The 72,089-nt window shown below is 50.3% G+C and overlaps 2 protein-coding genes across 2 annotated transcripts in view; both read left to right on the top strand.

Annotated features, from left to right (window-relative positions):
- LOC122369403 (zinc finger C4H2 domain-containing protein-like) overlaps positions 1–1,146 on the top strand; it is an 11,893-nt gene extending 10,747 nt beyond the window's left edge. Inside the window, exon 6 of the mRNA XM_043344125.1 lies at positions 1–1,146. This exon is cut by the window's left edge and continues 1,914 nt beyond it. The gene's annotated coding sequence lies outside the window, so the exon portion shown is untranslated.
- Positions 1,147–45,897: 44,751 nt separating this feature from the next.
- Positions 45,898–71,804, top strand: LOC122369399 (verprolin-like). The gene is made up of 10 exons (XM_043344121.1): positions 45,898–45,955; positions 62,285–62,357; positions 65,205–65,335; positions 66,127–66,361; positions 66,562–66,978; positions 67,281–67,548; positions 67,841–68,205; positions 68,845–69,632; positions 69,976–70,092; positions 70,336–71,804. The coding sequence occupies exons 3-10, from the start codon at positions 65,205–65,207 to the stop codon at positions 70,649–70,651; spliced, it is 2,637 nt and encodes an 878-aa protein (XP_043200056.1). The 5' UTR covers positions 45,898–45,955; positions 62,285–62,357; the 3' UTR covers positions 70,652–71,804.
- Positions 71,805–72,089: the final 285 nt, after the last annotated feature.

Raw genomic sequence — 72,089 nt, 5'->3', positions numbered from 1 at the left:
TGTAAAGCTCTTAGGGATCGATCTCCAATTTCTGCCATATCGTTTGCCATATTGTCCTGTAGTAGTTGACCGTGCTGCTCGGGGAAGATCAGTATTATTTGCGCACTTCTCGTCGGTTTCGTGTTCCCCAGTATTACACACGTGTAGTATTCTCTCTCCTGCTATGACTCTACTAGCAGTGTATATATGAGGATCGAGGAGGGTCTGTAATGTATCCCTTATTTTACGGGAACATACCTCGCCAGTTTGTCGTACTACATCAGCTGTCTTGCAATCGCCCGGACCGGCCCCCACTGTACTCTGGCGGGTAGGACGGGCGACCGACCTCATTTCAATCTGACCTCGATTCTGCGTGCACCCCGTGTGCTCCTACTCTTGCGTGGATGTGTGTGCGTGTGTTTGTGTGTTCTAATGATGTTTGCATGTTAAGTCAATGGACAGAGCCCCACCCCAGTTCAGCCTATCGTGTGATTCCACATTGCGTGCTATCGAGAGATGTTCCTCGCAGGTGACCCGGTTAGTTGAATCGCTGTTCAACCGTTCCATTCCATCCGTGGCATTGTGAAGTCAGAGACCAGGCCGATTCTGTTGTACTCTGTACCTTTTGTGACCTTCCGTATCGGACCGGACACGGAACGACATTATTCATTTCTGCCATCTACGCCGTGTAGTCAAGCGATTATTTGTGGAACCTTTTATTGTTCTCTTTTCAACAGGATTAGCTGTATGTAATGAAGCAAGTGCATATGTGGCGTATTGACCGTCGTGTGTTTTCTCTATGGTGTTTTTAGCCTCCAATGTTGTGAAGTTTCGATGTACGCTCAAGTTTTGTAGATGCTTCCAGTTGCGCCGATGATTCCATTTTTATAGACGTCTTCTAGAGAAGTGTAGATCGTTTGTACAAAATTATGTCATTGATGTTGTGTATCAAGCAACTGACTGTTTTCTTGTCGGAAGGATATAACCTGTTGCCATGAGCCATTTCCGGTGACACCGCGCACCAGTTTGTTTAGGGTTGTGTTAGGGCCAGTTTGATTTGTAGTTCCTACGGAGAAACGCCCTATGGCGTCATTCCTATGCCATGAGCTTTAGCATCATTGACGTTTGTATTACGTGCCAAGTAGTGAATAAAATATTTCTTTGGAATCCTGCTCTACTTGGACGCGACTTTTTATATTTACCATGAAAGATGAATTCATAACAAGGTATTGATTGAAACAAATAATCGCGCCTAGGTTTTGTGACCTTGTAATGTGCAGCATTGTCGTGATACACGGTTTCTCTTCCTCCCCTAAATTACCTTTCTGCCCCAGGAGGTTTATTCTTTCTACACTTTGGGGGGGGAGGGGTTGGCCCATGGGCGCAAAAGGACCTTTCGGCGAGCCCTAAAACTCCCATAAACAAAGATTTTAATCACTAGTTATTCTGCCCTATCTTTCAAGATTTGTATAGGCCGTTGTTTTGCGTTACATTCTTTTTCCTTTTCTTTTTCCTTTTTTCCCTCGTTTATTCCTCCTCTCTCTCTCTCTCTCTCTCTCTCTCTCTCTCTCTCTCTCTCTCTCTCTCTCTCTCTCTCTCTCTCTCTCTCTCTCTCTCTCTCTCTCTCTCTCTCCCTCCCTCCCTCCCTCTCCCTCTCTTCTCTTCTCTTCCATGCCTCAGCTATCAAGCGTAACCTCTCTCGTCCGTCCCAGTTTTGGCCAACAGCTACCCGGATCGCCCGTGCCGAGGTCAGGGTCACGCGTGCCACTCCCCCCCCCCCCCTACCCTGCCCAGCCCACACTGGTTACAACAGCGTATTGGTACGGAGCGGCGCGGGCGTTGTGCGCTGTTTTGGTTGGATGGATAGGGCGATGAATGGGGGGCCAATAGGGCGATGCCGTTGCTCCAGTGCCAGAACGTGATGTGTTCTGCACTAACGGTCCTGTCGCCGACTGACCTTCGGAGCACAGGGTATCCCGGTGGGACCGCGGCGCCGGCCGGTAGGATCCCGTTCGTACCTCGGAGGCATGTGCTATACCGAATAGGACGTGCTGCATTGACAGCTGGGATTACAAATGTAATGCAGTCGCTACTTGAATGCGATATTGGAAGCTTTGACAACATAGGGCCCTGGTAAAATAAGGGCTTAGACTGGAAATGGAAGGTCTGTCTTCGCCCCCTCCCCTCGGCCGCCGCGTATGTAGAAAACCAAAAAGTCTGGCGAGGGACACAGGTCTCTCGCTGCTGGTAGATATGTCCATTCAGGGTTGCATCCGAGGCGCTGGTCAGTTCGAGCCCTGCGGCCCGGTTCTGACTATTCGCTGCTCGGGCAGAGGCTGCAGGGAAGTAGGTAAATACGGTACCGTCACACCGACGCCCTATCGATCAGTCTTAATGCTTGGGCATGGTGGTCGCTGCATCACTTAACCCTCGCCGGACCTATTGGTTTTCTACATACGCGCCGGCCGAGAGGGGGGGGGGGCGGGTACGACCCCCCCCTCGCCGTTTCGCCCCTGGAGGAGCTAGCGCGTCGCGGAAAAAACGAGCGTGTGCGCCGTTACGAGACGCAGAGATTGGTACCCGATTTTAAGGTCCTTGGTCAACCGGTGACCTCTGAGGTCAGGTCAAGTGCCCCAAGGTACGGTTCAGTTTTTGGTGAATAACTTCGCAAAAAACGGCCGCAGAGCCGCGATTTTGGCAGCATCGTGTTTGCCTCGATCAGGCGCGTCGAATGATATACTTTTTGTTCGGGTCAGGTCAACTTAGGGTGTTGACCTCAGGTCAAGGTCAGGTCAGCACCCACAGGTCACGAAGCTGGTCGAAAGAGGTCATGTCGCATATCATTCGATTCGGCAGGTCTTCCTGTGTTCATTGGTGGCTTTCCCGACTCGCTAGCTCAATTTGATCGGGAGTTATTGACGAAAAACTAATATGACCTTGATGACGTCATAAATGACGTGACGAAAGGTCAACATTGCAAAAGTGACGCATCTAACCTTGCAAGGAGTGCATCAAATCACGATTCTGTGTGCTTGAGATAGTTGGAGATCGTTCCCGGCGCCAGAATAGCAGTTTTCATTTTTTCCCATTGACTTACCTATAATGGTGAGGTCACAAAAATGACCTGACCTGATATGACCTTTAGGAAAAATCCGAGATAAACAAGTTGTGAGACTCATAATGGATACTAGATCCTGCAAGTTTCATTTCCCTGTGACATCTCCTCTGGCAGTGAGGGCGTTGCGAAGTTGCGACATCTGAAGACCGTGCAGAGGTTCACTTATGACGTCATAGGTCAGTGACCTGACGTGACCCAAAAATGCGGTTGGTGTCAAAAGATCCGGCTTGAATCAAAGGTCAGGTATGCCAAGTTTCAGCTCTCTATCGCCAGCGTGTTCGGAGCTATCGCGAAAAAAACCCTATGGGGGGCGGCACCCCTAGTGAAAAAATCTTACAGGGTAGCCCTGTATGGTTGACCCTACAGGATTTTTGACGAAATTGTTACCAGGGTTCCTACAGGGTGTCGTACAGGGTACCGTGCACGGTGTCGTACAGGGTACCGTACACGGTGTCGTACACGGTGTCGCACAGGGTGCCGTACACGGTGCCGTGCACGGTGTCGTACAGGGTACCGTGCACGGTGTCGTACAGGGTACCGTGCACGGTGTCGTACAGGATACCGTGCATGGTTTCGTACAGGGTACCGTGCACGGTGTTGTACAGGATACCGTGCACGGTGTCGTACAGGGTACCGTGCACGGTGTCGTACAGGGTATCGTAAAGGATCTCGTACAGGGCACCACACTCGCCATTCTATAAGTATTCCGGATCTTGTTATTGTGCTGAGCCGCTGTTGAAAACAGCGGCTCAGCACACCTCCGACTCGGGCATCTCCGACTTGGGCATCTTGAGCCGGTTGACCAGGAATGCTAAAAAGACCCACGAGTTCCCGCGTTACCGACAAAGTCAATATTCGGAATAAATGTATTTGTGGGATAAATACACAGCCACTTCCGGGTCACATCCCGTCACATTACGACACACGTCGTCGCGTCGCGGCTGCCGCTCCGTCCATCGATCTACGAATCTCGAGTGGTGGTGTCGCCCGACGATCCTCGCATCCTGCGTTCCTGTAACAAGGTGGATATTCACATGTTACAATGATAATATATTGATTGAAGGGACCCCTGCCGTCGAAAGTAACTAATCGGCATAAAAGTGATACATACAACGCGATACAAAGTGATCGGCATACAACATTGTTTTGATGTTGTATCACAATATTGCATATCAATCTCCTATCAACCAAATACAACGCAAATTCAACGTGAAATAAATGCTGGATCGATGTCGAAAAACGGTTGATCCTCAATGTTGACAATCAACCTGGATTCAATCAATTTTTAATATTGAATTAATGTTGTGTGCTACTATGTAGTAGCGTCGACGCTACTAATGCGCTCTGGTATCTGATAGTAGACATTTAAATGTCTATTTTTTCAGCTATTTTTTTTTTCGATCAGCTATTTTTGAGTGAACGTTTCGGCGCCGTTTTTTTTGTCTGTAATGCTGCAAATATTGAGAACAATTTTTTTATTGTTACACAGCAATACAGCATGGCAGAAACTTACCTTCAGGTCGGAAGAGGAGAAGGCAGACGACACCGCACGGCACACACTCGACACTTCCGTCGGCTCTCCGCACATCGCGAGCGGGCAGTGAATGGGACGGACGGAATGCGGCGGAGGGGGACGCGCGCTCCCCTCTCCGCCCCAGGCGAGGATCGGGACGCCCGCCGCCGACCGTACGGTCTCAAAACGGACAGTGGTCGCTAAATTCCAGTCGGTACAGTCTCTGAAACATCACCATAGCGCACAAATGCACACTTTAGTCCCCGAATAATACAGTACAGCAACGCGTCAAATTAAGATGATAATGTTATGAAAGGATTAGGGAGTTATGAAGTGAATCGATTCTTTTATAGGGATCAATTCACAATTCGTAATTCCCTATATATATCGGGACAATGTTGACAACAACATTCGAATGTTTATGTCCCCGCCAGTTCTAATAATGAGCAGTACCGTCCTGAGGAGATGAATAAATCCCGGTAGGTTGCAGATTGAGAAAAATGTCCATTGTCCAACATATCAACGCACCGGGGCGAGGCATTTCTCCCTAGGTAGGTACTCCTCAGTCCTCATACTTTACTTGACAGGTGCATCGTTTACAACTGTTCTCCACGTAGTCCGTGTGGAGCAAATGATCGCATTTGCTTGAGAGTTAAGCGAGCTCTTTAATTATGATTTATGCGAAAAACGATTAGCGGGAGTAGCCTTCCATGGGATCAGCACATTCTTGTAAGATTCTTCAATCTTAGCAGAATCAGCATTCTCGCGAGAATCTGCCTATGCCAGATTCTTATAAGCTCTGTATGATGTTGGCCAATCTTGTACAAGCTCTGCTAGGCCTTGCAAGACTGTCTTCAAAATCTTATAAGATCATGCAAGATAGTGAAGATTCTGGTAAAATCTTATAAGACTTTTTCACATGGGTGCGTACATGGCTCCCTGTATGACTGCATACAGGGCTCCCTGTATGACTGCGTACAGGGCTCCCTGTATGACTGCGCACAGGGCTCCCTGTATGACTGCGCACAGGGCTCCCTGTATCATTGCATACAGGGCTCCCTGAAGGATTCCCTACAGGGCCCTGTAGGATTCCCTATAGGGCTCCCTATCAGATACCGTATAGGGCTCCTTGTAGGATTCAGTACAGGGTCCCCTGTTGGATGTCGTGCAGGGCACCCTGTAGGATTCCATGTACAGCCATAGTTGCCTGCATGAAATCCTGTACGGCTACTCCAGCAACCCTGCACGACCCTGTAGGGACGTACAGGATTTTGGTACAAATCCTGTAGGATTTTTTCACTAGGGACCCGCCCCCCCCCCCCCCTCGGCCGGCGAGGGTTAATAAAGGCCGTCCTTTGATGGAATGGAGAGTTGTCAGTTTTATGACTGATTGTTACAACTTTCGATCGGTCACTAGCGAAATGTGGTTAGTGGACACTGCACTGGACACCAGCCATACGGTATAGGTATACTCGTATTAGGTACCTACCTAGACAGTAGGTACCTACTAGTGATGTCAATTACGGAAAATCGGAATACCGATACCAAACCAAATGCCAGCCAAAACCACGGGAAAATACCGAAACCAAACCAACTTGGGAAAATGACGGAAATACCAACTTCTTACCGATTTCTTAGCCTCTAATATATTAGTGAGGGTTTATGATACCAACAAAATACCAAACACATTACGATTGAAATACCAAATACCAAGTTGGTATCGGTTTGGTATCGGTATACCAAAAAGTTGGTATCCGATTGACATCTCTAGTAGGTAGGTACTGTTGACTATACTTTTAGGTTTGGTAGGTACTATAAAAAAGGATTTACCATCGAGGCAATTACCATCAGCCGAGAAGCTAACCTATCTTAGCTAGCCAATTTTGCAGTTATAGCTACCACAGATTTGCGGAGAGCTGCACCCCCCAGTACATAACACGACACGACAGCGCTAAGAGAAGATCGTCCCCCCCCCCCGCCGTGTAGACACCATACTTCCCCACGGACACACCGCGTTTGGCGTCCGCCACCATCGCCTGTTCCCTGCTCTGATGACATTGCAGATTGCTGTATACCCGCCGCAGTAAACCTGGAGGCGAACAAAAACGATCGTCTGCTCTGGTCCAGCGGCCATATCGTGCCGGATGGCCGCTTTGAAACGCCGTGCCGAGCCGGGCGCTGCATCGAATATGAATAATGCATTTATTGTTTATTCTCGTTCTGGGAGTGATGGTATCAGCTTTGCGTTTTATGTTCGGATGTAGCACCACACGTGTGTCCTGCGTTTTTGTGTGTTAGATGTGTAGGTGGACCAATTTGCGGATCAACCCACGTAGACAGATGTTCGTTGGAGATGGTGGGGGAAGGGCGACCCCCTAAGCTCTCGTGCATATTAGGAGAAACCAAATACCTTTAGCACTAGTCTTACTGTCTTAACCCTCGCATGTGTGCGGCGTGTGCCAGCTTCTATCTAACGTGTGTGTGTGTGGGGGGGGGGGGTCGGCTGGACCCCCCTTTGCCTTTTGGCCTCTGATCGAGCTAGACCTTCGCGGAAAAACGAGCGTGTTGCCCGTCACGAGACGAAGCCGATGATACCCAATTTTAAGGTCATAGGTCATTGGTTGACCTTCCAGGTCAAGTAAATGACCCAAAAGTCGGGAAAATCGGGACCTGTTAGAAAGTCGTAAAGTGTGGCTGCTACGGGGGTTTTCGGGGTGCTGATCATGAATATCGTGTTAGTTTTGATCACAGATGATGTCTTTAAGCATTTAGACCCGGTCGGGTCAGTTCAGGTCAGGTCAACCAGTAGGCGTCGTGACGGGTATTCGTAGTAGGTGTCAACCGCCTCTGACAGCTTCGTAACATGTTACGAAGGCACCAAAACTACTTCGTAAATGTTCAAATTGTTCCTAAATTCGAATTCAGCTCCAAAAACTAGCCTAAAACATGTAAAACTCGGAAAAGTGAACCGAGGTCACCAAAGGTCAATGACCTGAACTGACCTTCAGGTGACTTTGACATCCACCCTGATGCATGTGAGCAACATTGAATCACATGTGTAAACGTTTGAAACCACGAAAAACTTGCAAAGGCGCGGCTAATGCGAGCTGACAAAAAATCAAAATATCTATCAAAAAGTTTTTTGGATATGATAGTCAAAAAACGCATTTTTTCGAATTTCGAAAAAGCAGAATAAACATGATAGTCACTAGCATCTTCTATCCACATATCACATTTGAGATTGATCCCTCTTTTTTAGCCAAGTTATAGCAAAAGAAAACTTCAAAATTGATAACGTCAAATTTTTCAAACTCAATTGATAGCAGTTTTAGACAACGTAGCGCAAAGCAAAGACCACTATTAGACTCCCGGTGCCGAGCTGCATCGAATCGGTACCCATTTTATGCAAAAATATCCATTTTAGAAATTGTGCCAATTTGACCTGGTCTTGACCTGACCTCCACCAGAAAGTAACCTAAACTGGCCCCTAAGGTTGCATAACCAAAATTATCAGATTATCAGGTAAAATGGACCATATAACATGTATCACACGACACATTCATATTGTGACCATCAGTGACCTGACCTCTGTGACCTGACCTGGTATCAGTGACCTCAACTAGCAAAATATGTGTTTGACGAACAATTATTCTCCATCGATAATTTTCAATAGCCTTTTACTTGATTCTACAACCTATTTCTTGGAATGTCTGTAAACGGTAAAAATGCGACTTTTTACATCTCATATCTAAACGATCTGATCTGGCAGGTTGTGACGTCGGCTCCCTTTTAACCCGGCACCGCCTGGGCCATTTCCGTACCCACGGCAGCCTGGGGGGGGGGGGGGCCGGATCCGACCCCCTGTTATCTCGAGAACCAATGGTCGTATCGAGCCCCGCGAGACGGCGTTCGAAAGGTCTCTACGAGACCTTCCCAAAGCACTCTTAAGATTTTAAGATTGAGGTCAACTTTCGGGTCAAGGTCAGGTCAAAGGTCAAATTCTGGGGTTTTGCATGATTGGGCTTACGGACAGCGGAATCGATAGCTGCTGCTCAAAACTCACCAAAAATGACCTCGAAGACCTAGTGAAGGTACCATGTGCGTATAGGGGTCATACTAAGTACGGGTCAAGGTCAGGTCAGGTCACGAAAGGTCACGGTTTTCACTTTCTGCTACATGGGCGTTCGACACATGTTTTATGGCTTATTTTTCACGCCGAATCCGATGGTAGGTAATGGTTATATGTGACCCCAAGTCACTGTGCTGGTGATAAGTGTGCATTGAAAGCATAAAAAACCATACATAACTAAACGAGGGCTAAGAAAAAGTCAATTTTTCAACTTTTTATTTTTGACATAAAAATGCACTTTTCTAGACGAACTTTGTCCCAGGAATCTAGTGGTGCCATTTGTTTTCGCATGCGATGTTCAGAAGTGCCTCTAATTCACGAAAATGCTTATGACGTCACCATGCCCTATGCATGTTGGAGCTATTTTTCACAATTTGGAGGTCAAAAATCAAGATAGAAAGTTGAAATTTGGGACATCTAATGTTCTAATAGAGCTCTATAACATGTATTCCGTTTTTTTTTTAAATTCTCAAAATTTTGGATTTTTTAGCTGTTTTCCAAACAATATAGTTTTTGGAATTTTTAGGGGTAAAAAACGCACTTTATGGAAACACCGAGATAGCCATTTTAAAGAACCCGTTGAGCTGCGTCTATTCATGTCCTTAATTTGCAATTTGCTTTAAAGCTTGATTTTTGACGATTTTTTAAACGTTTACCAATTTTTGACTCAAAACGCCATGTAGTTACGTCACTAAAATCGATATATCTAAAAAAAGGAAACATTTCTTAAAAATTGCACAGAGGACGTCAAATTGATGGGGGAGAAGGTATTCCAAGTTTCAAGTTGATAGCGTAAGCGGTTTATGAGTTATTCAAGAAAAACAGAGGGGGGTGGTCGGATCCGACCCCCCATGCGGTCTAGTGGTGTCAATCGGAACTTGAATCTTCGGAATTCCGATTTTGTCCAATGTCCAATTCGGAATTCGGTTGGACAATGACAGCAGGCTTTGGACAACTTTGGACAATCGCTTGCTACACCTCAACATTTTCATAAAGTAATCGTGTTTAACATTGATTGGCTATTAGAAAGCTCAGCTTTCGATATGAATACCACTTTTGAGCTGGTAACGATACATTAAAACCAAATTAAATAACGGTGTTGAGTGTAAACTATTGCGTAGATGTCGGACATCTTTGGACAAATGGCTGGCTTGGACATTTTTGGACGGACAGTCGACGTAAGTATTGGACATTGGACGGACATTGGACATATGTTTTCTGAAATTGACATCACTAATGCGGTCGCGGGTTAACCCTCGCCCCGTTGGGGGGGGGGGGGCAATTTGTCCTCCCCTGTGGTTTTTCCTGAATGAAGTTTTTCGGCGCGCAGCGCCGCCAGATTTTCAGTACCTTCTCGGGCATCAATTTGACACCTTCACACAAAATTTCAAGTCTTAGGTCACCTTAGGTCAGGAGTTATTGAGGTCAAACTGAGGTCATGTTCGAGCAAAAATGAGCAAAAAACATGCAATCTTGAAACGCTCACCAAAACTACAGTTACCAAGCAATTTTAAAGTTCTTTATATGGTCTAGTAGACAAAAAGTAGCGCTACAAAACTGCCATCTCTGATTTTCAAAAGTTTGGGATTTTGACCCAAAAAAATTCAAAAAATTGATTTTTTAGAAAAAAAACTCAGAAAAATAAAAAAATCCGAATTTCGGCAAAACCGGTATATATAATAGGCCCTGCGCTCTTCTATATACATACCAAATTTCAGATCGATATCTTGTATTTTGGCCAAGTTATAGCGAAAAAAAACTGTTCAAAAATGATGGCGTCAAATTTTTGAACTCAATTTTTTAGCGATTCTAGACCACGTAGGGCAAAACAAAGACCACCATTGAACTCCCCGTGACGAGCTGCATCGAATCGATACCCCTTTTATGCAAACATATAAACTTTGAAATTTGACCTAATTTGACCTGACCTTGACCTGACCTTGACCTGGCCTTGACCACAACGTGACCTAAGCTGGCCCCAAAGGCTGCCTGACCCACATAATCTTATTTGTCATGTAAAATGGACCATAAAACATGTATCACACGACACTTTCATATTGTGACCCCCCAGTAACCTGACCTGTGTGACCTGACCTGGTATCAGTGACCTTAACTAGCAAAATATGTGTTTGAAGAACATTTCCCTTATCGATGATTTGCAATGAAATGCATTTTACTCGATTTTACAACGCATTTCTTGAAATGCCTGTAGACGGTGAAAATTCGACCTTTGACCTGACCTGTGACGTCATCGGTTTGACCTAGGTCAATAAAATTGGGTTACAAGGTAGATCCCTGATAGGGCTATCCAACACCGTTTGCCGCTTGTCGCTAGGTTGCGTGGTTCTCGAGATCTTAGGGGGGGGGGGCAAATTGCCCCCCCCCCCCCCAACAGGGCGCGTTGCTCGGCAGAGCCCAACGGGGCGCGGGTTAATGGCGACGATGCTGTTCTGGATAAGAATGCGTCGGCTCGCTGGCAGCTGCGGGGGCCGTCGGCTCGCTGGCAGCTGCAGGGGCCGCCGGCTCACATGCAGTCGGGCCGGTAGCAGGCCGGCAGCTGACAGAGCGGGTACCGCAGCTGGTCGGGCACGTTATCGTGCCAGCCTTCCCCGAACCCGGAGGGCGCTGCCGCCAGCACCGCGTAGTACTGAAGGGGAAGCGAATCCGGCTCATCAGGCGCCCAGAACGGTGACGATGCCGTCGCCACCCCGCAGCCGTCGGCGCCGATGAACACGCCGTCGTCATCGACGTCTGTGAGGCCCAGCCAGGCGAGTTGGTCGCCGATCATTTGGAGGGCGCAGCTCTGCTCCGCGTCGGAGCGCGGCACGGCCAGGTGGGCGCGCAGCCCGGTGCACCTACTCTCAGCTTTGGTGTAGTTGACTGTCGGGTCGACAAAAGAGTCGTAGAGCCACAGACAGCGGCCGCCACATCGCTTGAAGGGAGAAGGACAGGCGCAGGCGTCCGAACTACTCCCTGAAAAAAGAAAACAGCTGCAGCAATTAAAGGAGCAATACATCCAATAACCGCCATATGAAACTGACTCGCATCTTTTTCATACCTTATCCATCGCACTTATAGGACTATAGGTGTAGTGGGAAGGGGCGATCAGACCCCCTCGGTGCTTCTCAAATAACTCGCGCAAAAGCGGCCAATCGCGACGAAACCTCCAGTACCCTCGAGTTTATTGATTTTACATCTACCCCCCAAAAAATTCATGACCCCGACCCAAATGGCCTTTGACCTGTGACCTGTTTCTCGAGACCATTTTAGGCCAGAATTGCAGTGCGGCGTATGCTAAATATTCGTGTGTCAGCGTATAACATGTAGCGCACATTATCCGTGCGTTTCCACTTTTCATGTGCCTTGAAAGTGTTCCAGCATATGAAATTAAAGGAAATAGTTCACTTTTAACATGGGGTTTTGAGCTGGAATAGCAGTTTCGTAGCTTGAGCTGAGACTAGCACAAATCAGGAGCTTTTACGGCTCAACGATCACCCTAGACGAAGAAATTCCATTTCTCGTTCCGAAAAGAGTGCCTTGTAGAGGAATGCGTGCCTTGCACAGGAATGCAGCCACGTCATCGTCAGCCAATCAGCGTGCTGCTTACAGCAAATGCAGTATTCGTAGGTTTGAGCAACGCAATATGATTGGTCAATGCGTAATAAGCTTCCGCGTCAAACATTATTTTACATAGAATATAGTTCGCCCTATATTAAAATAAAGAAAATAATTATTTTTACAAAAAGGTTTTATTTTATTTCATGATTATTTTGAGCATAAAAAATCATAAATCAATAGCAAAATACTGATTTCAGGAAAGTGGACTGTTTCCTTTAAGTTTGTTCCGTGCATTATAGTGGGCGTAGAGGTCACGTGAAGTTCAGGTCAAGGTCATAATCTTCGGTAACCTTGTTGTATTTTTCCAGTTTTATACGTTTCTTGGGAAGTTTTTGGTGCCGATTTCGAATTTAAAAACCATTTGAACATTTGAGAAGTAGTTTTGATTCCTATACGTACCTAACATGTTACAAAGCCGTCGGTGGTGGATGACACCTTCTATAATTACCCGGCAGGACACCTACTGGTTAACGTGGCCTAACGTGACCTGACCCGACCTACTCTAGATAAATGAATTCATGACCTGGAAGGTCAACCAATGACGTGCGGCTTTAACCCTAATTAGTGGCAGGCTCCTGGCTACCCCTATTAGTGGCAGGGGGGGGGGGCTGTTTACGACCCCCCCCTGATATCTCGAGATCTAACGGGCCGATTTTCAAAATTCAAACGGCATTCGATTTCGCTCATTGTGGTCTACATTTCTAAAAAATAAACATTAAAAATGTCAATAGGGGGGGGGGGAGAGGGGGGTAAAAACGGGCAAATTGCAGATATATTTTAGACTGTTTATCACGGCCAGGTTTCTGAACCAATCTTAACGCAACTTTTGCCGATCGATAGAGAATGAACCAGGAATTCACATGGATCCTAAAAATATGCATTTTCAAAAATCATAGGCGGATACAGATCATTGAGATTGGGGGTACACAAAAAGTATAGTAAATAAGGTTTTTGTTGGTACTGTTTCTAAAAAGGGTGGCTATGGTCTTGTTACCTATGTTACAATTTTCTTATGAGAGAACGACTACAATTGTATTGGTCATGCAAAGGCGGTGTCAGGGCACCTATGTTGGGAGGTAAAACATAATCCCCCCTTTTTGGACACCTGGATCCGCCTATTATAGCAAAAACGTGTCAAAAGAGGATGCACAATAACTTTGTAGGTATATGTTATCACATGATACCTTTCATTCACTGTTCGTAAAACTGGTGCATACAGTTATAACACATCAGCATCGTGATCTTCGCCCAAATGACTCGCTTCACGAATAGGACCCCCCAATTCCCAGTGCTCTGGAGCCGCCCCTGGTAAAGTTATGAACTTGAAATTTTCAGGAATATGCCCAATTTAGTTTTAGGAAAAGTCTGAAAATTTCAGCATCGTAGCTTCAGCAGTTTCGGAGATATTCCCGAAAAACCTGAGGGGTGGATGAAAACAACCCCCCCCCCTGCCACTAATAGGGTTAAGATCGTGTATCATCGGCTTTCTCTCGTCACGGACAACACGCTCGTTTTTTCCCCGAAGCTCAAGCTCGATCAGGGACCAAACGGCTGAGTGAACGCCTGCGTTGCACGCTGTAAAAAGGCAACCACGGGCGAGGTTTAAACCTCGCCGGACCTATTGGTTTTCTACATACGCACCGGCCGAGGGGGGAGGGGGCGGGTACGACCCCCCCCTTTCGCCGTTTCGTGCCTGGTGGAGCTAGCGCGTCGCGGAAAAAACGAGCGTGTGCGCCGTCACCCGGACCTCAAATTTTCAGATTATATGTAAAATGGTTGCCCCATAGGCTGTGCCAGATTTGGCGACGCTGCGCGCCGCCGTTTTTACGCTATCTTTGAAAAAACCTTAGGGGGTTGCATCACCCCCCTGCCAGGGCGAGTGATAGGATATAAGTCCTATCTCAACAGATTTGTTCATTCAGGTATAGCGAGCTATCTCACAAGGGGGCATTTTGTAACGGAGCCTCGCCGACAGTTCTCTCGCGGAAGGGGCAACTAGTCTACGACCAAACTGCCCGTTGCTCCCGGTCCCGCCAGAGAATTGGTGAATTTACACCTGCAAGAAGCCGTAAGATATTTTCCTAACCTGAATGACGTTGGGAGAAGTGAGCGCTCGATGCTCCAATAACATCATGGATAGTGGGCACGTGCTCGTTCATTTTTTTTACACACTTCTAATAAAAAAGACAACCTGCTAAATATTACTGCGCATACAAGGCATGGAAATGTATTCTCACCGGGACATCCGGATCGGGCCATGTAGCGTTCGGTGATCAGTTGAGAGCTGTTGGCGGCCGGACCGCGGCAGTCGCTGGAGAACAGCCGGCACGTGCCGTCACCTGGTCTGTAGATGAAGCCGCTGCATTCTTGAGGACTCTGCGCCTCACAGCGGCGACCGCAGTCGACTGCTGAGACTGCTGAGACGGTCTGCACAGCCGGACCGTGGAGGGACACCGGGTCCAGCCAGCGGTACCGGGCCGCGGCCGCTGAAGTCACCAGAAGCAGCAGCAGTACCGCTCCCGACCGGGCCATGGCTGCAATTGCGAGTGCGATAACACGAGTGAACCTAAAACTATGTTCTGACAGGAAGGGTCAGATTTGTAATGTTTGGCGTTCCCCGGAATTCCCTTGATGGCTCCTAAAATAAGGCTACCGTAAAGCAACACAATTACAAATGGTATGTGGAGCGCTGGACTTCGCTGTGTCACGAAGTCCGTGTCCAGCTGCATAGAAATACTTAATGACGAGCAGTTCATGCCGAAATACAAACGAAATGATGGTACAAATTGCTTGAATATTTAACCTGGATTGCACCAGTTCCGTGGTGCAAGTCCAATACCTATAAGGACCACAAGAGCAGGGGAACACATTAACCCTCGCCGGCACGGGGGGGGGGGGGTTGATGCAACCTCCCCCCTTGAGGTTATTCGCGAATATCTCGCGTAAAAAGCGGCCGATTGCGACGAAACTTTCAGTACCCTCGCATTGATCAATTTTACACCTATCCGAAAAATTTCATGACCCTGATCCAAATGACCTTTGACCTGTGACCTCTTTTCCGAGACCTTGTTTGGCCGGAATCGCGATTCGGCGTATGTCGGCTCGCATTAGCCGCGCGTTTGCAAGCTTTTCGTGGTTTCAAACGTTCAAACATGTGATTTGATGTTGCTCCCATGCATTAGGGTGGGTGTCAAGGTCACCTGAAGGTCAGGTCAGGTCATTGACCTTTGGTGACCTCGGTTCACTTTTTCAAGATTTACATGTGTCTAGGCTAGTTTTTGGAGCTGAATTCGAATTTAGCAACCATTTGAACATTTACGAAGTAGTTTTGGTGCCTTTGTAACATGTTACGAAGCTGTCAGAGGCGGATGACAGGTACTACGAATACCCGTCACGACCCCTATCGGTTGACGACCTGACCTGACCCGACCTGGTCTAAACGCTTAACAACATCATCTGTGATCAGAACTAACACGATATTCGTGATCAGCACCCCGGAAAACCCCTAGCAGCCACACTTTACGCCTTTCTCAGATCCCGATATTCCCGATTTTTGGGTCATTGACCTGACCTGGAATGTCAACCGATGACCTAGGACCTTAAAATTGGGTATCATTGGCTTCCTCTCGTGACGGGCAGCACGTTCATTTTTTTCCGCGAAGCTCTAGCTCCATCAGGAGCCAAACGCGAGGGGGGGTCGTACCCCCCCGCCCTTGTGCCGTCGAAGGACTCAAAATGGCCTGTGCCGGCAGGGTTAACCCGGCAGTTGCTGGGGTATTTTCCTGGAAAAGGGGAGAGTTCAACGCCCCCAGCCGATCCTCGAGAACCATTAGGCGCAGCGAACCGCGCGAGGTGGCAAACGAAAAAAAAAACGCGACGAGACGCTTTGTATAAGCACTTTAAAGCTTAATTTCGATGTCACTGGTCGGATCAAGGTCAGGTCAAACGCCTGAAATTGGACTTCCAGTAGCATGGACTTAAAACCTCGTGCTGGGCGTCTCTCGACATAAACTATGTCAAAACTGTGCACAATCTTTCATAAAGTGATACACGAGTGTCAAACCCCTGTCGAGGTCAGTAAAGCATAGGTAAGGGTCAAAGTGAGGTCAACCAGGCAGGATATCCCCGAAAATCAAAGTTGGCATTCGCATCACATGATCCATGTTGCTCAGGTACTTTTAGGCGTAGAACACGATGGTGACATTCATTTTATAATAAGAGTACGTGCTTGGTCGAAAAAGATCAATTTTGAACCTTCATGCGTCGGTTGTGAAGTACCTAGTTACTAAAAACGGCCAAGACTCAGATCAAGATTGTGGAGAACTTAGAACGATAATTAAAAATCGAAGACAGGCAATTTATAGTGCATGGTGTTGATTCTAACGGCGTTTACCGCTTGTCTGTATGTACGTTGTTTTGTGCTTTCATATGATTTTTCAAACATATGTCATTCTTGGTTCAAAACTCCCAAATTAGAAGTTTTGATTAGAATAAGAAGCAAATAAGAAGCATTAGAAGCTACAATTTGTATATCTCGGAATTTTGATATCGATGACCTAAGGTCAGGTCAATTTCTCGACCTCCCCATTACAATGGGCGAAAAATCAACTCCCTGTTTTTACCACTAAAACGGGTCGGAATGGCCCCATATACCATACATGACTTCATATAGTTACGATCAACCTTCACTACCTTGAGGTCTGTTTTGCTTTTTGGGCAGCTGTAAGTGTTAGGGCCAAGCAAAGCTGCATATACCACGACACGGTGTATTGTGCTTCCAGCGACCGAAGACCAAGCACGGACACGGCGACCCGCCGACTGACCACGCCCGGTCACGGTCGCGCCCTTATATAACCACGGCACAGAGCGCATGCGCGGTGACCGCGCGGCGGTCAGGCGGCTCGCCGGCCGGACGGCCGGGCCGCCGACCCATCCCGTTCCACGGCCCCACACGGCCGGTCCGCGGTCACAATATCCCAACACTCCTCCCCCCATAAAAGAAACGTTTCCACTTGGTCAAGTAACAAAGAAATGCGACACACTACGCAACCGGAATGCGACCGGAAATACAAACTGATTCAGACACTGGTGATGCACATCGAGAGCATCCGAGGCCTAGGATTGAAAACGATCTGGGGGGAGCGACACTCTGCCAGACCTGGTCACATACGCTCCCCGCACAGATGTACCCCCATTCCCCACCTGATCTCGGGCCCGCCGGCAGAGGTAGTACAACGCCAGTGGATCCGGTCCGGTCTCCTCGGACCCCGTCTGCTTCCTGGGACGCGTTTCTATGGCTGTGTCCAATGCGTCGTCCCTCCGGGTGCTTCCAGACGTTTCCTGTTTGTGGGACTCCCGTTCCACAGCTGGCTTTAGCTGGTTGAAGTGCAGAGCCTTTTCCTTGCCCTTGTCGTCACGGACGAGGTACGTTACTCCTCTCTCTCCTCCGAGGCGGCCGATGATGGTGCCCGGGCCTTTGTAGTACAGTCCCAGTTTCGGCTTCCCGCCGACCGAGACCCTATTATCCCGAATCCATACCCGGTCACCAGCCTCGAACCCTTTTCCGCTCGCGCGCTGGTTGAATCGGGTCGCAGCCTCCGTTGCACTGGCCCGGGTTTTCCTGATAGTCGTCTGATAAGCCTCTGAAATGGCCTTTAGACGCTCTTCAAGGTAGCACCGGATATTTACCGCCCGATCTGGAGGGTTGATGACCGCATCGAGTGGCGTTTTCGGGTGGAATCCGTGCAGCAGAAAGAACGGGGAATATCCGGTGACGCTGTGCACAGCGGTGTTGTAAGCCATGCAGTACGCCTTGATGTCAGCGTCCCAGTTCGCTCCTTGAGGGTCAACGTATTTGGCGACCATGTCCTTGAGTGTTCTCATAAAACGCTCTACCATACCATCACTCTCAGGGTGATAGGGCGTTGTACGCGTTTTCTGGATGCCCAGTCGCTTGCACATGCACTGGAACAATGCAGACTCAAATTGGCCTCCTTGGTCCGAGTGAATCCTGTCTGGCACCCCCATGTCGTAAACCCAATCCAACAGCACCGTGGTTACGGTTTCGGCATCCTGCCGTCTGACTGGGTACACCCGGACGTATTTAGAAAAATAGTCCATGATGACTACTGCATATCGGTTGCCATTCTCCGACACCGGCATCTCAGTGATGTCAATCGCAATTCTGCGGAATGGTTGACTCGTGACCTCCGTCACCAGAGGAGCCCGTTTCTTCGGTGCAGGGCGATGGCGCCGTTGGCAAAGGTCACACGTGCTGCAGTACCGACGGATGTCCGCGAACATGCCGGGCCAGAGGAAGCGCTGTCGCACTCTTTCCGTTGTTCGACTCCGTCCCAAGTGTGCGGACGTCGGATGGTCATGGGCGAGCGTCATGATTCTTGATCGCATCGAATCGGGGACCAGGGCCCGGAAGCCCCACTTCGTCCTCATGCCGAGAACGCCCTCCCGCACTTCGAGCTGCGTTCAGCTCCCACGCAGTAGCTCCCACTCGGCGAGAGGGTGATCGGGCGGTGGTTCCCGACTGCCCAGACAGGCGTTCCGCATGACACTGAGGACCTCGTCCTCTTGTTGCGCCGTCTGCAACTCCGATTGTCCTGGTGCTTCAGTGATTAGGCGTCCCGCCTGGTCATCCTTCGCACTAGGTGGCGCAGTAGGCAGTGCGCAGACTTGGTCAAGTTCTGCTGCGCCTCGAGTCTTCCCCACACATTCCCCCTCTCCACCAGAAGCAGGTTCTTGGGCTCTTGTAGCTGCGGTATGCACGGGTGCTTGACCGGCTTCGGCGGGACAAGACTTGCTGCGCTTGCCCGTCCAGATATTGCCGTTGACTGGTCGCTGCCGGGACATCGCATCGGCATTGCCGTGATCACGGCCCGGCCGGACAACCACCCGGAACTGGTAAGAGCTCAGCTCGATGGCCCACCGGCCACGTCTTCCCGTCCCGTCACGTTCCACATTGATGGACTCCGGTACACCCGTGAGTGGTTTGTGATCGGTCACGACTTCGAATTCTGCTCCAACTGTGTACTGGTTGAATCGCCGGATGGCGTGAACGATGGCCCAGAGTTCTTTATCATATGTTGGCCATCTGCGCTGTTGCTTTGTCAGCACCTTACTGTCGTAGGCGATGACTCTCTCCGTGTCACCCACCCGCTCCGCGAGCACTGAACCGACTGCAGAGTCGGATGCATCCGTGTACAATACGAATATACCGCGGAACGTAGGGAGGGCTAACACTGGAGGTGCAGTCAGCGCCTGCTTCAGACTCTCAAAAGCTGCCTCAGCTTCCGGCGTCCACGTCAGGTGGTCACCCACCACCTTGGCTTCCCTCAGCGGCTTCGTGAGATCCATGTATTGTGGGACAAAACGGCTGTAATATCCGCACAATCCGAGGAAGCTCTTCATGCCATCTTCCGTCTTCGGTGGAGCCCAGTCGAGTATCTTCTGGATGTTATGTGGGTCCGGTAGGAGTCCCTCCTTTGCGACCCGGTGACCGAGGAACGTAACTTCGCGTTTTGCGAGGCGGCACTTTTCTGGTTTGAGCTTCAGCTTCGCCGACCTCACTCGCTTGAAGACATCACGGAGCGTTGCGATGTGCTCGTCCTCGGATCTACTTGATATGATGATGTCATCAAGGTAGACTAAACAGCGTTTCGAGTCCAGACCTGCAAGCACCAGTTCCATGAGTCGCTGGAATGTGGCTCCAGCATTTTTTAGACCCATGGCCATCACCCTGAACTGGTGGAGTCCTTTGCCCGTGGAGAACGCCGTCTTTTCTCGGTCCTCTGTGGCCAGCGGGACCTGCCAGTAACCGGTCGCCATGTCGAGCGTCGTGTACCACGTTGCCCCCGCTAGGGTATCCAACGCCTCGTCGACCCTCGGCAGAGGATGCGCACATCCGCGAGTTCGGCTGTTGATCGCGCGGAGATCGACGCAGAAGCGGAAACTTCCATCTTTCTTTCTGGCCAGGACGACTGGGGAGCACCACGGACTTGTACTCTCTTCAATTATTCCATCTTTCATCATCTGCGTCTTCTGCATCTCGACTTGCTCGCGGAGTTTAACTGGTACCCGCCGCGGTCTCTGCTTCACGTGAGCCTCCTCCCCTGTGTCGATGTGGTGTTCGAGCAAATCTGTCTTGCCGATATCACCCGCATACTGACTGAAGATGTCTGCATATTCGCTGAGAATGGTTCTGAGCTTCTCCTTTCCTTCCGCTGAGAAGTCAGATCCGTCCACATCAAGTACTCCTGTCACCGTCGTATTCTGACGCCTTTCTGTTCTGCAGCTCACATCATCAACGTCATCATCATCACTGTCCCCAACGCTTCCGTCTGCAGCCAGGCACAACTTGTACTCGCAGTCCTTCTCGTTTGTGGCATCATAAAATGTCCCTAGGTCACTGCCTCTGAGAACACGGACTTCTTCAGACCCAACATTTGTCAAAATGATCGAGACGCACCCGTCGTCGTCTGCAACGACCAGAGCCCTTGGAGTCAGGAGTCCCTCCCGCTCCGCTACGGTTGATGGCTCGAATATCCCGGCTGCACCCATTTCATCACTCTGCACGCCGTCCACTCTCTCCAGCTTACCAGCTACCACGCACTCTGACCGTGCTGGAATGACGACGTTCGACAGTAATCGCACTCGCGCACGTCTTGGTCGAACCTGCTCCCGGCTCGGCAGGGGAACGCTCATGGTTCCAATCTTGAATGAGCCAGCGTCGTCGTCAATGACCGTGCGATGCATGCATGTGAAGTCGCGACCTAGTATCACGTCGTACACGAGGTCGTCTGCCACGGTCACTACCGGGCACCGGAAGCCGACTCCATCAATGCATAATGAGAGGTTTTCCAACTCACCAACTATCTGGAGGGAGGTACCTCCCGCTCCGATAGCATTGCGCGCGCTCGGGCTGAGCCGGATTGTTCTTAGTGCTGGGTTCCCCTCATAAAATCCTTTTCGCATCATGGTGAAGTCGGCACCAGTATCCACCAGCGCCCATGTCGGAGCGCCGTGAATGACGACCCGAACGGCCGACGCCGTGAGTGGGGACGCTTTAGAGAGGACTGGGACCTGTCCCACGGCTCCAGTCCGGTTCAGTTTTCCTGATGCGCACCGGCGCCCCGCCGGGGATCAGCAGCTCTTGTCTCAGAGTGGCCTCCGCCAGTGCTGCCACCCTGGAAGTATTGGCACCCCGCCATCCAGTGGCCCTGCTGCCCGCAACATAAGCAGAGCGGCAGCGCGCCCCCATCCCTTGTCGACGGCAATGAAATGGGGCAGTGTCGCTTGAGGTGACCCAATTCTCCACAGCCGAAGCATCTGACGCTAGGTGAACCACGGCTACGCTCGGGGCAGTCTCGCTGAAAATGACCCGGCTGCTCGCAGCGGTAGCACCGGGGAAGTCGGCGAGACTTACTCGCATCAGTTGTCGTCTTCGGCGCCATTGTGATGGCCGATATCGACTCGTGTAGCCCGCGAATATGATCTTCGATGGCTGTGAGCCGGTTGTTGTCCGTCACAGTCTTTTCTGCTTGACCCACGGCTGCTTCACCCCCGACCGGGCGGACCGCCCCGATGACGTCGATCTCATGATTTCGCACTGCCTTGATCGTCTTCCTCGTCTCCTCGAATTCTTTACTAACGCGTACCGCGTCAGTCAGTGTGGATACGTTTTGGCTGATTAACCTCTCTTGCAATTGCGTGTCACGGAGGCCACAGATGAATCGGCCGCACTGGAATCCCTCCATAGCGCTGTGGTCGCTGGGTAGAGCCGGCTGGGCTAGCCCACTCAGCTCTCTGATCCTGGCTGAGAAGTCTTCAACAGACTCCGAAGGTGACTGGCAAGCTCGGTTGAGTTCGGCATGAGCCTGCAACGTGCTTATTTGCCGACCGAAACGACTTTTCAGTGCTTCAACCACCCTGCCGTAGTCCTTCCGTGACTCTTCGGTGAGTGACGCGAATGTGTCCAGTGCGACTCCGTCCAAAAGACCCACCATAGCCGCCAGCCGGTCCCCGGCTTTCATGCTCGCCGTCTGAGCTTCGAATCGGCGGAACCATTTCTGCCACACTTCCCCCGACTCTCCACTAAATTTCGAGGCTCTTGCAAGGAAAACGGTAGATAAATCCATAGTTCGTTATACTGAACTCTACTGGAGAGAACCTCTCATCACCCAAAGTCTCTACTCACCGGCTCCGTCCACTTTTTCCACCGTGAGCTTGCGTAGGCCGTCACAGAACTCTCACAGCAATCTTCTTTCTTAAAAACTCATATGCAGCCCATTTACGTTATTGGTCCTACCGACCGCGCCAAAATATGTTAGGGCCAAGCAAAGCTGCATATACCACGACACGGTGTATTGTGCTTCCAGCGACCGAAGACCAAGCACGGACACGGCGACCCGCCGACTGACCACGCCCGGTCACGGTCGCGCCCTTATATAACCACGGCACAGAGCGCATGCGCGGTGACCGCGCGGCGGTCAGGCGGCTCGCCGGCCGGACGGCCGGGCCGCCGACCCATCCCGTTCCACGGCCCCACACGGCCGGTCCGCGGTCACAATATCCCAACATAAGGTCATGTGACGTCATCAAAGGTCACCAAAGGTTTTTATGCCAATAACTCCGTACAGGAACAAAATACAGCCGCGCCGATGGTCCCATTGTGTTCAGCTCGTCAAGACGCATCGAATGATATACATGATGACCTCGAGGTCACGTGACCTGAGGTCAACATTTGACCTTCACCTTTCGAGGTCAACATATATATCATTCGATGCGGATTGACGAGAGGATCACGATGATGCCCTTAGTTTGTTCCTATCTTGACTAATTCGAAAGTTATTCGAGAAAACTCTCCATATCTAGCGCCGCCATTTTGACTTTTTTGACCCCTGTGACGTCATCTTTGACCTGACCTGAAAATGACCTTTGCAAAAATTGTAGACCTTTCCGATGCCGTTTACCGCTTGTCGCTATCTTGCTTCGTTCTCGAGATCCCGGGGGGGGGCGGTCATCCGTCCCCCCCCGTCGGTTCTAAGTTGGCCCAGACCCCCGTCGGTGCGCGGGTTAAGGTTCTGATTAAATACCATGATTTTGGTGTACATTTTATGGTGTTTATAATGGCGAGCTAGCAGCTGTGCATCAATGTTGAAATTGGGTCCTAGATTTGGAAATCAAAGAACTAGTGGTAAAACAGCCAGCTGGCCCAGCAAATAGAGGGTGCTGAAATAAGTGTCACTATCTAAAACGTTTCTCCTTTCCTAACTATACGATCTACATCGTTCACGTTTTTCAGATTCAGCGCCCATATTATAACATTTTTGTGGCAGGATTACAAATTTTTAGGCTAATAGGTTGTTACGCCAGAGGAAAAAAACTCATTTTGCTAGTTATGGAGATGGAGAATGCTGAAGATGGAGATGCCATTGCTGCATTTAGAAGAGCAGGCTTTTTACTTTTTTTCCTCCTTCGCATTCTCTCAAACTCTTTCTCTCCTCGTCTTTCTCTCTTTCTATGAACCCATCCCGATGTTCGACTTCATAAGCGTTCAGAGGAAGGCGGAGGTCTAATACAGCGCCGCCCTCGTCGACATTCTTGTCTGTCGATTCTAGCAGCGGTGATGTTTATGTCTACCTAAATCTGGATATCTCACGCGGAAGCAAAGGTAGGTATGACGTTCACGCTAGTGTGTTTTATTTTTATGTAGCATGGAAGCATTTTTACCACATCGAATTCGGCAACCAGCCACACGCTCAGCTCACATAAATTACCTCATTTTCTGTGACGCACTCAGCTGCAGAAGACCTACCAAGCTCAGGTCGCTTGCAAGTGACCCGAGCGGGTAATATGCACCTTCAGACGCACTAGCGTGATCAAACGTAGCCAAAACCCCTAGCCTCTCATCACTGCAAGGACAGGCAGCAGGGCACGTGCCACCATGAGTTGCACGTGCCACCACTGACTGTTCAGTGTGCAGCAGGCGATGAGCAAGGCGCTGAGCTGACGCCACACGTCACGAACGCTCATGGCCGGTTCAATGCGCCCTATGACCGTGGATGGTTTCCGTGAGTGATCCAGTCACGGCTGGAATCGGGGCGATGGGGCCCGGCAAAACCAGCGATGCTAGGGCAGCTTGGGACGTGGTTTTATCGGTGACCTATTGGCTCTTGGCTCTGGTAAATATTAAACATATGTTTTTTTTAGTGTCTCCCCCTAATACTATTTATTCTCTTCAGAAAGATGATGACGAGCGAGCGAGCGCAGCGAGCGCAGCGAGTCTTTTCAATATAACGGAAAAATCGCAGTATGAGCGGCCCGGCCCGGCCCGGCCCGGCCTGTAACGCTTTTGAGAGGCTTATATCTCAGCAACCGCTGGACCGATTGGCCTGCGGTCTTTTTTGCTGGGTAGCCCCATCCCTTCTACCCGTAATTGACTACTTTTGATACACCTCAGTCAAGTGACCGTCGTGGCACGTGCCACGTGAAAAGTCAAGGGTGTTCAAGCTGTTTTGCAAAAGTAGTGATTTTGAGAGGCTCATATCTTAGCAGCCGCTTGGGCGATTGACTTGCGGTAATTTTTGTAGGGTAGTAGCATCCCTTCTACCAAAAAAAGGATACTATCGATGCATGTGGGTCACCCCCAGTGCACGTGCAAAATACAACAATAAGAGGTGTCAAATTTGTTCCCATTTTAATAACTCGGTATAATTACTGGGGCGATTTCGCTGAAACTTGGCATACAGGTAGGCACCCACCAGGCAATGCATTTCCATGTGTTGCGGTTAAGGTGCTACTGCACGTGCGCACGTGCAGGGGGCGCTTCCAGATCTCGAGAACGGCTGGGCCGATTGCGCTCAAATTTGGTACACGGTTGGGGACCAGTTAGTAGGGTGCTGTGCGAAAGTCAGTTTGGACTCCGTTTGCACGTGCGCACGTGCAGAATGCCGCTTCCAGATCTCAGGAACGGCTGGGCCGATTGCGTTCAAATTTGGTACACCGCTAGCGACCGGTTAGAAGGGTGCTTTGCGCAAGCCCGTTGGAAGTACCCTCTCGCCCTTCCGCACGTGCAGGGCTCACTATCTCGCTCGCTCGTTCTTCGCCCAAAAGGCGTTTTACTGGTTGTAGAATGTCAGAGTTGATTGAAATACAAATAATTGCTTTCTGTAATTTATCTTTCCAAGGAAACGCGTACCCACTGCAATTTCTTTATGGACGCATACATTCAAATTACTTCAAACTCATTAAAAAAAACTTGTCGCTTCGACATCTTTGTCTGTCTGTCTGTCTGTCCGTCTGTCCGTCTGTCCGTCTGTCCGTCTGTCCGTCTGTCCGTCCATCCGTCGTCCGTCTGTCCGTCTGTCCGTCTGTCCGTCTGTCCGTCTGTCCGTCTGTCCGTCTGTCCGTCTGTCCGTCTGTCCGTCCGTCCGTCCGTCCGTCCGTCCGTCCGTATGTCTCCGGTACCAATGACGCTGACCTCCGCTGCCGCCCACACGAAAACGGCCGTTCCAGGGGCCGGACCGGGACGCGGCGGAGCGGTGCCTGGCGGGGGCGGCGGCTGGCCAAAGCGACCTTGGTCGCTCCATTCTCGACGTGAAGCTCCACCCGATTTGGATGGCTGCCACGGCCGGAGACCGGAATTCACAGGATCGAATGGGTAACCGACAGTCAATACCAGTGGAACTGAGGGCCATGTCCAGCATAGGATAGTTCAGATGATTTACAATAACTGAGATTTAAAAACGACAGTGAACATCTTGTTTATTTATCACTGAATTATATCTCATGCATATGGATTAATTTGCAATCGATATTGGTGGAGGGTGATTTAGTCAATTAGTCAATTATTAATTTAGTTTCACATATCTGGCACAGCTCAATTGTTCAACTTCTTTTATATTGCACATTGAGAGTATAGTGATATCCTAATGCATGTCCTGATCGCTGTTTTGGAGTAGTAAAGGATCGGGCTCATTTTGATTACATGATTCTAAACTATTCTGCAAAACGATGGCCGCAAAACCTCGATGCAGGTCTATGACAAATTTCTAGATCTACCTCATGTATGGATAGAAGCTGTTGTGCATGAACACTTTGAATCCGCTTCCGCCTAAATTATATGAGACCACCACGCTATATAACGGATGAGGAATTATGCATCTTGCTAGCAAGTTGAACACTGGCCATTTTGTTGACCCGGGGTGACCACTGGCCACTCTAGTTTGACCAGCACAATGCCATTACTTTTCTAGTGAGAAGTACTTCAGTTAACTTCCCGGCGCCGGCCGATAATTGAAAATAGGTTTTTGTCTTCCTCTGCACTAAAAATCATTGCTCATTTTACCCAGCAAAGAGTGAAGGATTGGGTTCATTGTCCGGTTATACAATGGCCATTGCGATACAAATTATTTGTGATTTGGTGAAGGACAGTTCTACCTTCTAGTTTGTAATGTAAAACACAATTAATGTGATCCAGACAATTGTATATCTTTTACAAAAATCCGTTCAAGGTTTCAGAATCAGTCGTAGGTCATCAATTTTCCTTTACCTTACGAACATACCAGAAGCATCCCTAGCCCCAGTTCTTCTAACCCTTTGAAGCCGCACGCTTTGACCATGGCCGCGTTCGGTCCAGTCTGCGGTACCCGCTTCGAATGCTTCTCGAGCCGCGACACAATTCGCGGCATGACATCCGCCTGTAAACTCGCCCACGCCTTTTAGCCAGAGACGATTCAAGCTCCACCGTTCATGGGCCCAGTCTTGCCAATGCCGTAAATAGGATTTGGCAGCACTGGCCGGAGTTTACGGCACTGACATCAAACATTACCTTTTTATTTACATCCAGCTAATCTTGTCCAATGATTTTGAAAGCGTGAATGATTATGAATGTTGCCTGAACGAATGAATGAGTGAATGTGGAATAGTTCTGAATGTTACCAAATGCCGTGAATGCGCATTCACGGCAATTGGTAAGATTGGGCCCAGGTTCTGTCCCCCCCCCCCCCGGCCTGTCCCCTGCGGTTGTCTTCACGCACCCTGAGGCTGTTGATTTTCCCGCTTCTTAGTCTGTCCTTACCCAGTGGTTACCCACACTAACAGGCGCCTCTGATGTTGTCGGTCCACTGAACAATGCGCAGTGTGGGCACAGGGGAACCGGAGCGTTCAGTGACCAAATAGCCAATACGGGACGGAGATGAGACGGAGACGGAGACGGAGACGGGATGGAGACGAGAAGGGGACGGAAATGGGACGGAGACGAGTCGAAGACGGGACGGAGATGGGACGGATACGGAGACGGGGACGGGACGGAGACGGGACGGAGACGGGGCGGAGACGGGAAGGAGACGGGACGTTCCCTCAGACTACCACCGACGACCGTTTTCCGATCTGTCCTGGCACTGCCATCGCCGTCCCACCGCGTAGGTCTCTAACAAACAAGACTGACGTTACCATCACCACAGTTTCAGAACATGACACCGTTTATCTTCCGACCTAGTTACGCCCTTGGCAAAAGGCTCTACCGCTATGACTCATGTGATAAAGGCCGATACCGTTATCAGTCCGGGTAGGCCCGCATTGGACGGCGTGCTCATTGTAATATATTATCCAGGGTATATAGAACAACGGGTACACCAACGACGCAGAAAGCGCCCATTTTACCTGGATGAGTTACATGGAAGGTGGTATATTTTTTGGAATATGGAATAAATATTAGGCCGTTCAATAAGTAACGAACAATCGGTCATAACTTCTTTATTTCTTTATTCAACACTTTCAAACTTTCACAGATTATAGATCAGACATTTCTGAATGCAGCCTATGCCTCAAACCAGTCGCCGCCCGCCTGCACACACTTCTTCCAGCGTTCCGACCAACGCCGGAATTCCGCCCGGAAAAACGTGTTTTCCGTCTTTTTCACCCAGTTCATGACAGCGCACATGACTTCAGCGTCGGTCTCGAAGTGTTCACCATGGAGGCCATCCTTTAGGGGACCAAAGAGGTGAAAATCTGAAGGAGCCAGGTCCGGACTGTAGGGCGGCTGGGGCATGATATTCAGCCATGTCACGCGATCTCCTCGCGCGTGGCGTGAGACAAGTGCGGTCGGGCGTTGTCATGGTGTATGGTGATGTTGTTGACATCCGAGCCGCGCCTCTTCTTCAGGATTGCTTTTCTCAGTCTCCTGCAGGACTGTGATGTAGCGGCCCGCTGTCCATAGTCCGCCCAGGTTCAAGAAAGCCCACCAGGATGACACCATGACAACGCTCCTCCGCACATGTCTCACGCCACACGCGAGGAGATCGCGAGACAGGGCTGAATATCATGTCCCAGCCGCCCTACAGTCCGAACCTGGCTCCTTCAGATTTTCACCTCTTTGGTCCCCTGAAGAATGGCCTCCGTGGTGAACACTTCGAGAACGACGCTGAAGTCAGGTGCGCTGTCAAGAACTGGGTGAAAAAGACGGAAAACGCGTTTTTCCGGGCGGAATTCCAGCGTTGGCCGGAACGCTGGGAGAAGTGTGTGCAGGCGGGCGGCGACTGGTTTGAGGCAAAGGCTGCATACAGAAATGTCTGATCTATAATCTGTGAAAGTTTGAAAGTGTTAAATAAAGAAATAAAGAAGTTATGACCGATTGTTCGTTACTTATTGAACGACCTAATAGAGTATTCCACTAGGGTTACCCGCGTGCTCCGCAACGCGAAGAAGGCCTTATTTTTGACCCGTGGGTATTGGGTTGGTCTGTGTCGATTTGGTTGGTATCCATTTCGTTCGATTGCTTTTTGACGGCCAAACATTTTGTAGTGAAACAAAAAAGATCCATCGCATCGAGGTGCCCGTGTCGTATTATCATGCGTTCTACTTAAGAATGATTCGAAAACTGGCGTGAAGTCTTTTGAGGGCCATCGATGAATTTCGCTAAAAATGGCAATGTAATGGTTTGGAACATTTACATTTTTAAGAATACTGTTGCCCGTCATGCAAAAATGAAGAGTGAATATTGGACAGAATTGAATGCTCTTTCCAACGGTGCCATTTTTAATTACCAGAGATATCAGATCATGGAGCAAAACCCGTGTGATTAATAAAGTGGCACAAAATTGACCAACACCATTTTCTCCCGTGATTTGTACCACCTTGATTTGGATCAATCAGCTTTTCACAATTTTTCCATGAGAGGCGGTACATTTCTCTTGCCAATAGGTGTTGTTTCAACTCGCTCCGTCTGACGGTCACCTGAAAATAATCTAAATTCCGAAATCCGTCCAAAACGTCAAATTTCCAAATAAAAGTGCCCTCCCCAGTGCACGTGGCGCGTGCTATCCTCTGTATCGCACACCATTCGATAGCCCGTTCGATTCTCTACACGATGCTGTTTTCCCTGTGCCGGTCGGACCCCTGGTCACCAAGATATGGCACCGAGACCGGACCCGTGTCGGACAAATTTGGCTGTTTTCGCCCGATTTCTCACGCCGATTTATACATGTAAAGTCTATGACGCGAATTTGCACTTTTTGAGCACGCGCCACGCGCCCCCTATCAATCCGATCGAGCCCAGACCCCTCAAAGGCACGTCGCGCATCCTTGATCTATAAGTTGTGCAAATTTCACCGCGCTAGGTGCAACGGTCTGGCCTGTAGTCCACGCAAAGCAGCACCAAGTCGGGACCTCGGTAACGGACAGACGCACCCTCCTCAAATAATAATATAGACAAGCGGCTGCGCCACTTGCTTTGCTGCGTGGTAGGAAAAAATTGCGGCACCAGCCAATTTGCTTTCGAATGGTGTTCGATTCAAATCGATGTGTCGTCTGGAAGCATAGATATGGACGGAAATGTGAAGAGAATTTAAAAAGAGCTGTTCTGAGGGCTTCGTTGGATGAAAGTTGGGTGCTGCGGGGTCAAGACGGGTGAAAGGGATCAGCCCCAGTCACTTTGGGTCAGGCCAGGTCACATAGGTCACCTCTCGTCCGATGGGATCAGCCCGGGCCACTGTTATACTTTTGCCTCCTCCACTAACCCTACCCCTACCACTACCACTAACACTACCCCTACCACTACCCCTACCACTACCGCTACCACTACCCCTACCACTACCCCTACCACTACATCTACCACTACCACTACCACTACCCCTACCCCTACCACTACTACTACCCATACTCCTAACCCTACCACTACCCCTACCACTACCCCTACTACTACCCCTACCACTACTACTACCCCTACCACTACCCCTACCCCTACTACTACTCCTACCACTACCCCTACCCTACCCCTACCACTACCCCTACCACTACCCCTACTACTACCCCTACCACTACCCCTACCCCTTACTACTACCCTTACCACTACCCCTACCCCTACTACTACTCCTACCACTACCCCTACCCCTACCCTACCACTACCCCTACCACTACCCCTACCCCTACCCCTACCCCTACCCCTACCAAAACCGCCGGGTCATGTCAGGTCACAGAATAACTGGATCCAATCAGTACTAAAATATCAGACTTAAAGTGTTCCCAGCCCTGCCCCTATTCGTGCCATTCCATTGCGCTTAATCGTATTTGTCGGAAATGGCGCTTTGTGGCATATGTGGCGCATTGCGACAAACGCGGTGCATTTTCACCCGGCGATTGAGCATGTATCTTGGCACCAAATTGCACCCATATCGGACTATATTTGACAAAGTTTTGCGATTAGCGGCAAAAATGACGCCCTGAGATCATTGTGGCGCATTGCGGCAAACGCGGTGCATTTGTAAATTCCTATCACAAACTGTACCCATTGAACGAAAATCAACACATTTTTTCGCCACTCTTTATTCAAATTGAAACTTGCCCATCCGCCAATGCGAGGCACCCGTCGCCGATCGGCATGCATTTAGCTCACAAAGTTTGTCGACCCCCGGCTCTCAATGAAGACCTACGAACCGATCAAAATTTCATTGGCGTTCTTCCAGCGCGCCCCACGCGCGAACCGTGCACCCCAGCGAGTCGAAACCTAGAAAAGGCGCTGACCCGTGACGTCACCTGTAAGGTGTGCAAATTTCAACCTCCTACCGCATACCGTCTGCCCTGTAGGCGAGGTTAATTGAACCCACTACACGATGTGCGGACACACAGACAGACAGACGGATTCTGTTGGAATAGTAAGTTAGACAAGCGGCTGCGCCACTTGCTTTGCTGCGTGGTAGGAAAAGATTGCGGCACCAGCCAATTTGCTTTCGAATGGTGTTCGTTTCAAATCGATGTGTTGGCTAGAAGCATAGATATTGGACGGAAATGTAAAGAGAATTATAAAAGAGCTGTTCTGGGGGCTTAGTTGGATGAAATTTGGCTGATAGGGGGTCAAGACGGGCCAAAGGGGTCAGCCCCGGTCACTTTGGGTCAGGCCAGGTCACATAGGCCACCTCTCGTCCGGTGGGATCAGCCCGGGCCACTGTTCTACTTTTGCCTCCATCATTACCCCTACCCCTACCACTACCCCTACCACTACCCCTACCTCTACCACTACCCCTACCACTACTCCTACCACTACCCCTACTACTACCCCTACCCCTGCCCCTACCACTACATCTGCCACTACCACTACCCCTACCACTACCCCTACCACTACCCCTACCACTACCCCTACTACTACCCCTACTACTACCCCTACCCCTACTACTACTCCTACCACTACCCCTACCCCTACCCCTACCACTACACTACCCCTACCACTACCCCTACCACTACCCCTACTACTACCCCTACTACTACCCCTACCCCTACTACTACTCCTACCACTACCCCTACCCCTACCCCTACCACTACACTACCCCTACCACTACCCCTACCCCTACCCCTACCATCACCGCTGGGTTATGTCAGGTCACAGAATAATTGGATCCAATTAGTACTAAAATATCAGACTTAAAGTGTTCCCAGCCCTGCCCCTGTTCGTACCATTCCATTACCCTTACTCGATTTTGTCGGAAATGGCGCTTTGTGGCAAATGTGGCGCATTGCGGCAAATGCGGCCCATCTGTACCTGTTGTTTGAGCATGCACCCTTGCACCAAATTGTACCCTTATCGGGCCATATTTGACAAAACTGTGCGAGCTGCGGCAAAAATGGCGCCTTGTGACCAATGTGACGCATTGCGGCAAACGCGGTGCGTTTTTATACTTCTATCACAAAATCTTCCCATTGAACGAAAATCAACACATTCTCTCGCCACTTTTTATTCAAATTAAAACTTGCCCATCCGCCAATGCGAGGCACCCGCCGCCGATCGGCATGCATTTAGTTCACAAAGTTTGTCGACCCCGGCTCTCAATGAAGCATTGACCTATAATAAGTATAGACGAACTACTCGCGTCTTTGCGGCGTTCCTCGTCGACCAAAGAAGCAAATTGTTTTCTGAATTTACAGCGCAGGACAAGGGCAATCCTAACCTTTAAACACGGACGTAGAAATAAAAGTTTGCTAAATATTTAACGTTAATTTATTTTAAAATGTGTAACAGAACGCTAACATTTACTACAAAACATTTATTTAAACGTTTAAAGTTTGAAGTCAAGCCTCACGAAATCGTCTCCATGGTAACGGAATAAACAAAGTCATCGGCATCATTTATTGTTGCGCATTGCTTATTGCGTAAGGTGTGTTGACAGTCCTGTGCATATTAAACAAGAAAAGATAATTTGTCACCAATAAAGAGCACAAACAAATATCAAGCACATATTGCACGTGATAAGTGAATCATTTCAAGGCGATAAAAATGACTTACGTTATTACAGCAAGCATTTCAAGCGGTGTCTTCTGGGATATTTGGTATTTATGTAATTAAAGCATTTTATTTCATTTTCTTTAAATCTATCCTGTTTATCTGCTAGAGCAGTCAGGCACTGATAATTTTATCATAATGGCTAGTGTCAAGAGAAGAAAAAAAAACTGAGAGACACTTGCAATCTTCACAAATGTCATAAGAAACGGCTTGGAAGAGGTCTACCCAAGGTCTACCTAAGAAGGCACAGGCCTATGTTCCTGTTGCTGGAAGGCTTCTGGTGTGTGCTGAAATTCATCTGCCAGCTGAACCAGACATAGCCCGACTTATGGCCAACACATAAAGTAAAAAAGATTGACGAGCTTCAGTTGTAAGTTGCTACTGCAATTAAACATGATGGAGGCTGGAGCCGTCAAGAAAACTGAATGGAAGCTCAGCAAGACTGCAACGGTCGAAATGCCTACCAAGTGTGACCTGCTAATGACTGGCTTAATTATTTCTTGCGTGGCTCAACATAAGTGCTCAAGAGCAGAAGGCCCCTCATTTACTTGTGTGTGCGCTGATTTGTGGAACGTTGTTAAAATCGAAAACCAGAATTCGTGAACTTTTGGTGATCACCAGTGACCTTTAGCGATGGCCTGATCGAAAAATGGTCTAGATGATTCTCAAAGTTCTTATAGCGAGCTACCTACTGCCCTTTCCGCATCTTTCTACCTTTCTTCCTTTGCGAGATAATATGGCGTGGACAAATACGTCCCCCCTCCTCCCATCACTATGGCGAAGCTGGCTGAAAGGCCCACCCGGGCGCGGGTTTAAGAGGCTCATGGGTGAATGAAATCATGTATCATTATGTGCACTCAGATTGGTATGAGTATATCGCCACTCATCCCACAGTCTCTACTACCATGAACATTATTTTCACGTCTTCATATGCTTTGACTATGCTTTGATGATGTCATGAATGTTACTGCTGAGCTTCATCTTAAATACACAATACATAATGTTGAACCAACTAACAAACTGTATTAATCGAATTCGCAATCATGAAGAGAAACGCGCATGAGAACTGGAAAACTACGTGATAGTGAAGCCGAATGCTCCTTTAACGGATCAAGAAATGATGATTCTGAGCGCAATGGCAAAGCTGCTCATTCGAGATGTGGAAGCGACCCCCGCACGTGCGCACGTGCAAGCTGGACCCAAACTGACATACGCACGGCACCCTGTCAAACAGTCCCTAACGACGTACCAAATTTGAGCGCAATCGGCCCAGCCGTTCTCGAGATCTGGAAGCGTACCCTGCGCGTGCGCACGTGCAGCAGCACCCAAACCGTGACACGTGGAAATGCATTATCATTTGCATGTCCACCGACATGCTAAGTTTCAGCTCAATCAACCCCGTCGTTGTAAAGTTATTGTTGATCGAACAAATTTGTCACCACTTAGTTGGCACGTGGCGCGTGCCGTGTCCCTCACCCTATGACTTTGTGCTATGTTCAAGTGATTAAGCTTGGACGCTCCTACATTGTAGACGCAGTCTCGTTCCGTTCCGTCGTGTTATTTACGAGAAAGAAGTCGATAAACATTCGCGTTTTTCCCATAGACAAAGCATTGTGTCATTAGTTCGTGCCCTTACACGTACGGTGGCGCTAGTGTCGCTCAGCGGGAACGGCCTTCAGGCGCTGATTAAGCCAGAGTAGTCTGTCTATACTTATTATAGGTCAATGCAATGAAGATCTACGAACCGATCAAAATTTCATTGGCGTTCTTCCGGCGCGCGTCACGTGCCAACCGTGCACCCCAGCGAGTCGAAACCTAGAAAAGGCGTTGACCCGCTCTTTCACCTATAAGGTGTGCAAATTTCAATCTCCTACGACAAACCGTCTGCCCTGTAGCCGTAACAAATTGAACCCACTACACGATGTGCGGACACACACACACACTCACAGACAGACGGATTCTGTTGGAATAGTAAGTTAGACAAGCGGCTGCGCCACTTGCTTTGCTGCGTGGTAGGGAAAATTGCGGCACCAGCCAATTTGCTTTCGAATGGTGTTCGTTTCAAATCGATGTGTTGGCTAGAAGCATAGATATGGACGGAAATGTGAAGAGAATTAAAAAAGAGCTGTTCTGGGGGCTTTGTTGGATGAAATTTGGCTGATACGGGGTCAAGACGGGCCAAAGGGGTCAGCCTCGGTCACTTTGGGTCAGGCCAGGTCACATAGGTCACCTCTCGTCCGATGGGATCAGCCCGGGCCACTGTTCTACTTTTGCCTCCACCACTACCCCTACCCCTACCCCTACCCCTACCACTACCACTACCACTACCTCTACCACTACCCCTACCACTACTCCTACCACTACCCCTACTACTACCCCTACCCCTACCCCTACCCCTACATCTACCACTACCCCTACCACTACCCCTACCACTACCCCTACCCCTACCCCTACCACTACCCCTACCCCTACCACTACTACTACCCATACTCCTACCCCTACCACTACCCCTACCCCTACTTCTACCCCTACTACTACCCCTACCACTACTACTATCCCTACCACTACCCCTACTACTACTCCTACCACTACCCTACCCCTACCACTCCCCTACCCCTACTCCTACCCCTACCAACACCGCTGGGTCATGTCAGGTCACAGAATAATTGGATCCAATCAGTACTAAAATATCAGATTTAAAGTGTTCCCAGCCCTGCCCCTATTCGTGCCATTCCATTACGCTTAATCGTATTTGTCGGAAATGGCGCTTTGTGGCATATGTGGCGCATTGCGGCAAATGCGGCGCATCTGTACCTGTTGTTTGAGCATGCACCCTTGCACCAAATTGTACCCTTATCGGGCCATATTTGACAAAACTGTGCGATTGGTGGCAAAAATGGCGCGTTGTGACCAATGTGCCGCATTGCGGCAAACGCGGTGCATTTTTTAACTCGTATCACAAACTGTTCCTATTGAACGAAAATCAACACATTCTTTCGCCACCATTTATCAATATCAATTTCACCATCCGCCAATGCGAGGCACCCGCCACCGATCGGCATGCATTTAGTTTACAAAAAAAAAAAGTCTTCTAGTCTTCTTACCAACAATTAGTTTACAAAGTTTGTCGACCCCGGCTCTCAATGAAGATCTACGAACCGATCAAAATTTCATTGGCGTTCTTCCAGCGCGCCCCACGCGCGAACCGTGCACCCCAGCGAGTCGGAACCTAGAAAAGGCGCTGACCCGTTACGTCACCTAGAAGGTGTGCAAATTTCAACCCCCTACGATATACCGTCTGCCCTGTAGGCCGGCTAAATTGAACCCACTACACGGCGTGGCGGACAGACAGACAGACTTACAGACAGATGGATCCTGTTTAAATAGTAATATAGATTCTGACGAGTAAAGCCAAATTCATAAAGCAGTTATTTTTAAATTATATGAACCAGAAATAACATACTAACCATGGTTTGAAACTTAGCATAAAGTTAGTTGAAAAGCCTATAGTTGATACTAAGATGAGAGGAATCTATGGAAGGCGGAAATGGCGCAACTGTTTCATTCTTAACCCGCGCACCGACGGGGGTCTGCGCCAACTTCGTACCGACGGGGGGGGGGGGGGCGGATGACCGCCCCCCCCCCTGAGATCTCGAGAACGAAGCAAGATAGCGACAAGCGGTAAACGGCATGGGATACGCACGGACAAGGTCTGCAATTTTTACAAAGGTAATTTTCAGGTCAGGTCAAAGATGACGTCACAGGGGCCAAAAAAGTCAAAATGGCGGCGCTAGATATGGAGAGTTTTTCTCGAATATCTTTCGAACTAGTCAAGATAGGAACAATCTAAGGGCACCATCGTGATCCTCTCGTCAATCTGCATCGAATGATATATATGTTGACCTCGAAAGGTCAAGGTCAAAGGTTGACCTCAGGTCACGTGACCTCGAGGTCATCATGTATATCATTCGATGCGTCTTGACGAGCTGAACACAATGAGACCATCCGCGCGGCTGTATCTTGTTCCTGTACGGAGTTATTGGCAAAAAAAAACCTTTGGTGACCTTTGATGACGTCACATGACCTTACAGCTGCCCAACAGCAAAACAGACCTCAAGGTAGTGTCGGTTGATCGTATATGAAGTCATGTATGGTATATGGGCCATTCCGACCCGTTTTAGTGGTAAAAACAGGGAGTTGATTTTTCCCCCATTGACTTATAATGGGGAGGTCGAGAAATTGAACTGACCTTAGGTCACCGATATCAAAATTCCGAGATGAACAAATTGTAGCTACTAATGACCTTATAACATCCTGCGACTTTCAAAGGCCTCCGCCATCTACTGTAGCTCTGGCACGGTGACAAAGTTGCTAAAAAGCGACTTTCATTCAATGTGACCTGGTGACCTGACCTTAAAAGTTAGGAGGTTCAAACTTGCACATCATGTGTAAAATTGATGTGAGAATAGTCGTACCAAATTTTGCGGCGCGTAGCGTCGCGGTTTTCCCGCTATTCGCGAAAAACCTCAGGGGGGGGGGGCGGATATCCGCCCCCCCCGTCGGTGCGCGTGTTAAAATGTGTTCGCAAGCAGGATTTACGAGATGCTAGCGACATCTATTAATGTAATCGGGGACGCTCATTGGCTGATAGAGTCCGTGAGCAGTATCGCTAACTTACGCTAGTACAGGGTTGAGGCAATGTGCGCATGCGCAGGAACTAGTGCTCTCATGGAGGGGCTTTTGGTACCTCGGGCAGCGCCCAATGCTTTTTGGACCTGTTATGGCCTCCGCATCGAAAAACGCTAGATAAAAAGGTTGTAGAGGAAGCTTGAGGCTACCTTTCCCCATAATAATATTGGCACTTTGTCATTTAGCTTACGTGTGGGGCTCGCTTGAAAAAGGTCGATTTAACATGCAAACCCTATGGGGTAGTAGTTTTTGAGCGCCCATTTGGCCTAATGCTACCAACTGTTACTGGCTACCCCTGATATTATCCTCTGCAGACCTGAGGAGTGGGTGCAGAAGGGGTGGGATGGGGGAGACAATAACAGACACGCCCTGCTTTGGTGAGGCCGGCCACACCGAAATGGTCAGTTGTGCACGGTATTTGTCTGGCTGTCTGCCTCTTCCCTGAAAGTTACGTGCATATGTGCATATCTGCCATTTCTAGTTTTGCGCTCTCATTTCCCTTTCCCTCTCCCCTCTCTTCTCTTCTCTATCCTCTCTTCTCTGTTCTCTGTTTCTCTCTCTCTCTCTCTCTCTCTCTCTCTCTCTCTCTCTCTCTCTCTCTCTTTCCGTCTTTTCTTCCGCTGTCTTTCTATTTCATTCCTTTACTTTCTTTTTATATCTCTTCTATTCTTTTTTATAGTAAGCGTGCCTTGTCTCGTGGCTAATCAAAAAGAATCATTGAATCGTCAAATAACGTTACGGAGCTTATGACATGCGTTTGACGTCAGAGCAATGAGAAAACTAGGCCTTAACCCGCGCCGGGCCGGGGGGTTGTTTGAACACCCCCCTGCGGTTTTTCGCAGATATCTCAAAAAATGGCGGCGCGGAGCGCCGCCGTTTTTGGCACACCTGTTTGTGCATCTTTTCCGCATATGTTGTGAAAATTTCAGAAACAGGTCGCCTTAGGTCAGGTCACCAGGTCACGCCAAGTGACCTCACCTCAGAAAAATAGGAATGCTCGTCATAGCTACACCGATTGATCGATTGCCTTGAAACGTTCAGCGATTGATAAGAGCAACTATATCTACAAAATGTATATCTCGGAATTTTGATATCGGTGACCTAAGGTCAGGTCAATTTTGCGGCCTCTCCATATAAGTCAATGGGAGAAAATTGAAAAGCGTCTGTTTTGCACGAACGCTATTCTAGACACTCTCAAACATCGAGATATAGGTACAAGTGACACACTGAACCGGAAAATGGCAACTGTGACCCCTCGTTATGTCCCCGAGGTCATCTCAGGTCACGAACAGAATCTATCAGTTTTTCGCTAATAACTTCTGATAGAGGCGTGCTAGAGCGCTGAAAACGCCTTAGATGTGTTCGGCTCGACGTTGCGGATCGACTGATATGCAACATGACCTTTACCGGTCAGGTCATGACCTTGACCTGAGGTCAAATTTTCAAGCTGACCTTTCAAGGTCAAATTATAGTTCATTCGACGCGTCTTGACGAGAGGAACACGATGCTGGCAAAAGTAATGTCATGGCTCTTTTGAGTCAAAAGTTATTGCCAAAAAAACACTTTTCGTAAAAACGGCTATTTGTGAAGTCTTTGCCCTCTGGAGGCTAAACCGTTGACCTGAGGTCAAATCTGAGAACATTGCTCAGAAAGGTCTGTAAAAGGGCTATCGAATTCGCTTTTCCGCGGCGCTGTAGCTCTATCGGTTCCCGAGATAGCCGTTGGCAGTTTCCAAAATGTTGAAATAGTCAACATTTTACCTTTGGTGACCTCTGGTGACCTGACCTTTGACCTGACCCAAAAAATGACCGAAGTGTTTTCGTCCTTATTTTAGACGTTCTTTCGATTGCCGCTTACCACGTGTCGCTACGTGGCCCAGGAGCCGAGTTAGACGGGGGGGTGTTCAGACCCCCCCCCGGCCCGGCGCGGAATCTCAGAGCACCGGCCCGGCGCGGGTTAAATTGCAGTTTCGTTAGTCTGTAATATCTGACAATAATATGAAAGTTGAAAACAGTTTAATAGCCATAGACACGCTGAAGGCTTGTGTACGTACATTCATGCAACATATAATACTCGAGATCAGGTCGCTAAGTCATCGGCTTACCATCTTGCTTACCAAAAGATAGCAGGAATCGAAAAGCACTGTTTTGGTGTGTTAGTGTGTTGTGGTGTGCAGATGCGTGACTTGGAGATCAAATTTCTTCAAATTATCATGCATTCAATAACAGCCAACAGTTTGGTGCTGGAGTTTGCTGAGCTCCCCGAAACTTGAGCATGCAATGCATATGAATTTTACCGTCCTGTTTTATCTATTTCGTGGGAGGTAGGACACTATTATAGCTGATCGGCACCCCATTTCCAGTCCGTCCGCCTTTCACACTTGGTCTCAGCACCACCCGTGGGATTTCTGCCGGCCGTACCTCTGCGCAGAGGCGGGCGGATAAGAAGAAAAGCACCGCCTCGTGTACCATAACTCAGGTCCCGGCCGCCCCACCGAGTCAAAAGGCGAGACGCCGCACTTTTTGTGCTCGGCCGGACACAAAGAGCCGTCGACCGGGGCTAATTTGGGAGGGTCCGTCGCGCGGGGGAGTACTTGGGGAGAACGTGACCGCCCGGCTGTGGGGGAGTAATGACCGGCTCGATGGCAGTGATTTCTGTGACTAGTGAACTCGTTTTTCCAAGGGGAAATGGTAGAATGTGTGAATGATACATTTTACAGCTGTCATATGAACAACTAGGAAAGGTAATGAGGCATGTTTTGTCTAGCTTGTGTGAAAATACTGCAATTATGCTTCACAGGTAAGGTTTAACCTTCGCCCCAGTGGGGGGGGGGGGTGCATATGTTACCACCCTGTCGCGTTTTTTGCGTGTAAATAAATTTTTGACCCCAGGTCATGTCAGGTCAGGTCACCAGGTCAAGTTAACTGACCAAGTCTAAAAAAAAGTTTGCAATCATGTCTAGCCTGCAGTGTTTGTCAGAAAGGTTTTAAACTTGGTGGATTGCATGATGTTATGGGCGCCTACAATTTGTATATCTCGGATTTTTTATCTCCGTGACCTAAGGTCAGGTCAGTGGCGTGACCTTTCCATTACAAGTCAATGGAGAAAAATGAAAATGCCTTTAGATCCGTGTGTACGCATAGGAACAGTCCAAATATTTCAGAATCACAATGATTTAGTCCATTCGTGATGACCAAGGCGTCATTTTTGCTGATAGCCTCTAGAAAGGTCATCCGAGGTCATTTGAGGCTACAAACAGTTTTTTGCCAATAACTCGCGATTGAAAAAAGATAGAACGCTGGGGATGGTCTCATTGTGTTTGTCTTGTTGAGACGCATCGACTGATATGCAACATGACCTTTTCCGGTCAGGTCATGACCTTGACCTGAGGTCAAATTTTCAAGTTGACCTTTCAAGGTCAAATTATAGTTCATTCGACGCGTCTCGGCGAGGGGAACACGATGCTGGCAATAAAAATGTCGTGGCTTTTTGTAGTCGAAAGTTATTGTAGAAAACACTTTTCGTAAAAACAGCTATTTTTGGAGTTTTTGCCCTCTGGAGGCTAAACCGTTGACCTGAGGTCAATATTGATAATGAACTTTTCAAAAGAAGAGTTCAAAAGCTATCGATTGCTCTTCCATGCGTTTTTCTAGCTACCATAGTTCCTGAGATAGCGGCATGTTTTCTGAAAAATATAATGACAATTGGCAAATTTTGACCTTTGATGACCTCTGCTGACCCCAATCTTGCTCTAAGGTGAAAAATGACCGGAATACTTTCAAACGTACGCATTGAGAGCTATTGACTGCTTTTTACCGCGTCTTTCTAGCCCTCTTAGTTTTTGAGTTAGAGGTGGGTGGTAACATATGCCCCCCCCCCCCCCCCCACTAGGGCGAAGTTAGCTGAGACCGCCGCTGGGGCGCGGGTTAACCATTCACTGCTCTAAAGATTCACCTCTCCGTCCTTATTTTATGTGAGTTGAGGCACATCAAAGCATTCCAAACGATAAAATTCGTCATTCTATACGTAACGCTAACCAAATAGCTCCCGATCTGCTGTTATATTCACAAAGTAAGCCAGATATATCTCGACATTTACTGCTCAAAGTCGGTACTGTCGTCCGACGGCTGCGAGCGAAGCAGTGACGCGGGCTTCATCGGACGGCATCCCACCGCTACGCCAGTCTCCTATCGGGAACCGTCACCCTGCCACTCTGCCGGACATTTTACGACGTGCAGCGCCCAGCCGCGCGACTACTCCCTCCTTCTCCGTACGATCACCCCCTCCCTCCACTACAGTGAAGGTATCCCCCCTCCCCACTCCGAGGGGTTAACAACCTGCTGACTTTGCGCCGACCGCTCATCTCTGCAGAAAGCCCAGGGAACTCCGCAGAGCCCGGCTGGCTGGGGGATGAAGAGAGTCAAAGGGCTGTGATAGAGCACCTGCTGCGTCAAGGTGCACGATGAATGCAGAGTGGCCGTCTGCTTAGGGACGATTTAGATGGCCACGTTGCACTTCGATAGCTTGTGTGCAGCTATTATACAGCTAAGGTTATACAGCTTGTGTAAGATTACATAGCTGAGCAGTGCCAATTATTATTTCAAACACAGATAAAAGTAGTACTACTGTTATCTGTGTTTCAAACTTTGCCACGTCTAAGAAATGGGACTTCGCAAAAGCCAATTGTATTGGTGGTCACTTACTAGCATCGTTCCGATATCAATGTAACATTTCCTTTGATGAATAGGTACCTATACCATTCCATCCAATCAGTAAGTGTCAAATGGGTAAAATACGTTGCGTAAAACACTTTCCATGGCAATATAGGGTGCGCTTATTTCTAGTAAGTGCCAAGAAGTCAAGAAGGTCAGAAGGAAGTTGTCCCCAAGTCGAAACATCATTCCGGTACGCCTGAACACTTAAATGGAAATAAATCTTAACTTGCTATTGCTAGAATTTTTGAATGTTGACCATCGTTGAACAAATGCACAAATAGCACACCAGCCGTAGCAATCCTCTCACCACCAGCAGCTAGCTCGGCACGCCAGTAACCTTGGCCCTTGCAGTCCAAGAGCAGACGAAGTTTTCTGTTTCTTACCTCGTCGCACACGATGTTTGCTGTGAGATGCAATGAGGCTTCGTGCTACCTAACTTACAGCGTTTTACAGAATCTCATGCAAGCTGGATTTGCATTCCACAGTAGCTTGCCTGTAAGCAGCTTCTGAACAACAAGTAAGCGCATTCTTGCACGGCTTGGCTACCTACCAAAAGCCCATTGCAATCCACGGAGCCCGGTACGAATATCCGGCCTGAAATGAGAAGCCCTCTGTTGTTACGGAGGTATTCAGTATTCACGGACATGGAACAGCACTTTGTGTGACCTCATTGTTGCATGCTCATCAACTCCTTACAGTAGCTTCGTTGGATCGTAGGCAGTTGTATGGCTCAGGTCAGCTGCTAATGACACGTTTTGTCATCAGTTTCCTTTATGACATTTGTTCGAGGGGTAAACAACATCCAGATGTTTATCCGTCTAATTAGTGCTTAAACACAATTTCCGCATTTCAATAATAGGACTTTGTAGTTTATATGGCCGATCTTGGGATTAGTTGGAGAGATATATGCTCACAAACACCTATTATTTATTATACTTACCTGGCTATGTAATGCAGTGGCTCGTTCTAATCTTTTCACAAGTATTTTACTAGAAGCTCTCAACACCCATTATTCCCACACATCCAGGCAATAAATCTCAAGCCCTCCACTGGAAACATGCAGCAGAGACGCACCCACGCGCACTCGCCTCCCGATCGATCTCCAAATCACGCGCGTCACCCAATAAAACCGAGCCGACATCAGAACGCGCTCTGCGTGCAGCACAGCCTTATCTGGATGGCCACTGGCCACCATACAACACGTGTTCACTATAGAGTAGTCTGCAGCCATCTACACGAACAGTTCTGTATCGGGACATCTTTAGAGCCGGCCGCCGCCGCCCGCCCGGCCGGCCGTCTGTGTGTATGTCTGTCTGTATGCACGTGCAGGTCAGGGTCGGTGACCTGGCGTCGGCCAGGCTGCCGGACCGGCGGACCGGACGGTCTGTCGGTGACGCCGTACGATAGAGCGGGTTGATGAGACGGAACGACGGTCCGTACAACGGTCAGATGGCAGTAGAGCTGCCGGTTTGTCTGGCGCTGAAGCACGGCTCTCCCATGCAATATTTTTGGAGACTGCCAGGCAATTGGTGGTTCTTGTGTACTTGTTCAGCGTCAGCGGGCAGTTTTTCCTTCCTTTTTTCTCGTTAAATATTTAGTGATTAATGAGCATGCTCATTTGTGCATTCTCGATATGAAATATGGATGTTGTCTAAGCAAGCATATCTTATTTGCTAGTTACTATACATATGTAAAGCACACTAAATTCATTTCATCGTTCGATTCTGTGCAGAAAAACGCTGAGGAGTGAAAGGGCCTATACGTCACAACAGCCGTCAGACTACAAGGAAGTCGACTAGCATAACATGTCGACAGGCTAGGCTGTCCAGCGTCCACCCTTGAAGCAATACAGCGAAACATGATCTAAAAGCATGACTCAGGCGGCTCCGCTCTGCATGGTGACGTAGTTCCCTGTAACAATTCTTTGGCCTGCAACTCAGCGCTCCACCTCGGGAGCTATCTGATCCAGACAGGGCGGCCTCTTCCAACTGCAAAATTCGCGTGTCGCCGGTAAATCGACCCAATTTCGATTGGCAATTCTAAGGCGGCTACCACTGAAGGGAGGCCCAGGCCCACTGCAGCATGCAAGCTGCAGACTGAGGCTGATCGCCTGCAGACTCTATGATAGCGGTGAGATCATCGAAATGGACACACGAAAACAATAAACCGGCATAAGAACTGAAAAAGCGAGAACATCGCCTAACGCCTCGCAGTAGTGAATAAGGGCAAAATTGATTGCATCTTATGCACCGTTCCCTAGTGCTGCTTATTCTTGTAGCAGTGATTAGCTAAAATAGTATGGAAGCTAAAAGTCAAAGAAATGGAAGGCAAAAGCTAAGTGGAACTTCTTGGTAAGTAGAACACTACTTAGAAGTAACTACGCTTATTGTATATAAAATCTAAGGCCCGTAATTTATACGCACGCCAAAGTTATCAAATGTTTAGGTAACAAGTCTGTAAAGAGCTCGAAATCGAAAACTTCTTTTCGTTGTTGTTTTTCGTGGTTACGAATTACCACGTCTACTTCCTCACAGCCCCGACTGTTTGCAGATGGGGTTAACAGTTTCGGATATGTTTCCGTGCGTGTTGTAAACTTCACTCCTTGCCCCGGCAGTAACCCCCTTGGAAACGATACCCACACCTTCCACTTGGAGCCAGGAAAAACTCTATTCTTGTGTGCTTGCAAATACAGATGAGTTTAATGAATAAAACTGATAAACTAATGCAAAGTGCAAAGTTCATTTCGTAAAATTGCTACATACCTAATCACAGCTGAAGGCTGTGGTGGTCTAATCTCTTGAGCGATATAAAAAGGCAGGCTATGATCTATGTTACGTGTATTTCATAGACAAAATGGGTTAGAAGCCAGTCTTACCAACAGAGAAATCGCCGGCTGCAGTTATTTACCGAATTAATTCTGCAGTTGCCTACGAGCCAAGCCAGCCAGGCAAAAAAAAAACGGTTAAGGGACACATAATATTATATCAGTCAGCAGCCTATGCCCTATTTTTACGTCAGCGGTTATTTTCTCGCGCCTGGTGAAATTTGTTTGCAACCTGTGGGGATAAAAACTACCGTGATGACGATTTTTCTGTTGGTAAATTGGGCTCATTTTCTATATCTCTTACGCATTGTAATAGATAATGTCATGATCATTATCCGCGGCATGACACTGCTCCTACAGATAGCAACTGGCAAGATTACAATTTTTTTATCTAACTACATACATGCATCACACTCTGTCCGTTTTGCACCTCGCGCCCCCGGCTCGAGGCGCCACCGTCACCCTGATCTGTTTCGCGGCCGGCTCCTACCACTCACTTTCACCGAAGCGCGACGCTCGTGGTTATACGGGGCTGTCAGTGCGAGTGGTGCGCCCGCGCGAGGCGGTTCTCAATCGGAGTCCTTCTCGGTGAGTACCGACTGGGCACGACCCAGGGGTCGCGACCCGCGTGTCACGTGACCTTTGACCTGTGCGGTGTGGGGGAGCCCGCCGCGGGGCAGGGAGCCACCTGGAGAGATGGGAGTGTGAGTGTGTGGTGTTGTGAATGGGGAGATTGTGCAACAGTGGTGTGATCGGTCGGAGTTGGGTGTAGGGGCATGGCTCGGCGGTATGCTGGTCTGTCTGTGTGCGCGAGTGCCACAGCCCACAACACCTGCCAGGCAGATATGGTGGCTTGACTGATGCACAGACACCGGTCGTTTCTCTGATTATTTAGCATCATGTTCTTTCAGGCCGCCCTGCAGGATTTATTGATCGTGATCACGGGATTGATGTCAAAACGAGAGATACTAATCCGTGTTTCATGATCACTGAAATCCATGTCATAAGCGGACATTCTTACCCTAACAATTTATTTAAATTATATTTTTGTCAGATACATTTATTTGTCAAAAAGTACGAGATAATGTGCCCATGTCTCCACATCCCAGTATAAAAAGAGGAGAGAGCGGTGCTTTGTGCTGTATGTTAGTAAACGACAAACAGCAGACCTCTCGTCGTATGCAGCGTTTCATGCTGCTGTGGCATGTTTGTACTGCATTAGCATATTTTCATCACACGAGTATAAACAAGCAGCCGAGCATGAAGTCTCGGACCTCTGCTGCTGACAATGTGGTGTCGGTCCATGGCATCAACTCCCTTTTTACGGTCTCATGGCTGTGTTTTCCTATTTCTGTGTGTTTTAGTGTTGCATTTCACTGGAGTATTGAACAAACAGGGGAAGTCGAACTTCGCTGTTATATTTGGAACAGCAAACTGCAAAATTAAAAACGTGGCATGAGTGCCTAAAGTCATTCTCAGTTTGGATGTCTGCTGGATTTAACAGGTCTTATGCTAACCTGACGCAATATTTCCCATTTTTATTCGCGGTGATTCAAGTCATAAGAACATAAGTCATAAGACTTATTCGGAACTTGATGACTCCTTCTCTCGCAACGTTCATTCGCCGAGGATGACTCTCTATTCCTGGATGCAGCATGCGGCACGCTTGTGTGACGCACGCTTGTCTGTCAATGTATGCCTATCCATCACGTAACCAGCACTGTGAAGTCACCGGCCAGATTTATGACTCGATGTCTGCTCTACAACTCCCTGCCAACCACAGTGCCAATTACACCCGAGGTCAGAGCCCCTCGGTCCGTCTACCCAGGTATAGCGGTACCTGTCCCTGGCATCATGGCCCGTGTTAGCCTCCGGTGACGCAAAGCCAGTGCTCAGTCTCACCAAACCGGACCTGGCCTCAGTGTTGGTGGCCGCGAAAGCAGTGTAGGAGGCAGCAGCATGGCACAGGGGTGGACGGGGGCGGCCCTGATGGGATTTTCAGGTTGGTGGCTGACATTGCTGGTCGCCGGTCGGGCCGTCACATCACTTTCACGAAGGTCGGCAGCATTGGTGAATGGAAAAGAGAAGTGACCCCCCCCCCCCATTGTCGTATTGGTGGAAAGGGTGGACGGATACCAGCGCTTGCGAATCTCAGCATTGCTGTATTGAACATGAGCCTATCGGAGCGGTGACATCGAATGGTGCCGGGTAAACTGCACGCTCGATGAAAAGCGGCCATTTTGTGGCAGGTGGTGTGCATTGGAAAACCCGCAAGGTCCAGTTTTGTCCGACAGCGCTAAACGGAACATCCGTCACTGCTGTTAGCATCCTGCGGCTATTAGCACATGAACTTTTCCAATCATTTACGCTTCGCCCGCTATACATAGACACAGCCCCAGGAATTACCTGTCGCATTTCCTCAATGCTCATCCATTCATTGTCCTTTCCGCTTCGTAACTCCAGTTTTGAGCGTCCGTTTTGGTTCACCACATCCTTCTCTTCCATTTCTAGCTCCCTCCCCCTACCACGCTCCGCCTCTCCGCCTCCTCCCCGTCTCCCCTGGTCCTCCCTCCTCCCCACCGCCTCCGCCGCCTCCGCCGCCGCCGTCGAAGCGTTGACCCTGCCGCCGCCGCGGTTCGCCGACCAAGCAAATAGCCTGACCGTAACTGTACCCACACGGCGGAGCAGGTTGGCAGCTGCCGGGCCCTCCGTGACAGGGCCTGGGGCGTCGCCCCGGGTATAGCCCTGGGCCTCGTCTGAGGGCGGTGTCACACAGGATGTGCGCGTGTCACCCCCGCGGGAATTAGCTGCGGGGAGGGGGGGGGGGAATAATAAGCCCCATGAGTGGCGGCTATATGTAGTAGGACGGGCACCGCCGAAACTGGTGTGTTAAAATTAATGAGACTATGAAAATGGTTAAGTTTTGAAAGGCTACGGCTTTTAGGCGACCTATGTATTGCACCAGTGAAGTGTACCTAAGTTGCATTTTGGTTTAGGACTAGTCAAATATAGGTACCTACGTTTTGTTTCAGATATTCTTGATATTTCTATCATTCTTCATTTGCAGTTTAGATGCTGCTCTTTTTCTGTAGAATGCCTCCGGATGACGGCGGCAAACCTTGCAAAGACTAATCAACTGCCTGTAGAGTGACACCTGTCTCGGCGGAAAATTTACAGCTCTGACGTGTGAGGGCTGGACCACACACCAGCTCCAAGAGCATTGTTTCGCAGTGCTTTTACGACCGATTGTTGCGGGGGCTTATAAGCTCGTGTTTCCTGCTTTTAAGTGCGGTTTAATATGCATTATTGGGAGACAATCTCCCCCACAATGCTATTTCGAATGGCCTTTAAATTTGGTGCAGTAGCGTGCATTACCAAATCAGTGATTTCAAAAGCAGCATTATAAATATTTATAATTCGGTACGTTTTGCAATGCCAACTTGCCTGTCCTAGTTCTATTTATTGTCAGGTGGTGTGATGGCTATAACAATTCAGAATTGGTGCTGCATTATGGGATAAGTGACCGCTCGCATCGCATTAGACAATGCTACAACAGCAGAGTTGTTTGCGCTAAGTGCCAATCAAGATCATCTGAATCAGTGCGCATCATAAGTGATTACTTGCACTGACAGCTTAAAAGCTTACCTATAGATGATAGCACAATATCACAAGATTGGCACATTAAACACATATCCTGTACTTCTTTTGCATGAAGAGTCGATCATTCGTCCCATCCATCAGTTCTGTTTTTTTTTCAAACGTTGAAGCCATCGTTCCTTCTGTTTTGTCTTCCCGCCTACCTTGTTCATCTAGCCTGTCCGTCCGTTCTTGTAGTCCGTCCGTTTCTCCGTCCGTATGCCCTTCTGTTCCATCCCTCCGCTTACCTATGTAGTTCGTTTCGTCCGTCCGTCTATCCGTCCGTCTGGCCCTCTGGCCCGTCCGTCCGTTTCTTCGTCCGAATACCGTCCTGTTCCATCCCTCCGCTTACCTATGTAGTTCGTTTCGTCCGTCCGTCTATCCGTTCGTCTGTCCCGTCCCCTCTCCGCGGCCCGTTCGGCGCTAATCATCGCCGCTCGCTCAGACAATGAGCGTCGCTTCCTGTCACAGCGCGAGACGAGCCCCGCAGAGTGGCGCGTCTGCGCTGAGCACATGACGCACCGAGAGCGATGACCCGGCGACGGACCGTGGAGACGCCCCGCGGCGGCGGCGACGCTGGAAATGACGACGGAAGGAGGTGTCGGTGCTAGGATAGTAGAGGGGGTGACACAACATGGATATCGGAAATGCTGTTGGCGAGTAACAGCGACGACTCAAGTGGTGGCTAAGTGGTGATGACAGCGATGCTGACGGTTTTGATGATTGATTTTGGCCAGAAAATGCGGGTCAAGAGTCGGAACAGGTATGTTCAAGTATGGCGAGAACCACTACGCACACGCCCGCATCGGTCTACATAGATGACGTCATCACACGCCCCTAGGCGCCCCGTGTCATGCTGGTGTGTCGCTGCCTCCTGGGCGCGGTCCAACAAACCAAGAGACAGACCCGGTCTGTGGGACCTGTCTGACCTTGCAGGTGCCGTGTCGCCATTGTCTTCATTGTTTCCCAGCGGCGCCCTCGGTGACCAGCGAGCAGTGACGTAATCTGATGACGTCATCTGGGAAGCTGAGGGACAAATCAGCGTCTTTGCGTACCCTCTGATATCTGCTGCTGTGATCCTACGGGCGGTAATTACGGGAGGAGCCCTATCGGAGAGGCAGAGTGGCTCATTAGCCTATCTCCTCGGATCGCTCAGAAGGCACCCCGCCGTGTGGGCGGGAGAGGAATGCGCTCTCCACTGTCATCTGTTTGAATCGCCCACAGATACGTACAATGAAATGCGTTGCGTGGGGATAAGTCGAGGAATTGTCAAGAAAACCAAAGTGACATGAGTGAATGATCTCATCCAATTGTTACGGTTTCCCGTCGGCATTGTGTTCCATGCGACAAAGCCCAATTACCATAACCCATATCGATCCCTAGCATGATCCACCTGTGCTGTTCTGTGTAGTCCATTCAGCTACTGGTCGCCGTACAGCGGCGTATGGTCTTATACGGAACAAAGACATGTCTGGCTGCAGCCCGTCAGGGGCTGGGACACCTGGCGCCGCCTCCGAAAGGCACGGACGGCGAGGACGGATTGCACCGATAATCCGAGGACAAAGGACTGGTTCGCGTGCTGCTGGAACCGCGCCCCGACCGGTGCCGCTGCTGCTGCTGCTGCTGCTGCCGCTGCTGTCCGGTCATACTCGATCCGGAAAACATATGCCATTGGTGCCAAGGTGACACTTGCAGATAGGGAAGGTGGCCAGGTGGACACTGTGGCGACCAGGGACCCACCAATCCGTTTTGCTCCTCAATTACTCTGAATTGTAGAATGCTTTGAAGGCGCTTCTCATTTACAAGGGATGTTCGCTACCCCGCAGGTCAAACGTAAAAAATCAACCGCGGAGAACCAAGCGGATCTCTTTCACTCAGTCCATCTGAGCAATCCAAGCCATCATGGCGCCACGCCCTGGATCGGACCAAATCCGACTACTTCTGGCAACAGTAGTCATGCAACCGACCTCAAATCTGGGCGTCGCCCATCTCGGCCCGCCCCCGTCCCCCTTCCGACCTCGTCTGCCCTCCACCGCACCCTTCTCGGGCCTCTGCCAGAAGCTCTGTCACGAAACACCACCGGCTTAGCCTCTGTGCCGCCCACAGCCGCACCAAACTCGGCACAGCCGCCATCGGACAGTCACGGCAGCTTTCAGGAGCGGTCCGCCCTGAGCCGCACCCCTCCCATCCCTTCCTCCCCTAGCTGACCTCCCGGACTGCCGAGCGGCGCTCCAACCAGTGACCTCGGCCTCCTTAAAGAGACGGGCACTGGCGACCGAGCGGTGTGGGTCGAGGAGAGGAGAGGAGAGGAGAGGAGAGGAGAGGAGAGGAGAGGAGAGGAGAGGAGAGGAGAGGAGAGGAGAGGAGAGGAGAGGAGAGGAGAGGAGAGGAGAGGAGAGGAGAGGAGAGGAGAGGAGAGGAGAGAAGAGGAGAGGAGAGGAGAGGACAGGATAAGAAAAGAGAGGAGAGAAGAGGAGAGGAGAATAGAGGAGGGGAGGGCAGAGAAATAAAAATAAATCCTGTACTGCGGTATAATCTTCGGTACGCTATCTAAGCTAATCCTTTTATTTACTTATGAAGCAGAATCGGCTTATGTGTTGCCATAACAACTGCACTGCGTCATCTCAGGGTGCATGACCTTTCTTGTGGTATGATCTACCACACTTATCGTACTCGGCATCTCCTCATTCACCTCAGATCCTCGCCGCCTCGCGTGGGTCGGAGCACCGCTGTGGAATTTCCACCGGCGGCTGTCTATGGTGACCTCCAACACCGCACCTTCACCGTCCTCCCCCGGCGACTCGCCGGTCCTCGCCTGGAGTCAGCCGTGCAGACTCCGCCGCCTGCTGGTCGCTCTCCACCGCCGCGCTGTGCTGGCTCCTCCGGCCGGGCGGCGGCGTCTCCTGCGGTTCCACGCTGACCGGTATGCAGACGCTGGCCGGTACCCGCGTCCCCGGACCGGACCGGACCGGGTCGGACCGGCGCCATGGAGTCCGCGCGGCCTCTCTGCAGCGGTCAGTATGCATAATCGCCGTCTGTCGAGCGGCTCTGCAACGGCGGTCAAAGCGGTCAAGGCGGCGGGGCAGGGTACTGCTTAGCGGTCAAAGCGGTAGAGCTTCAGTGGCGGGGCGTCCCAGACGATCTGAGCCTGATCAGGGGATCTGGACAGTCCCGACCTGCTGAGGTCATAGCCTTCAGATCAGAGGGCAGACCAGAGGGCGAATCCAGGCCGTGACCCCGCGCGTGATTTGCTGGTCACGAGGGCCGTGAGCCGACAGATGTTAGAGGAAAGTACTAAGCATGGGGTCACGTCTGAAGTCTGTGAGAAATAATTTGAACAAACATACGCTGTTTTGTGACAGCAGAAATTCAGTGGATAAATCGTACCATAGCAACGCGTGTTTTATTGTCAATAACAACACCAAGAAAACAACACGTACATATCTTTCATATTCGGTTGGGGAAATGCGAAAAATCATTAAGATTCCAATCAGTGCGCCATATTGTTAACAAAATGTTACATGCCTTTTGTTGCTTGCTTGCACATTTCAGCACAATTGCAGCAAGTGTGATTTAATCAAAAACGTTGCCTCTAGTAGGTACTACAAGGTGTGACACTGCTTTCCTGATCTAACACAACCTTCACGGCCTGCCACCCTAATCAGATATGCGCTCCTCAATATAACACCCCGGATACACTTTCTGCACACACCGGGCGACAAACGGCACCCAGCTGGGAACACTTTCGCGACGCTGAACGTGGGAGATGTTCCCACCCTTGTGACGTCATAGGGCGCTACTGTCTCCGCTGCGCCGTCAGCGTCTTCCCTGCGCCGCCATGCACTGTCGCTGCCGCGGGTTATCGTATCCATCACCGCTGCCGCCCTGCTGGCGAGGGCTGGTCCCTGACCGCTGGCCGCTGGTCGCTGGCTCGCTGGTCTGTTGGATCGCTGGCCGTCGCTCGCTGGGTCCCTGGCCGCTGCTGGGCTCGCGTGCAGCTGGCTCCAGCCTGGGGCGAGTGGGCGGCGGCGGGCGGCGGACCGGGCGGCCGGGCGGCTGCTTCGTGCCGTGCCGCCCAGGGCCGGTTCCCGCGCCCAACACGGAGCTAGGAGCGGTCATTGGCTGTCGACGAGACCGGCTGATAGCCATGTCGGAGGCCCACGCGACGGCCCTGGCCCAGCTTGGAACGGCTGGCCGCCCGCTGCACGCCCTTCAGCCCCCTGTCCCAGCTCCGAACCCAGCCCCGCTGCAGACCCTACCTCTAGCCCTGGCTCCTGCACTGGCTCAAAACCCCGGCTGACCCTTGGTTCCCTGACTTGACCATGATGATCAAGTGGGTCTGCAATAGCACACGACAGTCCAGTTCCGACTCTACGACAGATGATAGAGAAGAGAAGCAGTTCAGGTTCAAAACAGCTCTGTCCGAGATTTTAGGCTGTGTTAGTGGTCGACTGTAGACTGGGGATAGTTTGGATAAGCCGGATGGAGGAAATTGGTGGCGCAATGGTCGGCGTTCAAAGGTTGTGGCATGGTCTGATCAGCGTGGCAAGATGAGATCAAAGCATGCTCGTGGGCCGAAAGCGTGGAGGGTTATTTTCTGGCGGGGCTCTTGAGGTTAAATTGATTTTCTTTGTCGCGTGACGAATCTATTCACGCCAACGAAAGTGGTGTTATGAGGAAAATGTTACCGCAATTTATGCCACGCCTAAAGATTCTCATACAAAAGGTTACGAAAGCAATTCACGGAAGTCCGTCAGATTTAAGAAAATGTCTGACTCTAGGCGCTGCAATAGATAAATAATCATGCATGTGTGTTGCAAAATCACTTGAATCGGACAGTTCCGTAAGCGCCTTATCAGTGCTCTATGTCAGTGATTTTAAGTCAACTAGTCACACATGTGCTGACGCAAGAGTCTTTGTCTTCTGAAACCCATGACGCCGTGTTCCTGAACTCTCCATTTACTGTTGCATGGTAGAATAGAGGCGTTCCTGGATATCAATTGCGACTGGCGTCTGTAAAAGGACTGCGGGGATCGGTCAATCGATTGCATGTTGATAGTCATAGGTTTGCACTGAAAGCTGAACAAAGAAGCTCGATGCCATGAATTCTGCATTCTGACTTAAGGGTGGGTAATTTGGCAACATTCTACTGAAGATTACCGGTGTGTTTTAGAGAGAAATCACACAACTCTGATGTTCTACTGATCTTTCAGAAGGTTTAAACATCACCTAATAATGAACCAATTCATTTCATCGTGCCAGCAAAAAATGAAACTGCGGCTTATGACTTTCCTTAGCGAACAGTGCGGAAATACTATGTCTGTGCTCAGGAAAACTTACCAATTAGCCAGTTGAACAACCGTTCACGTATTGTATAGTTCCACCTCCCTGAAGAAGCCGACTGCTGTCAGCTGTCCATCCCGCTTCCGTCCACCCTCGGGCCTTTCCCAGCTGGTCCTTCGCCCAGCTAATGTGTTTATAATCAGCCCCTAATGTCCGTCTAGAATTACAGCGCAGCCCGGTCCGGCCGGCGCGCGCGGCGGTCCACATGGCACAGAGCTCCGATCAGGACCGTTAGTCTGCAGTCCAGAGCCTGTTTTCCGTCTCACGGCGTCAGTCTTTCGACTGGCAGCAACAGACCGGCCAAATCCAGACACCCAGTGTCAGGTGGTGTCTGTAAAATTAGCGCGCCGTGACCGAAGCTGCACTGATCGCGATGGTAGACTCTGATAATGTCCGCCGGCTATAAACCCGAGGACGTCAACCTCCGGAGTAGCGGGCTGCGTGGTACTCTGTGCAGCATATTTCTCTATCTATCCGACAAAAGCTGTCCGGGGCATCTAGCCCATGAAAATAGCATGCGTTCTGAATAATTCACTGCCAGCTTCCAGTCGCTAGCCACGTCAGCCAGGCTGCTACCGCTGGGGATGGGGACGAGCCTTTGTCCCTCGCGCCGCCCTTGAGCCCAACGCTTGACTTGCAAATCCATTTCGGGCAAAAACTCTGCCGTGACGTGTTGCATCGATCACGGGGCCGACGAGAAAGGAATCAGCACTTACGAAAGGAATGTAATCAGGTGTCAGGAATCAGGATAGCACTTCTTTTGCTGAACCTTCAGCCAAAGCCGATATTTTGCCGTTAGCTTACAGCATATGCATTGTATATTTGCTAATGGCTCTCTTTGGCCGGAGTTTCCTCTTTATGTTTTCGATAGTCTCACTTTCCAGCGTATCTATAGAGACAGCAGTTTTTAATCCGTTTCCCACACAATGGTCAATGGTCAGTGAACGTGTACGGACGACCGGCGATTGGCATCGTCTTTGTTTTCGGTCGCAGCGCGTGTCTAAGCGACAGAGGTGCAAATTACATTGACGTTATTTGGAACCTATTTTGAAGGAAAAATGTCGGCGAAAACATTTGACCGGACAAATTTATGTACTTCAGAGCGCAGAGATAGGCATAACCATCACAAATAGATCGAGTAAATTTTCCCAAGTGACTTGCCTTATCAAATGCACCCGCAAAACTGCATCTCTAGGCTTCGAATCGTGTGAATGGGATGGCCAGCCGGACGGAATACAGTCAGACTACAAACGAGTTTTCCTTGCAACCGCGGTAGAGACAGCTCAGTGGCGGAAGTGGAGGGGCGAGGTGGCGGGTGATTTTTAACGTCCCGGAATCGAAACATCGCCTAAATGGATGCGCTGCAGGGATAGATACGATAACACGAATTGGCGCTGCTAGGAGTAGTGATCCTAAATCCTCTGGCGAATTCTCGCAATTTTTTATTGTGTCATTGTTTTGACGTTCCCCATTTCTCTCCCTGAGAGATTTGACAGTCACTCACTCAAAGAAAAATAACCTAAACATGAGTCACCTAGCCCGAAAACATCCTGTCATTCATTGCTTTAGGATTGCACGACACACCACTTATCTCGTCCTGTACATCTTGTTATGCATTTGGCGTTGAGTTGCTGGGTTCTCTGTTTGGCAATACTAGTCTTTGCACATCTTTAGTAGGTACCTGAGCGTGCTGTTATTCAAATGAAAGTCAAGAACCACTACGGTGTTTTCATTTTTCAATCCAGATAAAACCTATACTGCTTGCGTGCAAGAATGGCTCAAATTTGATGGCCTGAAATTTTTCCGTTACCATTAGCTTCTGTTTTGCAGCAACTCTCACCCCAAGCCTAAATTTACTTCCTGATAAAAGATTTCCCTCCCTCAACCCCCAGTCCTTGACGCTCAATTTTATTTGTTTGCCAACCGTTGAGATCAGATACCATTTCTCCTACTCCCCTGCACCTTGCCCTTCCATCTGCGACAGCTACCACACTGCCGCATTTCCAGACCGTCTGACCTTATCTCATCAATCCCCCGGAGAGTTCTAATCCTCCGATCAGGAGTCGTCAGTTCTGGACGAGACACTGGCACACACGCACACGTGCAGCTCGGGCTAGTGACGTCCCCAGGGCCGGTTTACTGCGACAGTGACGTCACAGGGCGGTAGTGATGCGCGTGGTTCACACAGAGGGTCGTCACGACGAGATGATTGACTGGAGTAGCTATTAAAAAGTGTATTTTCTTTCAGATCATAAAGCGGAAAGATCTTGAAAGAAAGATCTTGATCTTGAAAGCCTGTTCAGTGCTCAAGAAAGTAACAAATACGCATATTATCTGGGGATGATTTGAAGTGGGGATAATACATTCGTTCCTTTTATCCGATGATGCCGTGACGCATGCAGTTGTTACGTTGGTAGTTTGCACGCATGAGTGAATGGATGAATTCTAACAGGCATTTTTACAGCGTCAAAATACATAAATCGTCTTTGCAGGATGAATAGGTGAGAAAAATATGCCTGCCATCCGAATTCTTACCCGTTTAGTAGTGGTCCTGTCACTTAGGTGAGTAGATACTAAATTTTCTAGAGGATAAAGACATTCCACAGTTGAGGCTTGGATAGCACTGCAAACCAGCGCAAGTTCTACCACTTTCATTTGCCTTCAACTTGGTGAGAAATATTGCCAAATACTCCCATAAGCTAGTTTTCTGGATCGGCGAATGACCTGCGCGGTTCTTCTCAGCGACTGGTGTTTACTGTCTTGGCGTCGCGGTCTCTGGTGCTATGCTGCTATGTCTAACTGCAGCCTCCCAGCCCTTTGGTGCTATGTTCTTATCTGACGTTGCAGTCTCCGCTGAACCGATATTTCAAACGTGGCTGCGCGCGATCTAGTGCTGTTTTCTCTATGTCTAAACTAAGTCTACGAAATTGTTGGACATTTTCTAAGTTCTGTCTGTTTCTTTATCTGGCCATCGACCGCCATTAGGTAAATATCACTGACTTCCCCCAGACTGATGTGAATCAGTCGACGGTCCATTCCGACCTTCAGTTATTGTGCGGCTGAGCCGGGATTGTGTTTTTCCTCTCTCGGTCGACCCGGAAGCCGTAGTTAGTGGTTGTTTATGTGTACAACAGCACTGAAGGAGTGATTATCAGCACCACAGGAGGTCCGGCTGCCAGCCTGATCTCAACCGAGGAGGCTGTCTCAGTGTCTTATTCCTCTGAGTCAGCACCCAGCCTCGCGTGAAGGCTCAAACATCTCCAAATCCATGTTTGTTCACTGCACCGCTATCCAAACCCATCCTCACCATTACGAGTCACGACTCTCGGCGGTTGCTATGACAACCGTGGCCGGACGCCGTCCGTGCCGAGGAATTCGCCGGCCATCTTTCTGCAGAGCCGTCCTGGCCTTGGCCGGCCATTTTACCGCCCTGCCACGGCTATCGGTTTGTGCAATCATGGTCCCGGACGACCGGCCGGCTCAGCAGCCGGCTGCACGGAACGGCAGCGGCCGTCCGCCCAGGACGTATCATCATATCATCATGTAGTTATCAGGACAGCACAGAACGGCAGTGTCCTGGGCGGACAAGACTGTGTCCTGGCCGGACATCAGTGCGTCTTGGGTGGACATAGCTGGGTCATGGGCGGACATATTGGGTCCAGCGCGAACACAGTAGTGTCCTGCCGGCGGATGAAATGGTGACCTGGGCGGACACTCCTGTCTCCTGGGCTGATAAGATTGGGCCCTGAGACCCCCGTATGGATGAAGCTGTACCCTGCGCGGCCTCTTGTCCTGGCCAAACACTCCAGTGTCATGTACGGACGAACTATGAGTCGAATCGAATTCAATGAGCATGTGTCAGACTTGCTTCCTGAGAAGCTGTATCTTGATCGGAAATAACCGCAATGACGTGCGTGGGCACAGCGGCGTGAGGGACACAACTGCTCTTGCGTGGAAACCGCCTCGTTCTTTGCGGACCAAACTGTGTCCTGCGTGGAAAGCTCTGTGTCCCGCACCGTGGTGAGCTGGCGCGGTCGGCCAGTGCAGTATCGAATACGGAATGCGGTCACGGCTAGAGGAAATGCGTCATCGCAGCAGCGGTTCATTCTCTTCATATGCCGACTGCGTATGCATTGTTACGAGTGCTCACTGACTAGGCTTCCATTCTGTGAAAATTGAACGGATAATCTTATTTGGCAACTGCAAGGACGGTAAGAGGAAGATAATTCTCGATAAATCAAACATTTTATAGTTTTCAGGTATGCTTCGAACCATGAGGCATATTCATTCTTTCGGTGACAAACCCATGACCAATTTGCGCCAGTGCAGTGGCCTCTTCATAGACTCCGATTAGGTAGTCATTTTTCTGCCTGAGACCATGACGCACTAGATCGAACTTGATCGTTGGTGCCTGCCAATGCAGATATAATGCAGCATATACCTACCTATACTAAATTCACTATTTGCAATACATACTGATCGGAGCCGGCACTGAAACATTGTTATTCTAGTATGCTTTTCCACTGAGTTTGCGTTTTAATCGAGTGTTTACCTCGCCGCGTGAGAGCATTCTGAGAACAGATGACGGAAATGTGACGTCACGCCGCCGCTGTGTGTTCTGATGACGTCACAGACAGGCCGCCATCTTTCTTCCTGCTGGGAGGCGGAAGGACTCTGGTCTTGAGGTCGTTTGTTTGTTCCTTTTCCTGGCGACGCACAGAGCTCACTGCTTATTTGAAAGTGCCACCGAAGTAAAGTATTTCCTTTCAAATCGCAAGCTTGGCAATATTTTAGGTAAAGGCTCAATAATGTATAGATAAGGTATTGGCTGTGATGCATCTACCGTCCATGCGTATTGCGTTGAACAGCTGTTCACGTAGTTTGACACATGCACATAGCGGCATTCATACAATCACACATTGCTTTACACGAATTAGTCCCTTATATTCTAAGGACCAATATTTATTCCACTTATCCAAACAAAGTTTACCATCACTTGAACTCAAACAGCCTTACTTCAATTGTGAACCCGCTAACCACTCCCCAAACAACAAAACCAAACATCCTGCGTCGGCGTCCGCCGCCTGACCGTGTGTCCTTCGTCAGAGTACCGGTATCCGCTCACCTCTGACTGACCCCCGGTATGAATGCACCCACGGCTGCTCAGGTGGTCGACCCTTCCCACCCTCTACCTCCCACCCCATCCCCAGTCACGCTCACTCAATGTTCAGCGTCTCTCCTGTGCAGAGGGCGGGCTAAGGCAGGAGTGCGGAACGGGACGGGTCGGGAATCTCTTTGTGGGCGCTTTGGGCTCTCCCATGAGCTCGGCTGGCTGGGTAGACGGTAGAATAAGATCCTGATGAAGATCTTGACGTTCATCTCATATCCTGATGTTGGTTTTGACATTGAGCCCGTTTGCTACGCTGATAAGAATATTGCTTACCGATGGACAGCTTTGCGATGTAGGTGGAATTTGGCAGCCGAAGACTTCTTCATTCGATTCATTTGGTTTAACGATTTACTTGCTGATGCATGCATACATTTCTTGGGCACTAATATCAGAGCCTCCTACGTAAAAAAAACGAAGTAATAACTTTGTTTCAATGCTTGTAATGGTTTTGAATATATTGATCTATACTCTAAAGATGTTAGATTAACAAAAAGCAGGACTTATATGATAAAGGTAATGATTTAATAAGTATTTTAGCGCTTCTAAACTGTGCTCAGAAGAGTCGCAAGTGGAACACTTACAGCAAGGTATTATACTTCTTTGAACGGGACAACGGTGATCTCAGCTGTGAAAAGAGCAATTAACGCCGTCTCCGGCCTAGAAGGCTGAGCTCCGCTGTTTGAATTGTGTCTGACCAGCTAACACAATACCTGTGGTCTTCAGGTAATGTTCTAGTGCAACGCAAATCCCACCAAATCGTGTACTTCACCACCAAATCGCGAGATTACGAAGCTTTGTATGTTATTAAAATGGTTTTAAACGTCAGGTTAAATTTAGACCAGTTGTTAAGGAGTGCCGCTTCAGATAACTTTATAAAACAGTCCTTAGCGTGACGTTTGAAGCGAAGCCGTTATGATCATGAAAAACACATTATGCAAACATTTCTCAAAATAGCCGAAACGGAGTGTGTGCCATACTGCTCTTTCAGCTCTTGGTTCTTGGTGTTAACAAATCTCTCTTTTGTTCACAATACGGTGACCTGCCAGTGTTCGACTCTGCTTAGCAGCCGTTTAAATTTAAATTCCCTGCGACTGACCCAGCTGAGACGCGAGTAACCTGGCACACTCCAACGGCCGTCTCCTAGCCGTCGGCGCCCGTCCGCCAACCACCTTCCATATATGGCCCTGACCGGTAACTCACGGTCACCCAGTGTTCGGACGCAGCTCTGGTGACGTCATTGGCGGCAAACTCGTCTCACCTGGTATTATATCGCACCCCTGCGCGGCCCCGGGTCATCAGTGGGCCGGGGGAGTGCTCAGGGGTAATGACCCCACCATGAACTGGGCCGGTGGTACAGTTTTGACCCCTGATGAGTATCCGGAGGGCAGAGACGAGGACTTCCGGTCAGGGAAGGGGGGGGGGGACGCGTGTTTGAAAACCGCGGAATGTCGGCTGAGTGTGTGTGGGGAGGAGGAGGGTAGTGGGAGAGAAGGACTGAGAAACATCGGCTGTTCTTAGAAAAGGCAACGCCACAATGTCTTCTACGCTGATTTATACTATGAAGCATTGGATGACAGAGACTGCGTAACATTTCCTTTTTCATGTACTGCCTTTGTGCTTACACGCATTGCCATGTACGCATTTCAAGCAGAAAGAGTATCAGACTATCTGTGGGACTTTGCCCTCCTTCAAACTCCTTTTCCCATCTCTATATCCTCCTTTATTTTTTATCCCAAGAATCTCCTATTTATGACCCATATCAAACTCATGCTTATGATTACGCAAACTAGTCAATTGATGAGAAGAAAATAAAGCACTTATTGGCAAAAATAACAAAGAAAAATAACAAACAATAGCAATCCTGCTAAGAAGGGGACTCGAGGGCGTGAAATCAGCAGTCGACTCATAAGTGATTTGCACCGTCTGACTCGATTGGATTTTGTATGCGTGGACGGTGGAGGTGCCGGGATATTTCACATTCTTGAGCACACTCTCATCCAATATTCCTTTGACCATGAGGTGTCAAACCACAAATCGATACCAATCATGACGTCACCAGTCCGACGCTTCTTCTTCAGCTCCCATTAGCCCGAACCGTCATATTCCGATCTCATCCCTGTCATTTCGTTCTAATCTTGCTCCGGCTCAAAGCGTCTTGCTGTGTCGTGCCATGAGCCGTTACGTCACAAACCAAGGCATGCTGTGACGCATCACGCCCTTCGCCTGACGTGACCTGGCTACCTGACGTGACGTGGTTTAGACGTGACGTGACGTGGCGAGCGCTCCGCCATCCATCTCTGATCCATCGGGGGTGAATTGATGAGGCGTCACCGTATTATCATAATGCGGGACTGGCGTGGTGTGAGAGGCAGATGACCTTGTCTGCTCCGAGTGGCACCTCTGGAGCCGAGACGCTCCTCTTTCGAGTGGCATCCTCAGGAGAGGTGCCACTCCTGTTCTGAATGGTTCCTGGAGCAGAAATGGTAGAAAGAGCTTCTCGCTCCGCTCCGACCATTAGGTGATATAATTTTGTATCGAATGCTCTTAACTCCGTTTCTGTCTAACTAAGTATACCTGTACTACTGTCAGTCTGTCAGTCCCATGTTCTCGTATCTTCGGTCTCTGTCTGTCCGTCTCCGGTGACCCCAGTTTGACCCTACGACCCGGCTAGATGCGGCCCTTCCCCTGTGTGGGTGTCGTCACGGCCGGTACGAAGGCCGCCGTCCTCCTGCGCTCTACCGCTAACTCCTCTTTTCTGTCTGTTACAGGGCTCCTTCATATTATGTAAGGAGCACCCAGAGGGTCTTCGATCAGATAGTGACACAAGGCCTCAAAACTAAGGTGAGTTGCTTTGAGTCATGCGTGCGTGCATGTGGACTAAGAAGAAGAGCTGTGATACATTGGACTATGACGCACGGCCTGGAATTCGTTTTCTTCTTGCATTTCCACCTATGATTATTTTCTTTTTTACTTTGATTAATGACAGTGCTTATTGGTCATCTTATATCATTTGACGTATCGGAGCAATACTAGCTTCTAGTCTTTTCTCGTCTCTATTGAATTCCTCTCTTGTCTTCAAACGCCCGTGAAAACGCACACACTTTTCTTTCATGCTAAACGCACGAATGAATGTCGATTTTTCCCACGACAAATCCGCTTCTGCTTCCGGTCATGTCTACGGATCGTGTCACGGTGGAGGTGAATGGGCGTTTTCGCGCCACTGCGACAGCCGGCCGCCCCTCCCCTCCCCCTCAGTGTGCGTGTTTTACACCCCTCAGCTGTCAGCCACAGCGGTCCGCGGGCCGGCTAGGAGCGAAAAAGGCGTGCTCCAGCCACTATCGAAGGCCAATCTCACAGCTAAATCCATTTGCAACGCGTGGTTGCACGCTCGAAGGCCTCCCCTTTACACGAGTGAGATTAGCCGTATTTTACCCAATCGCCTGTGCGGTTTTAGGAACGGTTGGTTTATTGATGTTGATTAGTTTCTACGCGACTTTGCATCGCTTCTGCGTTACGTTTAATGGCTTTCTATGTTCCCCACATCATAAGTGTCGAGCTCGGCCTTCGCCAACAATTAATTAGCCTTGCCTTCGCTAGATGATCTCGTTCGCCATACAGCTGTCAGCGTCTTTGTAGCAGCGTTTGGCCGCCTGGAGCAACACAAAAGGATGATAAAATATTTATTGTCGCACTCGCATGAGCACGTTTGTTTCCTGATTCTATAAGCTAAATATGTCGCCAAATTTCGGTCGGAAGTTACCTGCGTCGACTGCAGCTGTTGATCTCAACAGGTGCGCCAAGAGTGACCAGACTTGAATCACAAACAACCCCCGCCATCTGCATCGGAGCCTCGCGTCACCAGCCTCCCACGCTCATACCAGTCAATCCTGCCAACCACCGCCAACGCTCCGGCATTCCGGCCCTTCAGGTCTGTTTGCAAACGACCGGCTGCCTAAGTCTCTCGACTGTCAATTTGTACGACGTTTGGTTTAGCCGCCCATCCATCCCTCCTGAGACGCCGCCACCGCCTTCGCTAGCCGCCGCCGCCGTCGCCGCCACCGCCGCCGTCGCCGCCACCGCCGCCGCCGGTCCTCGACGGCCGGGCGGTGAGCGGACACGACGCAATCCGCTAGACTGTGCAAGCGGGCGGCGGGCCGCCAAGGCCGCCAGCCGCTGACCTCGCCGCGCCAGTGGCGGCGCCAGGCGGGTCGACAGGGAGGGCGACGGCACGGTATGGAGGCAGAAGCGGAGGAAGGAGGGGTGAGGAAGACACGAGGTGGTAGGCAGAGGTCAGGGTCACCCAGGGCAGCAGGGTGGACCGGAGCGTGGGAGAGGTAGTCGCTCGCCTGGCGCCGCCCCTGCGATGGTGAAAGGCCCGAGGGCGCCGGCGACGCTGCACCGAGTCGACGGACATGAACACGGTTTCGAGGGCGGACTTGTCGTGTTCCTGGACCAGGGTCGCCTACATGCACTGGTCGGGCGAGTGATCATTCCTCAGCCTCGCCCGCATGCAGGGACCGCTCCGAACACCCCAGGTGTATACGGGCGGGGAGGGTCGATCAATCTGCATCCCAGTAGCGAGTTCCAGGGAGAGGGTGCTCGCTCGCTGCCCCGATCGAGTGGTATTTCCGCGGTATCGGCCCATCATCTCGTCATTCGAGCCTACCTGGAACCTGCAGCCGCCCCGGCAGCCGGCGGCTGGGGGAGTGGCTGGATTTGGCAGCGCACCAGCAGCCGATGGCGCTGCCACATACCGCCTCTGCAGACCGGCGCTGCCGGCCTGGCGCCGAACTTCCCCGTTCAGACTTCCTTGTCCACTGCTCAGGCCGGTCTGACTGCAAACTGTAACCATGGTGTGCACTGCGCAGCACACAGGCAGGTGGTCAGTCTCTGCACTCAGTTCGACTCATGTTTATAGGCGGTATGATGTACCACCCCGTTAGCTTGCGGTACAGTCGATCTACATACACGTGCAAATTAGCACAATCACCTGACGCATGTGTTGCTGCTGTTCTCAATAGGCCTCAAAATATGCTCAACTACCGGTCGGAGTTCAGAGTCGACTGGTTTGGGTGAAAATGTCGTGATCGAAAATCGACAAACGTTCGCAGACCGGCGACATTCCTGGTGCAGCAGACAGGCTGGTTTCACCAATAATCGCTGTCGATAACGGGATTGATATTTCACCGGCACAGAAAGCCTACCGACCAATTATATTTCATTGGCGCAATAATAAATAAACGGCATTTTAAAGTGAACACAACATTGATTATGTTGCCGTTAGCAAAAGTACATTTCCCGATGGCCGATATAGACGGCTATTGCCACTTATGCTCTGCGCAGGTAATATAACTATAGCCTATACGAACGATTGCTTGCTAGTGATCAAACGTTCTTTTGGTATCTCCCTCGTTTTCTGCAAGTAGCGCGTCGATGAAGGCACATGCGTCCAGACCAGAGCAAGTACGAATATGATGCCCTTTCTTTGGAAAATTTGTCATGAAATGCTATTTTCCCGCTTGGTAGGTATGCGCGGGCGCCAGCGATGACGGTATCAATGCTCCGATCATGACTGCCGGTGGTGTACTTTCACATCACCCCGCACTAAGGTCGTTCCCGACTTACGTCATTGACGTTCCGTTGAACTCGGGCCGGTGGGAAACTGACGGTCGGGTCTCTGTTTTACAGATGGCGTCATCTGTCCGCCTTCTGGCAGCTGCAGCTTTGCTGCTCTGCCACCAGGTGGCAGGCCAGACCGAGGAGCTCGGTCCCAACTACATCGGCGAGGAGGGCAAGCCGCCGCTGCCCGAGACTGCACTGTGAGTAAGCCTAGATACAGGTGACCTGATGCGGCATCAAAATCACCGCCGCTTCACACTTCAGTTGACAAAACTATGGGCAATGTTCTCGGGAAATTAGACACACCCCTTCCATTCTTGGCTACATCGAAAAAGCTATTTTGTCTCGATAAATTGTTCGCTAAATCACCGTTCCCTGTTTCCATCCTCAGGATACAAAAATCCTTCTCCTCCACGACGCAGTCCCCCTCCGGGCTGGACAGGCAACTTTATCTCATGCGGGCTGCTCCCTTGGAGCGGCACCGCTGCTCCCGAGGGAGCGCACCCCGGTCCGTAGCCGAGTGCAGGGAGTACTTTGGGGCTGGGTGGCCTGTCCTCTGGACGGGCTCAGCCCCGATGACTCACTATTGTGCCTGCCCAGACCAATGTCTCCCCCTAATCCTCATAATGCTTCCGGCTCTGAAATGGTCTAATTGGACCGAAATGGCCTAACCCAAGAAAAAAAAAATGTTTGCTACCTCGAAAAGGTCGATATTTAGGTTTGCATACGAGTATACGTTCGCAGTAGTCCAAAATGTAACAATGGTGCCCAATCGGTCCCATGAAAAGTGAAGGGGTACAGAATCGTGATAACAGCCCTAAAAGTGCCGATAGTAGACTCGATCAATGTCTTGGAATGACATCAGGGTTATCTGTCTAGTGTCTTGTTTTCACCCTAATCGGTAGATAAGCCTCAGATTAGCCTCAACATTGCCTTCAGCTGACACTTGAGCATGAATCATACCCTAATGGCCAACCGATCCGTTTAACAGGCTAAACGGCAAGGTGGTCGAACTGGACGAACTGGGTGACATCATCTACCTGAACCGGAGCAGCGCCAACCTCAACTGCGCCGAGGGCAAGATGCAGATCGACGTCAACTTCAAGGAGCCCTTCAACGGCATCATCTACGCCAACTTCGACCGCACGTCTCCGTGCACGTGGCAGGGGGACGGCGAGACCAGCTACCACGTGGAGCTGCCCCTTCGCGGCTGCGGCACCAAACAGGTTCGTGGTCACCTTGCTTGAGATATACACGACAGTGACTACACTTTACACGTAGTACGATAACGCAGCCTTACGGTCATTCACTGTAAATGTAGATTTCTCCGCTGGGTGTAATCACCACACGCTTTGGGCTATCTGCTCACTAGCCACTCGAGCGAATTCCTTCCGTCGTGCTAACAGCCCTCCTCTCGTGCCATCAGGGCCCGGCCCGCGTGTTCACCAACAACATCATCATGCGGTTCCACCCGCACCTGGAGTGGGCCGGTGACGAGGTGGTGACGATCGTCTGTCGCTACCCGCCGCCGATCGCCGCGCCTCCCGTGGCCGGGCTGCCGTTTGTCGCTGGACCGCCCGAGACGCCACTGACGCCACTCAAAAAGATCGGAGAGGCCGACATCATCCTCATCATCTGCGCCATCCTCTTCCTGGCGCTGCTGCTGCTCGGACTCGGCTTCGGCTATGCGTGCCTCAAGAAGAGACGCATCAGCCTCATCAAGAACGTGCCGCTGGAGACGGCGCCGCCCTCCGAGTCGTCGATCTACTCTCCGGGAAGTGTGATGCCCATCTTCGACGGGCTCAAGATCCCGCGTGCGCACGCAGTGCCCATCGTGGACGACGTAAGTGATGGCGCGATTTCGGGACGTTCAGAAACATCGAATGATGCAGTGTTCATATTCATAGAGTTAGCATTTCTCTGTTATTATGAGCTACTGAAGCGTGTCAACGATTCTCAACATAGGATATTTTAAAAATGCCATACATTTAGATCCTAACACCTTTCCCTGATAACTTCTCAAGAGACACATGCTGGGGTACCCACATCGCGTTTGGCTCACCTCCTGCCTCCTGTTCTCAGGTGACCAGCTCTGAGACGGTGCCTTCCGACTACAACTGTCTGACCTCCCACCCTCGTTCTCAGGTCACCAGCTCGGAGACCCTGCCGTCCGACTACCCGTCCGAGTCGCCGAGCACAGCTCACTCCATGATCGACGATGTGGAAATCATCCCTCCGCCTTCGGTGGGTCCGCCGCAGCAGACGCTGGTACCGGCCGGCGTGCCGCCCGCCGGGGTGCCCAACCACGCCTACCTGATGACGGAGGAGCTGCTCAACACCACCTACACGGACAAAATGGTCAGGGAGGAGGTCGACATCCACCGGCAGCCCAACCTGATGAAGAAACAGCCGAGTACGTATGACGAGGTCGCCAGACGCCACCTGTCGTCTAGGATCAGCACAACTTGATTCTTGAATATCATAGCTTAGCTTGTCCTTCAGTGTTGTCGACGGATATGTCAGATGCAATTGCTAGGTGTCTGTTCAATGTTCGAACGTGTGTTTTTCGTGAAACAGGGCTACTAAATGTTCAGATGATTGGTAGGCGAAGCTTCAAAACGTATGAAGCAAAGCTGGAGAAATCCTTCAAGCTCCAGCGTCCCCGGCTGCCCAGTTTCTAACCGGTCTCTGTCTCCTCTCCACAGACCCGGAGGCGCTGCACGCCGCCGAACAGCAGCTCACCACCATGCTGACCACAGCCGACCGGCGCTACAGCGAGTCCCCGGAGCCTCCTGCGCGGGCCGACGTGCGCCACGTGCAGGCTGAGCTGCACACGCCGCCACGTACCGCGCCGCCGCCGACCATCAGCAGCGAGTTCCGCGTGCACCAGCCGCCGCTGCCGCCGCCGCCGCCTTCCGAACCGGACACGGTGGCCTCACAGGACGTCATCGACCACACCGAGCTGGAGACCCTGGAGATGCCGCCACCGCCGCCTCCGCCGCCACACAAGCCGGTGCTCACCTCCCAGACTGTAGACGACCGCATCCTGTCCACCATCACCGAGACTAAGGTGGGTCTTCGGGGAGGTCAGCTGATATTTCTTAGAGAGGTCATGTAGGAATCGTGCAAGTCCTTAAGGACGTGTAGATCAAATGACATTTATAATGTAGCACGAGTATGTAGCACAGACAGACACATCCAATGGCTGTGACTAATAGGAGAGTGATTTTGCTTCGACCCAGCAGGTTGGAATCCTGTAATTACGTTGTAAAGCTTCACATCTATCGACCGCTCATTATGAGCAACGACATGAGTAACGACAATGGAATTATCCTCAATTAGACATTGCGCCGCTGTAAGGACTCAAACAGTTCACTATGACGAAAAGTTATTCAGGAAAACTGGTTACTCAGGATGTGGCTTACTTGGACGGTTTTCCTCCTTTTGTTTTCATTAAAAGGCTATCTTACCTTGATCGTCATATGTCGACTTTAAGAACATGAACAAAGTATTGCAGGCACGTGGGTCCGGGTAGGTGATTAGCTGATTTTGTATGACCATCAGTGGTATTAAGCTCCGGCCACAGATGTCTTGTGGTAGGAATCCACTTTGAAAGGGACATTTAAACCAGAAGTTAATAAATTACGGGGTTTCAGCGCATCCCAGCAGTTTCCGGTAACGCTCACTTGTTATCTCCTTCCCGTCACAGGTGTACGAAGACATCGAGCGTCGTCGTCGCGCCGTCAAGGAGTATTACGAGCGCAAGCAGCAGGCGCTGCCGCCCGACTGGGACGTGGAGATCCGCCAGTACCCGCCGCCGGAGCGTGACTTCCCTGACACCGCCTCCTCCCACTGGGACGATTCGTCGGTGGGCACAGAGGTACCCCCTCTTCCGGGACTCCACGCCGCCCGTACCGCCTTCGAGACTACCGACCACCACTTCTCCAGCACTGACCAGACCTTCATGACTTCGACCACCTCGCGCACCGGTGTGGACGTCACGCGCTCGGCCACGTCCGTGGCCGCTCCGCCGCTGCCGCCGCCGCCGCAGCCGCCGAGCCCGCCGGCTCTGGAGCGCGCTGACGGACCCGAGGAGCCGATCCGCCCACTGCGCCGCGAGATCACCCCGCCACGACGCAACCCACCCTCGATGGACGTGCTGATCCGCGTGCTGGAGGCCCCGCAGGAGTTCGACGATCGCCTCAGCGTGCTGACTGATGACGACCGCGAGACGCTGCGTCAGCTCATCACCCGCGAGGAGACGTTCCGCACCATGCTGACTGAGGCCCGCGTCTACCAGGACTTTGAGCGCATCCGGCAGGACGAGCGGTTCGCGCGCGTGCTGTCGGCACAGAAGTGGGACGTCATCATTCGCGTGCTGGCTCCGCCGCCTCTCGAAGTGACTCCGTCCGAGTTCTCTGAGACGACGCGCGCGCCGTCCGAGGTGACCGACTTCTCCGACATTCCCGAGCCGCCACCGGAGCCCAGGATCCACAGGTCAGTAGGGATACAGATTCTGCAAGGTTCACATAGTTCATCATTCTTGGGTGCTAGATAGAAGGGAGCGGAGTCCATATACAGGGAAAGGCCACTTGATTGGGTATGAGAAAATGCTTTGGATTAGCAAAATAGCAGTGATGCTTGATCGCATGCATGGCAGTTGACTTGCATCGCAGGTCTCTCAAAGCAAACAGATCTTGCGTAGTCAAGAGACAAATCCCACTTCAATGCCTTGCTAAACACAGCGCGAGGAAACGCTGTCAGTAAATGTTATCAGCATGCTGTGTCTAAAACGTGTTCCATGCACACCAATCATCACGTCCTCTCCGCGTTTCCGCAGATACCGCAAGACATCTAACCAGCTGCAGCAGTTGCCGCCTGTGTACGAGTACGAGACTGGGCCTGGTCGCCCTCCGCGCTCCGGACCCGGCAGCACCCGCTCTCACGTCACCACAAGGTCAGTGGAGGGGCAGCTATGGGTCGCTGACAGTTAGGGTGCACACTGCACAGGGGCCAGGGCTCGGCCATGCTGAGTATCACTTGACGACTGTTTCTTCATGGCTGATACATTGTCAAATATGAAATGATTGACACTATTTGACGTCATTTTCCGAATTGCTATGCCATCACACCTGGTGAGAGCAAAATGACCCTCACCTGGTGAGAGCTATGTCTGACCCTCCTCCCTCCGGTTCCCCAGGTCGAGCTACGGCGGCGACGTTCGTTCCATGACAGAGGAGATGGTCTCCTTCCACCGCTACCAGCCGACGTGGTCTGAGACAGACACCGCTCCGAGGCCCCTCTCCATCGACCCGTCCGACGGCGGGCCCCTGCAGGGTGCCACTCAGAGGACTTACTTCGAGAGCCACCAGGAGGTGGACCTGCCGGGCGGCGGCCAGCGGCGCTACTTCGAGAGCCACCAGGAGGTCAGTGCCCGCGGCGCACCGTCCACCATCGGCGACCGCGAGGAGGTCTACTCGATGGCCGAGACAGACGTCGACTGGCAGAGGAGGTAGGCTGGAAGCCTCGAGGCGGATGAAGGAGGAGCGAGGCGAAATTAGAGTTCATTCACCGCAGCTGAGGAACTGCCGCAAAAATGGGAAAAAGTGAGGAGAAGGAAGAAGTGTCGGGAGAACCCGGCAGGAACCGGTCGGAGCTGCCCAGCGCACGGGCAAACCAACTATAACCACGCCATCTGGCGGTGACTCGCCGTCTCGTACTAATCGCAATTTAACCCGGTGCTTGGCGTAGAAAGCTGGAATGTGAGTGTTCGATAGGTTGTTTGGTGGTGGCGGCCCGCGCGTGCGCACCGGCGCCGGACTGACCGCGGGGCCGCCTCACGCCGCTTCTAATACTGTGATAACGCGCGGGACGCGTGGAAACTACGAGCGTCTGTGTCAATGAGAGATGGCACCACTGGCGTGGAAAAGATGGCGCCACCACTGCGGCGATAGATGACGTCACGATTGAGGCGATAGATGGCGTCATTATCGCGCCCTGAAATGAGCTCTCCTTTGCGGCGTCAGTGTCGGCGCGAGTGGACCCGACTGCCTGTGTACTAATGATCTCGGTAAGAGGACGCCAGCGTGCCGCTGAGGTCATCGCCAGGCGGCGCTGAGAGCCGGTTAACGCGGTCATCGACAGTTACCTGCCGCTCAGCCCGCCGGCAGATGGCAGCAGTGGCACCTGGTCGTCAACCCTCGTGTCCGTCTAACACCGCTAATGGTAGAATAGAACTCCAGCGGAGTTTGCCCACCGTTCTGAGTCGCGAGGCAGCCGCGGGCCTCCTGCAAAGCCGCCTGGCGGCAGCTGTAGGAATTATCCCCCGCCGCTGCCTCGCGACCCAGAATGTCATCTGGCGTCTGATTCGTCCCCATAAGGCCCCAAGTCTGAAAATGGTAGGGGCGTGATTTTGAACGAACCACCTATTGCTGGGACGAGTCAGTCGCCGATTACTGCGCGCTGACTCATCGTACCTATACGATTTCTGTGCGTTTGATAACTTTTCACAAAGAGTGTAGCTGTGCTACAGAATGTCTGAAGTGGAACTAGCCAATGATGATGAGAGAGAGAGAATGTATAGGACGCTGTGACAGTGCGCTGCGTGGGCCAACCTCGCTGTAATGCCTTATCGATATATCGACCAATAAATACACTATCGTTCGCTAACACTCCCTCATCACTGTGCCAACTGCGTTAGGAAAAACTGAACACCCGATGCTTGTAAAATGAAGAGAACTGGACGAGGATTAGGCCTGCTTCACTTTATAGTTCATTCGGCTTATGTATTGTGAATTTTTGAATAAAGGTGTCGTTTGATTATTCTTAGACTCCACATTGGGGCCCAATCTAAAATAAAAATATAAATTCAACGATGTTGTTCAATTAATCGTGCTGACAAACTTTCAGCCATCTAGTAGGAGGAAACGTTTTGTACTTGTAAGCCACCTAGTG

Source organism: Amphibalanus amphitrite, unplaced genomic scaffold, assembly GCF_019059575.1.
Source record: "Amphibalanus amphitrite isolate SeventyFive unplaced genomic scaffold, NRLGWU_Aamphi_draft 001032F_arrow, whole genome shotgun sequence".
In the NCBI taxonomy this organism is placed as follows: domain Eukaryota; kingdom Metazoa; phylum Arthropoda; class Thecostraca; order Balanomorpha; family Balanidae; genus Amphibalanus; species Amphibalanus amphitrite.
Note: the sequence above shows the minus strand (reverse complement) of the source record. Positions and strands in the feature narration are given on the sequence as shown.

Bases quoted from the DNA above. Each gene is read 5' to 3' on its own strand.
- LOC122369399 (XM_043344121.1), top strand. From the start codon at position 65,205: ATGGCGTCATCTGTCCGCCTTCTGGCAGCTGCAGCTTTGCTGCTCTGC. The intron at 65,336-66,126 runs GTGAGTAAGCCT...TCCGTTTAACAG, and splicing joins CCGCTGCCCGAGACTGCACT to GCTAAACGGCAAGGTGGTCG. The intron at 68,206-68,844 runs GTGGGTCTTCGG...TTCCCGTCACAG, and splicing joins CCACCATCACCGAGACTAAG to GTGTACGAAGACATCGAGCG.